Source organism: Aegilops tauschii, chromosome 2 (assembly GCF_002575655.3).
Source record: "Aegilops tauschii subsp. strangulata cultivar AL8/78 chromosome 2, Aet v6.0, whole genome shotgun sequence".
NCBI lineage: Eukaryota > Viridiplantae > Streptophyta > Magnoliopsida > Poales > Poaceae > Aegilops > Aegilops tauschii.
In genome coordinates, this window is record NC_053036.3 from 287,626,657 (window position 1) to 287,698,745 (window position 72,089).

Here is a 72,089-nt window from a genome sequence, read left to right on the forward strand (position 1 = left end):
ATTCACTTCATAGCCCCACAGGCCGGCATATCTGATAAAGATGAACTGGATCGTCCGTAATACAATTTGAAAAGAAATTCCTCATACATTAGCCCCCAAGTGCCAAGTGTTTTGCTTGCAATGTGCTTGGGACTTATATGTAAATTATGTCCTGACAAATATGTTTATAACCTTTTGTTTCTTACTTGCAGGATGCCTTAAGCTTGACTGAGTCCCAATTGGTGGATGTGATGAACAGACTTGAACACCAAGAAGCTAAAACACGCAAAGTTGACTCCAAATTTAAGTTTAGCCTGGAGGAGAACGAGAAGCTCAAAGCCGGATTTACCACAGAGAAAGCTGGCTGGGAGAAGGAGAAGGTCACCTTACTGCAAAGGGCAGAAGCTGCTGAATCATCCTTGAAGGAGACCACTGCAGAGCTGACCGGCTTAAAACGCCATATCTCACAGATGACATCTGCTATCTTTGGTAAGCAAATCAGAATGTTTCAACCTTTCCAAAATTTTCTTAATTTTTAACTTGCCTGGCGACTCATCTGCATGTGTACTCAATAGGCCCCAGGAGCGCCAATCTTGGCCAAGACATGCTGCTGAAGCTCAAAGCCGTGTATACTCTGGTGGAACAATTATACACTGGCACACAAAGGACTCTTGTAGCTATCTCCAATGGTAAAGAGCCGTCGACCCTCCTCAGGGAGGTGCTAGACAAGCTGTCTGTAATGCCCCAAAAACTCGAAGAGATCAAATGATCAGCCGCCCACACTGGCGCCATTACAGCTCTTACCCGAGACAAAGCATGGCAAGCATAACTTGATCCGGAGGAGATGGCCACTGGTTGTCCTAGCCTTAAAGAAGATGGGTCTCCTTTTGATCAGACGGATTTTGGAAAGTGTGTAAAGGAGATGCGTCCCTTTGCGTGCAGGCTGGCTGAGGAAACTGATTTATCCAGGTATCAGTCGGCTTACACCATGGAGAATGCCAAAATTAAAGCGTCGGCTTATGACATCGTGGATCTCACCCCTCCAACGCGTAAGCATACCTTTGCTCCTGATGTTGATTCATCCCCAATTATGAATGATGAAGCTGTATTCGATGCCTTAATCGGCATCGACTGGACGTCTCCTAACCTCCAGATCGGCGAAGAGGAAGAGCCGGAGCAGGATGACCCGGAGTCATCAACCCGCGTGACGAAGGCCATTGATACCAGGCGGCTCTTAAATCAGGGCACAAGCACAATGCGCTGAAAAACACTGAAATCCCATTTTGTAGGTCCACTGTAGCCTTGTAATAGCCTAGGTTTTCAAACAATGATCTGTTATGCCATCGCGCATATTTAGTCGTTTAACAGTTAAACCGCCGATATAACCGGTTTATGAATCGCCACTTTTCCTTTTCATTGTCACCAATGTGGGGCAGATCAAAGTTTTCGTATTTTATGCACACAAAGTAAACAGTATACACCCTGGCGGTTTAAGCCAAGGCGGGTAACAAATCTTGATATAATAGTCTTTGAAACATTGTATAGAAAGACTAGGATAAAGGCCATCTAAGCTGGAAGTATTCTGGCGATTAGTCGAAAATCAGGGCGGTTTACCAAGCACCAAATATTCACAACATCATGGAAAAACATACCTGTAGATTGATATCATGTTAATTCCTTTGATAATTATAAGTCGTAGACATGAAATATCATGATGTTGATTGCTCAAGGCAAATACCCTGGCGGCTTACAATCCGCTATTAGGGCGGGTTATGAAACTCAAAGATGCTCAAATATGAGACATAGTCAGGGCTGCTTGGGACGAATTATGAAAACCATATGGGAAGAGAAAAAGGGTGATATAAATTCAAAATATTCAGGAAAGAGAGAAATCCAGAAAAAAAAAACAAGGCTTTTATAGGCCGCCAAGCCCAAATCTCAAACTCGAGTTTTACTTCAATGAAACTAGCATGATAGCCACTGGTTTATCCTCACTTTCCGTAAGCCGGCTCTCACATGACCCAATCGGAGGTGCCCCAGTATCGTATCACACCCACTTCTTTGCCTTTATCTATCTTAGTTCGACTTTAATTATCTTGTTATTTAGTTGAATAAAAGTTTAGTTTGATCTATCTTCGAGTGCTTGCTTAGTGATCTATCTATCTATGTAATCGTGTGTGAGATATATAATAAAGTTTAGTTCGAGTTTTGCTTTCTTTACTTTTATGTTTCAATCAAAATAAAAAGGGGGGAAATAATGAAAAAGATCATATGCTAATCTTATGGTAGGTAATGACATCACATAAAGAAAAGTAAAAGTGGTAAAATTTATTGGAGATTGACAAACGTAGCATTGGTGAATGATGCAATTCATGAAAGAATTAATAAGGGAAGAGAAGATTCACATGCAAATACACTATCTTGGACTTCTTTTATGATTGTGAGCACCCATCAAATTATTATATGCCAAAGTTGTTGGCGTTGGGAAAGGAAGACAATGTGATGATTTATGCTTGTTCTTATTCACATAGAAGTTATATTGTCATAGATCCTTTAACATGTGGTGCTTGCCCAATATCTTTGCTAGCCAAAAATTCTGCACTAAGTAGAGATACTACTTGCGCATCCAAAAAAACCTTAAACCAAAATCTTGTTTTGAGAGTCCGCCATACCTACCTATGGATTGAGTAAGATCCTTCAAGTAAGTTGTCATCGGTGCAATAAGGCAATAAAAGTTGCTTCTAAATGTGTTGGATCATTTAGTGTAAGAGAAAATTGAGCATTGTACGAACTTGTGATGGCAAAGTAATAAAGGCGACAGACTGCATAATAAAGGTTGCTATCATAAGGGGCAATATAACGTGACGTTCTTTTGCACTAAGAGATTGAGCATACAAACCAAAACGCGCATGACAACCTCTGCTTCCCTCAACGAAGGGCCTATCTTTTATTTTTATGTATTTAGTTTTATGCAAGAGTCAAAGTATTCTTCCCTATTCCTTTTTATTTTCTCTTTTTGCAAGCATCATGTGGTGAGGAAAGATCTAGGCACATATATCTAGTTGGATATGAGTGAGCATGAATTATTATTGTTGCCAGCACCCTTGTGGTGAATATGTTGGGAGGCGAAGCTATAAGCCCCTATCTTTCTATGTGTCTGGTTGAAACTTTTTGCTTATGGGTATGCGGTGAGTGTCAGCAATCATAGAAGATTATATGATGGTTGAGTATGTGGACTTGCCAAAAGGCTCGGATACGAGACCCTTCCTGTTATGAATTGTAGTTGCAAAGTTGACTGAGAACATAGTTTGTTGGTTTTCAATAGAGTTTATGCTTTTACTTCGATGTTGTGATAAATTGTTACTTGTTCATGAGAAGTTATATGATAAAAGTTATGTGATAAAGTTCTATGACAAAGTTTGTTGCTGTTATAATAATAAGCATGATGCTTCTATGTTCGTATTTTGTTTTTATCGACACCTCTCTCTCTCTCTCTAAGCATGTGGACATGTTTGTCGATATCAGTCTTTCGCTTGAGGTCAAGCGAGGTCTAAGCTTGTGGGAGTTGATACGTCCATTTTGCATCATGTTTTCCTACTGTTATTTACAATATTTTTATGCATAATAATGTTTATGGAGTAATTCTAATGCCTTCTCTCTCATAATAAGGTTTACACAAAGAGGGGGAATGCCGGCAGCTGGAATTCTGGACCTGAAAAAGCTATGTCAGAGTTACCTATTCTGCACATCTCCAAATGAGCTGAAAATCTACGGAGAATTGTTTTGAAATATATAAAAAATACTGAAGCAAATGACTACCAGAGGGGGGCCACCTGGTGAGCACAAGACACCATGGCGCGCCCTGGTGGGTTGTGCTCAGCCCAGCCCACCTCCGGTGCCCATCTTCTCGTATATATGTCATTTTGACCTAGAAAAAATAAGGAGAGGACTTTCGGGACGGAGCGCCGCCGTCTCGAGGCGGAACTTGGGCAGGAGCACTTTTGCCCTCCGGCAAAGCAATTCCGCCGGGGGAACTTCCCTCCCGGAGGGGGAAATCGAAGCCATCGTCATCACCAACAACCCTCTCATCTTTGGGAGGCCAATCTTCATCAACATCTTCAACAGCACCATCTCCTCTCAAACCCTAGTTCATCTCTTGTGTTCAATCTTTGTACCGGAACCTCAGATTGGTACCTGTGGGTGACTAGTAGTGTTGATTACATCTTGTAGTTAATTACTATATGGTTTATTTGGTGGAAGATTATATGTTCAGACCCATTATGCTATTTAATACCCCTTTGATCTTGAGCATGATTATCGTTTGTGAGTAGTTACTTTTGTTCTTGAGGTCACGTGAGAAATCTTGTTTTAAGTAATCATCTGAACTTGATATGTGTTTGATATTTTATGATATGTATGTTGTGATTCCCTTAGTGGTGTCATGTGAACGTAACTACATGGCACTTCACCATATTTGGGCCTAAGGAAATGCATTATGGAGTAGGTATTAGATGATGGGTTGCTAGAGTGACATAAGCTTAAACCCTAGTTTATGCGCTATTTCGTAAGGGACCGATTTGGATCCAAATGTTTAATGCTATGGTTAGATTTTATCTTAATACTTTTCTCGTAGTTGCGGATGCTTGCGAGGGGGTTAATCATAAGTGGGAGGTTTGTTCAAGTAAGAACAGCACCCAAGCACCGGTCCACCCACATATCAAATTATCAAAGTAGCAAACACGAATCAAACCAACATGATGAATGTGACTAGATGAAATTCCCGTGTACCCTCAAGAACGCTTTGCCTATTATAAGAAACCGTTTTGGCCTGTCCTTTGCCATAAAAGGATTGGGCTACCTTGCTGCACTTTATTTACCGTTACCTTTACTTGCTTATTACCAATTATCTTGCTATCAAACTACATGTTACCGACAATTTCAGTGCTTGCAGAAAATACCTTGGTGAAAACCATTGTCATTTCCTTCTACTCCTCGTTGGGTTCAACACTCTTATTTATTGAAAGGACTACAATTGATCCCCTATACTTGTGGGTCATCAGTAGGCCCACAGGTATCCTCAAGGCCAAGCTCCCAAAGGCATGTCTTGACGGCTAGCATAAAGACAAGGAACTTACCTGCTTTCTCGAAGATCGAAGAACTCCAACTCCAGACAAGCTCGCGGGCTACTAACGGTGTAGCACAACGAGGGTGGCTTCTCCACAGGGAGTTCGGCAGCAGGCCCACCAAGAAGCTAGCGACAAAAGGGAACCCGGACGATCGGATAGACGTCTAAGGATTATCTTGGCCCCCAAGTCAGCATGGCAGCGACCAAGATTGGATCTACCTCTTGTAAAACCCTATCCCTCACCGTACATATAAGGGGAGGGCTACGAGGCTCTAATTCTCGTATACTTGCATAGACTAGACTCTCGGTAGCAAACACATCTCCCTCATTGTAATCCCTCGCATGATGTATCCCACCATAAATAACACAAAGTAGGACATAGAGTATTACTCCTCATCGGAGGCCCGAACCTGGGTAAACTCTTTGTGCGACCTCCGATCTCGTACTTTCGACCATGTTTGCTGCCCTACTCACGGTACTGACGAATTATGCACCATCACCTATCGGGGCCGAATGCGGGCATGCAAGACACTACACGCGGGTGCGCAAGACAGCGCATGCGGGCGCAAAGCAAAACCACTGCATGACTGTGGCCCCACGCACACTTGCGGTCCTCCCACCCTGAAGCCCCGAGGCAGATCACCCGGGTGCACGCCGTCCAAGAAAATCGGATGGCACAAAGAGCCTCCCACGGCACGCGACCGGGAAATAGATGGCGTGGAGAGCACTCTCGTCCGTGAAGGCCCCCGGGGAGCAGGTACACCAATATCCTTTATAAGAGTAATGCCACTTTTGAGGGTCACCAACAAGTTCTAAGGGCATCTCCCAGGCGGACCCGCAAACCGCCCGCAACCGTTCGGACCGCACGGTCTGGACGCAGTTTTCCATCCAACGCGGGCATGTATCGGTCCACCGAGCGGTGCAGACGTACTTTTTCCGGAAAAGCCGAGACAAACATGGGGGCTTTGCGAGGGGTCCAGACAGCAGACACGTAGGACTCCGATGCCACTGGCCCACCCAAAACCCTTCCCAGACCCCGCGCCTCCATCCTCCCCATTTTCTCTCCTTCCTTCGCCGCAGCTCCAACACCCCGGCCACCATGCCACTCCCCTGTTGGAACTCTACATCTCCGTCACCTCCAGCATTCTAGTCGGGCTCCACCCGCTCCTCCTCCAACGTCGTTCAATCCCTCTCCTCATACCTCCCTGCCAGGTACCATCTACTACTACTATACTCACCACGCCCGCCAATTGTTCGATGAATTGTCAGAGCTAAAAAAAGTTTTCCTTCTTTCTAGCAATGGATTCCGATTCAGAGTACATATGCTAGTGCTATGTTGAGTCGTCTGATGGATCGTCCGAAGAGGACGACTACACGAATGAGACAGTGATGATGTAGGTAGTCCTTGAAGATGTGGAGCGTGCGGAGGAGCATGTTCTCAAATTCAAGGGATCGATCAAGGGTCACCGAGTGCTCAACCGCAACAGGGCATGTGGCCATTTGGCACTGATTACCAACTACTTTGCCCCTGATGCACTCTTCGCTAACCATTTTGGCCGGCGTTTTCGAATGCGCAAGACTGTCTTCGATCGTTTGTACCATGGCGTCCGGTCCTATGATGACTACTTCATCTTGAAGAAGGACGGTGTGGGAACGATTGGCTTCTCTGGTTACCAGAAGTGCACAACCGCACTCTGGATGCTTGCATATGGCACGACCGCTGATTCGTGGGATGAGTACCTACGGATGTCTGGGAGCACATGCGGAGATGCCATGGTCAGATTTGCAACTTCCGTGGTTGAGGTGTTTGGACCTTGGTACCTAAGAGAACCAATTGTTCTAGACACCGAGAGTCTCTTGGCAATCTCAGAAGCAAGAGGGTGGCCAGGTTTGCTTGGATCTCTTGACTGCATGCATTGAAAATGGAAGAACTACCTAAAGGCTTTACAAGGTCAATATCAGGGTCATGTTAAGAAGCCCACCATCATTCTTGAAGCAATCGCATCACATGATCTTTGGATTTGGCATATGCCCGGGTCTCACAATGATATCAATGTGCTCCAGCGATCAGCATTGTTTACGAGGATAACTGAAGGAAAAGCTCCTCCTTGCCACTATACTATCAATGGACATGAGTACAACATGGGATACTATCTGGTTGACGATATCTATCCTCCGTGGGCTACCTTTGTCAGCACCACCTCTAACCCAATTAGCTAGAAAAAGTCTCACTTTGCCCAAAGACAAGAAGCAGCTAGAAAGATGTCGAGAGACATTTGGAGTTCTACATATCCTTTTGCAGTTGCTCGTGGGCCTGCCAAACAATGGGACCCGGAGACCTTGTGGGAGGTGATGACATGTTGTGTGGTCATGCACAACAATGATCGTCAAGGATGAGGGTGAGGATGATGCCGCAGCTCTAGAATTTGAGAACATGGTTAATCCTATCAAACTTCCAGACCAGAATCCAGCCACATTTGAAGAGTTTATTCAAATGCATCAACAAATTCGGCATCAACCAACTCACGAGCAGCTAAAGGAAGATCTGATTGAGCATTAGTGGGTGGTTAAAGGGGACAACAATGTTGAAATGTAATATTTGAACTTTTTAAAATTTGAACTGGTGTTGCATGCAGCTATTTGAACATCTGTACTCTATGTATGCGGCTATTTGTAAGTGCGGACTTAAAAAATGAGTGAGTTCAGCTACTTGAACGCTTGAACTGTATGTATGCGGCTATTTGAATGTGCAGACTTAAAAAAATGAGTGATGCCGGATGCATGCAGGCAGCTTGGATGGAAGCCTCCCACATCCGTGTCCACGGACTAGTCCTCGCACACCGTCCACAGACGAATGCAGGAGGAAATTTGCGGGTCACCGTCGGAGATGACCTAAGTCACTTAATTTACTCGATTAAAGACATAACATGCGCAGTGGGTTTGCACATCCACTATTTCATCGAGTGAATCAAGTGACAGTTGTTCCTCTTCTTTACATCAATGCATGCATTTAACTTCTTTCAACGGATTAGCCAGTCGAGATTACTGAAGTGCCACGGCTACGGCAATTTCTGTCCAGACACGAATACATGGAAGTTCCAAGGTTCAATCTCGAAAAAGGGGGAAAGTATCAGATTTCATATCATCCTCCAAGCACCAATGGGCAGCCATGAAGATCACAATTTTCCAAGTACTCATTTGCTATTATTATTTTTATTACACAGATTCTCTGGAATCTGTGCAGTTCGCCAGCAAGCAGTTGGAGCAATGTCTTTTGGAGGCCATCTTCTAGAAGAACTCTTCATAGCTCTCTATGGTGAACGACTGCCATCCATCAAGAGTGAGTGCCTTTGCTCATATCAGTGGATTCCTATTGACATCTTTGTACAGCAGGTACCTAGACTTGGTTTTACCAAGGGCAGCATACCTGGAACAGCAAGGCAACAGCCATGAGCTACCTACAAAAGCCAAGTCCATCAATGATGAACGCAAAGTTCGCACACTAACCATTGAGGCACAAATGGCGCCATCCAAATGGTATCGCCTGCTTGCACCGGATACCTGTATCATCAATGCAAAATACTCTAGTGGAATATGGAACATTATGGAATATATGCCAGTAGCAAACAGCAGTTGACCTTTTACTCTCAGGAAAGAACACTGTATGTTTGGCTTTGAGAACATAATGTCACAATTCTAAGTCAAAAATATGTAAACATTTGAAGGGCAATGGACGGAAAAAGAATATTAATATATGGTAAATTATGCATATTAAAAACAGTCCCGCATTGTTATGACCTGCGTCACTTATAGCTGGAGGAGGCCCGTTGGGCGCGTCTAGTTAGGGGCTTAGCCCAACTTATCTTATTTTTATGGGATTTTTATTTCTGTGCCCCTGGTTCCTTAGCTCTACTCATTCATCCCACTCTGTTAACTTTTGCTCACTTTTCCCCACTCCCTTGCCCGAAACACTAAGAACAGGTTATAACGGACGTTGCCGTCGGGTCAATGCCTTTGACCGTTAGCTGACGAGTGGGGCCGCGTATACGTGGGCGGATGCAAGACCGCGGTCGTGGGGTAGCACGTGTCCATGGACATGCCCGAAACGTCCCATCATATAAAGAGGGCAACCACTTCCATCGCCCCTACCATTTTTCCCCAAATCCCCTCCCTGCCGCATTGTCTTCCTCTCCCCCACCGGCGTCGTCTCGCTCTCCTCCACCGCACCGTCTCGCTCTACCCCACCGCATCCTCTTCCTCACCTTCATCGCCTCCATCTGTCAGATGGCCGACGCTCGTGGCGACGCCGGCGCAGCGGCCGGAGATGTGGTGGAGCTGCAGTGTCAGGGCGCGGTGACCGCGGATGTCGGCGGCGTCAACGGCGGTGCGGGGAAACTCGCAACCGCTGCGGATGTGGCGGGCTCCGCCTCATCGCTGCAGAAGGTGACGGCGTCAAGCGGCGCAGTCCATCCCGATGCCCCAGTTGCGCCATCTGCCGTGGAGGAGCAGGTATTTGCACTTGCTTAGCTTGTAGAGTTAGTTGCTCCCTAGTTGCATTGGTTAGATTGTGATTCATACGGTAGTTCAGATGGTTAGAGTAGTTGGTTTGACGGATGGGCCGGGGTTTTTTGTATGGGTTGGGGGGATGGGGGTTTTTTGACTAGGGTTTGTTGGATAAATTCGTTGCAAAAATGCTAGCTAGATGTTGTGAACTATGATTTTAGGTGCTGCAATGATTGGGGTTTTTAGATTTGTTTTTAGATTTGGATAAATTTGTTGCAAAAATGCTAGATGTTGTGAACAGATTGGGGTTTTTAATGCTATGATGCTTATTAGATTTGTTTTTAGTGCTCACATATTGGGGTTTTTAATGCTACTCAAATTCGTTGCCTTAGATTGGGTCCCTATTAGATTTGTTTTTGAATGCTATTTAGATTGGGGGTTTGAATGTCATATGCCCAAATGGAATCCATTGATTAAGAAGTTATTTGATTCATTAGTATATAATTTTTTTCAAAATATGTAGTTATATTAGCTCTGTTCTTCAATGTGTGTGCATGACCAATGATCAATGTGTTATTTGAATGTCATATTGAGGTTTTTGATCAATGTGTGTACAAATCTAATACATTGATATACTAGTGATGGATGTGGTTTTTGAATGCATAGAGCTAAGGGGCACAGAAATAAAAAAAAACCCCACTTCTAAAACATTTCTGATATTGGGAGTGTATTAGCCCTATGATCAATGTGTCATGTGTGCATATCTAAATTTTCAATTGGCTACTAGTGATGGATGTAATTGTATATTCAGGAGGATGATGGTTGCCGGGGGGGGGGGGGGGGGGGGGAGAAAGAGGAAGCTGGCCGACTACGACCCGTATGAGGGGGCATTTAGTGACGATTCTGAATATGAGGTAAGCCTATCCCTTGTTCATTTAGTTCCTTTGACATGGTGTATATGAATCTATAATGTATTAATGCAATTCATTCATGTGTGCAGTATGATTCTGGAGATGATGTGTACAAGGACAACGTCGCGTCCTTCACAGCCAAGGAGGTGGAGAAGATCAAGGCCAAGGGAGTTGCTTCCTTCTACAACCGCAAGTTCAAGAAGTGGCACTGCCCCTACTGCACCACCAAGCCAAAGCCAAGGGATGGCCACTTCGATCACCTTCTGTCTCATGCTCAGGATGTAGCGATTCGCAAGGACTACATGATCAGGGGGCAGCATGCCGCCCTCGCGAAGGCCCTGACTCTGGCGTGATGTGATCGATGATGTAATGTTGTGTTATTTTTGATTTGGTTTGTTGAACTGTTGGGTTACTTTTGGTTTGTTGAACTGAATCTCGTTGGTTATGGTATGTTGAACTGCATCTCGTTGGTTATGCTAGTAATCTGGTTGCTATCTACATTTATCTGTCCTTAAATTTGCCTGTGGTATATTTGTCTGTCCTGAATCTACGATTAGTTATGTTTAGATGTTGTGAACTATGATTTTAGGTGTTGCAATGATCACACATGTTGTGTAAGAAATCAAATGCATGCTCCAAATGAGATCATGTAAACCTTGGCAAACCTGGACAGTATAAATTTAAGAAAATGCAAAAACAAGTAAAACCTTGGCAAATTATCTATGTTTGTGTAGGAGATCATGTGTGCAAAATTTAAAGTGATTTAGAGGAAGTCAAATAAATTTGAATTTGAGACATGTGCTCCAAATGAGCTCCCACGCTAGGGTAAACAGCCCATTTGTAATCAAGTTTTTTTGGACCTACCCTAAATGAGGCAAATGTTTTTTTATTAACACATATTCATTTTCCATAGTGTAGATTCGAAGTCTCACTATTTTCTGAATTAATTTTCATATTTTTACATTTTCTTTTGAAAACATATGATTCAATATAAAAACTATTAAAAACACGTTTTGAAATATGAAAATGGAAAACTAACTTAAGATCCTTCTTATTCACTTTAAAATAAAGCTTTGATGATTTTTTTTTAATTTTCAAAAACAGAAGGTAACATCACCTCCTCTCCTTGAACTTTATGAAATCATGTACATGATAGCTCATATGTGTGAAGGTTTTCTCATGAAAATGACCATAGACCAAGTTTATGATTTTTGGTTGGTAACATGTCACATAAGACAACATTGTGCGCAGGTTTTATATTTTTTTGATTTTTTCAAAATTAATGGTGCTCATTTGACCTTGATCGTGCCAGTTAGGGTTTTTTCATGAAAATGACCATAGACCAAGTTTAGTATTTTTCCTCGTTAGTTTGTCTTATAAAACGACAAACATCGAAGGTTTCATATTTTTCATTTTTTTTAAATTAGTTATGCTCAGTCAAAGCCTTCGAAACCCCGTTGACCAGCTCAAAACCCCTCTAAACCCCGCGGGGTTTCGCCTAACCCTAGCTCCCAACGTCAGCCGTCCGATCATACCCTCACGCCAAGCGACAGCCCTCAGATCTGATCTTCTAGAAGGAATTAGGTGGGCTGGCTGCATGCAGGCTCCGCGCCGTTGGATCACAAGGACGGCTCCGCATCGTTGGATCGTGGGGCGATCCGCGAGAGGCGATCCTATTGGTTGTGCTCGGCTGCTCGCCCACCACTGACTCCTCGAAAAAAACGTTGTTATTGGGCCCAAAAGGAAATCAAGCTCTGGTTGGGCCGTAGAATTGCGTTGTTTTTTTTGCATCGTTTGCTCTGTTTTTTGTGAACGTGTTGGTTCTGTATTTTTGCATCGTTTGAAATCAATTGACATTGCGTAGCAAATGACCAAATTTTTAAGGGCCAAATTTATTTTTATCATGCAAAATGGCCACAAACTATTCAAAAATCGTCTCTTTTTGTTCATATAATATATATGACCACGGATTCCCACGCGTGCAATTAGCTTCTTTTTCTTCTTCTTTTTCAAACCACCGTTTCCCACGCGTGTACACTCCCGATACTGCGGTGGGTTTGAAAACGGGTTACTTCACATTTGACCCCGTTATTGCCACGGCCAAATAACACATAGCACTACGGCTATTTAAGCCACCCTCTGCCTCTGCCATCCCTCATCCATCTCCCATCCTCTCTGCCATCTGCCCTTCTTACTCTTCGACCACTTCTCCTTCTTCTAGCACATCCTCAGCCATGCAGTACACCGGACCAACCTACCACTTCCCACCCACCGTGCCGGAGAGGCTCTACCCTCCTGGCGTGTACGTTGAGCACACACTACGTGTGTGGGCAATATCAAGGTCAAGGACCGCAAGGAACTTCACCGAGTTCTTCCTCGCGTCCGGTTACCACCACCTCCCGCGGGGATCTCCAAGGATGTTCCGTGTCGAGGAGGTCATCCAAAACGGGGTGGTGGTTGCTCTCCTTGCCCACTTCACCAACACATTCGACGCCTTCTACCTCCTCGGCCAGGTGTTTTGGTGTGGCTGCGAGTTCATCGCTTTCACCACCCACAACATGTTCACGGAGTACACCAACATCTTCCCCACCGCGTCCCGCATGCACACTCTTCTGTACCCCATGGACAACGCCCCGGAGGAGCAGTGAAGGGCGCCCGGAGGAGGAGCGAGGTGGAGAAGGCGGCGTCTAGGGTTCTAAACCCTCTATCTATTTATTTTTTAGTCTATGTCATGTTAAGTTGTAATCCCATTGAACTATGTAAGAGATGCTATGGACTTGTTGGCCCTTTTATCAAGTTCTATTATTAAGTTTTCTATCTATTCTATTATGAAGTTCTTCCTAGTTTCAACTATGTGATCGTGCTATGGGCTTGTTGGCCCTATCTACATGTATGTTGATTGTTTTCTTAGAGAGCTCACCTTGTTAGTAACCACCTAGTGCATGCAGCCACAACGAACCCTTCTTTTCTTACACAAGCCACAAATATGTAGCCACCTAGCTAGTGCATGCAGCCACAACATATTTGTTCAATTTATTTGTCGTAGTAAAACGGGTGCAGGTGCGAGTGGATCGAAAAGACTGCAACTGATTGTAAAAACGATGCTCTAAATCGAGGAGACAAGTGTGCGGGAAGAGAGGAACCAGCAGTAGCGACCGCCGCTGCATCCGTGGAGGCTGGCGTGCACGAAAGCGGCTCGGCCAGTGCATCGTGGCGGCACGCATCAGTGCATGCAGGCTCGGTCGGCGCATCGACGCATGCAGGCAGGCTTGTTGGGTGCATGCATAGCAGGCTTCTGTCGTGGCGGCGCGTAGGCGTTTAATGCAAGGGACGACCCAACGAAACCACGGCCCAACGGTCGAACAGCTACACCCCCAACGCGGCCCCACTCGTCAGAGTTAACGGTCAAAGCACTGACCCGACGGGACGTCCGTTGTGACCTCTTCTGAGGGTTTCGGGCAAAGGAGTGGGGAAAACTGAGCAAAAGTTAAGAGTGTGGGGATGGATGAGTAGAGCTAAGGAACCAGGGGCACAGATGTAAAAATCCCTATTTTTATTAGCAGTAAGGATTATATAAACAGATGTATTGGAGACTTATAGGTTAAGGGACTAATGTGTTTGTGAGTGTACACAGGTTCTATAAGTGTATGAGGAGTTTGATATTTACGATGAAAGTCGACCCCTAATGAATGTCTTCAGTTGAAGACTTTGGTTTTCTTGAAGACTTTGAAAGTGAGGAAATTGGTGTGACCTTGAAGACTTCGATATTGATCCGAGGATTATGAAGCGTGAAGACTTTTGTTTTCGTAGTTTCACTTGTAAATAGCCGCCCCCTACAACCACTACTTGGTTGGCTGCTCCGAGAGAAACTGACACTTGTCATTGAGAGCATTCCATCCTCCGAGGACTTTGAGCGAAAATCATCTGTGAAGAAAAACCCAAACCCAAACACCTACAAACCCAAAATGATTGAGCATCACCGAAGAGATTGTTCTTATGTGGAGCGAAAGCTTGTTACTTTTAAGAACTGTGCATCCTCCAGATGGTTAGGTGTCATGGTCTAGAGCATCCAAGAGAAAATTGCGGATCGCCGAGTGACTGATTCTGTGAAGGTTTGGAAGTCACCTGAAGACTTACCACGAGTGATTGGACGAGGTCTGTGTGACTTTAGCTCAAGGAGAATACGGTGAGGACTGTGTGTCCTCAGGTTTAAATACCTAGCCGCTCGAACCAGATGTACAACTGTCACAGCAATTGGAACTGGTCTAGCAAATCATCGTCTTCACCAAGCTACTTGTTCTATTTCCTCAACCCTTTCATTTCCTCATTCGTGTGCTGATGAAATTGATCGTTACTATTTGAAGACTTTGACTAAAGACTTTCTCAATTTCCTCAATCCCAGTTCTTCAGTCACTTTGTCTTCAGCCTGCTATCATGTTTACACGCTACTTGTGCTCTGTGTATGTTTCATTTCATCATGATGATTGTGCTACTGTTCTGTTATGCATGCATCTGAGTACTTATTCCGCTGCTAGTAGTTCGTTGCTCAGGAAATTCCTCACCTTTAATTTCCTCAGTGACGAAATTGTAAAAATCACCTATTCACCCCCCCCTCTAGTCGATATAACGCACTTTCAATTGGTATCAGAGCAAGGTACTCCCTTGTTCTGTGTGATTTTGGTTTAACCACCTGGAGTTTTAGTTATGTCGACCGCAGAAATGAAGAAAGTGACATGCCCCATCTTTGACGCTCATGATTATCACAAGTGGAAGGTCATGATGAGGAAGCGCCTCATGGCAATGAACAGCGAGCTATGGACCGTCACTGAGATTGGTCTTACCGATCTATGCAAGATGGCGGATGCTGATGATATTCACAAGTACACTCGACTTGACATCATGGCGAAAGATATCATCTGCTCCTGCGTATCCAGAGATCAGTTCAGGCTCATTATGCATCTCTGCAATGCGAAGCTTATTTGGGACCGAATCTTTGATGTCTATGAAGGTCATCGAACTCGTCATGATCCCTAATTTGATGATTTCAAAGAATCACTCAAAACGATGATTTTCGAACCTGAACCATCATCTTCAGCACCATGCCTCATGGCAAAAGGTGCAAAGGTAACCGAATGTTCCTCATCTGACTCTAGTGTTGATGAATCTGATGATGATTTTGGACCCAGCTACTCCAAGCTTGCTACTATTGCCACTAAACAACAAAAAGCTTTGAAAAATGTCAAAATTTGCTAGACAAAAGCGATGACCTGTTGGGTGAAGAAAAGGATCGAACTCAAACTGTGACTGAAAATCTTCAGAGACTTTAGTCTAAGTTTGATAATCTTCAAAGTCATCATAACACTCTCTTAATTGATCATGAGAAGCTTTCTTATGAATTTCTTTAAAAAAAAGCAAGATCTTGAAAAGCTAAGGGTGAGCTATGAAGATCTTCAGAAGGAAAACGATTCATTGCTTGCTTAACAGATCAGTTCCGCTCAATATGAATTCATTCCACCATGTTTGAAATGCATTGAACATGAATCTGCTAATTCTCACCTGAAAGTTCAAATGCTTCTATTGCTGCAAATTCTTCAACTGTCTCTGTGTTCACAAATTCCCCATCTGAGGATACCACAAGTATCACTGACAATGCAGGGTTGAAGGAATTGTATGTGACAGGCATGTACAAAAGCCTCAAAGGGCATCAAGCTCTTTGTGATGTGCTTAAGAAGCAGATCCTCAACAGGAACCCTAGGAAAGAGGGTATTGCCTTTGAGAGAAAACTCAATGCTGATGGGACCTACTGGAAACCTGAACAGCATCCCAAACCACATGGGTTGCTGCGAAAGGACCTCCCGTAGATCCATCCACTTTATCTGGCTTTACATGTGAATCTTCATATTTTTCTGATGAATCATTTGACTCCAACTATAAACTGTTCAAAAATCAGAATTGTGAAGTATTTACTAGATATGTTGAAACTAACTGCAGGAACGGTCCCCCTATGAAGAAAATCTAGGTTCCCAAAAAGTGCCTTGAAAGTCTTCAGGTGAATGTCCTCATGACACCACCTGTGAAGAATAGGAACCCCAAATCAAATTCTTCATATGGATCCAAGTCCTCATACGGACCAAATTCCTCACGTGGATCAAATTCCTCATATGGATCCAAATCTTCATATGAACATCATCATGCTAACACTTCTATTTCGCAGGGAAAATCTAAGGGCTATGAATATGTGCATTATTCTTCAAATCATTATGTTCATAAGTCCTCGAAGAATTTCTCTGCTTACTCTAACCCCTCTTCTGTGAAACGAAGTGGACTGGCTTCTATGCCACCTTTCTCATATGGAGCTCGCAGAATGATGAACTCTCTGCCACCCCTCCAGATGTGGGTGGCGAAGAAAAAGAACTAATCTTTTATGCAGGGTCAGGTCTCCAGACGAACTTGAACGTCTGATGAATTGCTGGAGACCTGAATATGCTTGAAAGGACGCAAACTAATCATGAAGAAATGAATATTCATTTTTCATGTCATCATACTGCTATATTTGTTGTATTGCTTGATGAAATTTAATCTGATGAATTTGATGTCATATTCTTCACTGATGAAGTATATGAGTTCTTAAGATGCACTAATTCATCTGCAGGATGATCAACCCAAAGCTACTGAGTGGGTCCTCGACAGTGGATGTACAACTCACATGACCGGTGACAAGAACTTATTGATGGACACTGCTTTATCTCCATCGCATCTGAAGCATATCACCTACGCTGACAAAGGCAAAAGCAAGGTATTGGGTCTAGGTAGGGTTGCAATCTCAAAGGATCGACACATGGACAAAGTCATGCTTGTCGAGTCCTTAGGATTCAACCTCATGTCTGTCTCAATGCTTTGTGATCTTGATATGGTTGTTGTCTTTGGCAAATATCGTTGCATTGTGCTCATGGAATCTGACAATTTCAAAGTCTTCGAACGCTTTAGGAGAGGAGAATTGTATATTGTTGATTTCTCTGCAGGACCACAGCCTGCCACTTGTCTACTTGCAAAAGCTTCAGAAGGCTGGTTATGGCATCGACGACTAGGTCATGCTGGCATGAGGAACTTACACACACTCGCGAAGAAGAAGCACGTCATTGGCATCGAGGGTGTCAAATTCCTCAAGGTTCAACTGTGTGGAGCTTGTGAAGCTGGAAAGATGACCAAGTCCAAACATTCCTCAAAGACTATCATGACTACCACTGGTCCATTTGAATTGCTTCACATGGATCTCTTTGGCCCTACTCATTATGCCTCACTAACAAATACAGTTTCTCTATGTGGCTTTGTTATTGTTGATGACTATTGTCGTTGCACATGGCCAAGTCCTCACAAGAAGCAAGTTGCCTTTAAAGTTCCGTCAAGTGACGATGAAGCTGATGATGAAGAATTGGCTGAGATCATCAAAAATAGGCAAGAAAGGACCGCTAGAGCCAAAGGCAGTGTTGTGCCTCTGTCACTGGACCTCACTCCTAGCCAAAGTCACATGTTGACGGCCTTCATTATTGAAGAAAAATGAAAGTTTGAGAAGGCCAGACAAATGAAGAAAGCTCGGTACAAGAAGGAGCGTTTTTTGAAGAAGAATGTTGTAAACATGTCTCCTGAAAAACTTGTGAATCTGCAAAAGGAGATCAAAGATCTAAGTGATAAATTTGACGCATATCGTGCAGATTGGCTGGGTGCCAAAGTCAGATTCGTCAGAACGGCGAAGGGATTCAAACCAAATGTTGTAGCTACATCGTAACAAGAAATTCATCAGGTTGAAGCATCTGATGCTTCAGCCTACTGAAGAAAATGCTAGCACAGCTGATGAAAATCAGACTGTTGAAGAAACTGAAAGTACCAGGGCTGCTGAAGAAATTGTCAGGGCAACCTCCCATGTTGCGCCTGAAGAACAACCCAGGCCAGCTGAAGCATCTGTAGCTGCGCCTGAAGAATCTAAACATGCCAGGGCAACTGCATCAGTTCTGCCTGAAGAAACTGCACCAATTTCATCTGCTCCTCCTGCAAAGTCATCTCAGATAAAGAATGTCACTCTTCCTTCTGCATCAGAAGTGAAGAAAACTAAAACTGCAGAAAAAGAAGCCATCAAGAAAAGGAAAGCATCAAAAACTGCAGAGTCTTCAGCTCCCAAGAAAGTGAAGACTTTGGCAAGCTCAATAATCAACCCCATTGAAACGGTTCCTATCTCAAGCATGTCATCAAAGGAGATTGTTCTCTTTGGTGAGGAATATGTCATACCTGATGACATTGATGAAGAGAATCCTTCTGCTGCTTCTTCAGAGCAGTTGGATGAAGATATTGAAGTGGATGATATCCCTTCAACTCCTCTGGTATTATTGCCCATGCCTCAGTTCACAGCTGAAGAGGCTGGCGTTGAAGAAATAGATGAAGAAGATGAGGATGTGGACATTGGGTCTACAACACCTATTTTGAATGATGACTATTGGGAAAGGCTACATCCCAATTCATCATTGACCACTCCTCTACATCAAATTCCTCAGTCCCCTGTACAGACTGAAGAAATTCATACGAGCTCTGAAGGACGTCAAACTTCTCTTCATTCTATTCCAGAAGAAGTTCCAGCTACTAATGCTAAAGAAATGAAGACCAAGACTGTTACTCCTGAATCTGCTGCTGAAATTCCTAAGCCTGTGACTCCAGAGATTGTGCGCCAAAAGGCTGTAAAGACTTCAACTGTTAATCTTCAGCCTAAGCCACAAAATCCTCATATCAAGAAGCAGAAATTCAAAACTGATGATTTCTTTGCTGAGCTTCATTTCTTTACGGATTACAATCCCTATGACTGCAAAACTTTGACGCAAGCACTTCTGGACGGCCAGTTAGATAAATTTTTATTCTTCATTCCTATTTGATAAGGACAAGGTATTTGAGCACCAACAAATTCCTCATGTGGATATGGAATCTCTTTTGTGCTTCACTCCTGTCCTGAGTGTTCTTCATGACGCTGGGTTGCTAAACCTCCGTACTGACATCTGCGACTGGAATGAAAAACTCATTCTTCAATTCTACGCCACACTGCACATCACTGAAAATGTTGAAGATATGAATTTATGGGTGCTCGACTGGATGTCTGAAAATACTCATTACAAAGCACCGGCTTCTGAATTGCTTCACGCCATCCCAGTCAGTCTTCCCACTGAAGGTGCAATGATCATCTATGAAGAACCTGAATTTTCAAATCATTTGGTGCAAGTGCTTATGAAGTTTTTGAAGGCTGGCCAAGCTCCAAGGACCACATTCCTCGTGAAGAAATTGCTCTATGTGCCAAGGACAGTGTATCGTATATTGACCAAAACCCTCAGTCCAATCAAGGGCCACAACTCTACCGAAAAAGTTGTTGGCATCATGAAGAATTTGTTGTTCAACATTATTCATGGTATTCCTATCAACTACCACGATTTCTTCATGAGGACTTTGGCCAATGCTGCTCTGTCACCTTTTGAGTTGAAGCCTTATGCTCCCTGGATCATGAAATTCATCAGATCAAGGTCTTCAATTCATTATAAGGTTGACTTTCAAAATCATCTCAGTTATTTGCCTCCTATTGAAGTCCTCAAAAGGACTATTTCCTCAGCTGATGAGAAGGGCAAGGCTGCTGTCATAGATGAAGGCACTCGTCCATTGAATGGATCAATGGACAGTTTCGCAAAGCTGCATCCTATTCTACTAATGATGACTCTGCAACACAAGACTCTGCCGCCAAAGCTTCAAAGCAAAATCCTCAAGCCACTGCTCCGTGTGTAATGACAGATCGTGAACTTCTCCTCAGTCTTCATCAGAAAGTTGATCGAAATCACAAGTGGTTCAAGCGTCAGTTTGGTACAATTCTTCAGAACATGACAGTCACTCAAAATATTGTGAATAAGAATCACTACTATTTGCATGAAGTCTTTGACCGCACTTGGACTATTTTCTCTAATCTTTATAGTGCTGAAGATCTTAAGGAGATGGAATTTCAACAGGACTTTGACTGGGTACGGCCACCTTCGAATAAATTCAAGAAAGTCAAAATTCCTCAGCTCTTCGTCAGTTCATATTCTTCATCGCGCGAGACGGATGAAGCTGAAGACTTGAACGACACTGCAGCAGGTCCTACATCAACGGACGCCCCAACAACGCTGGCTCTCCTCCATTGACATCATGATGCTATTCTTCAGGAGCGTTAGTCCTCATTTTTCGTCCCTTTTGATCATTCGATGACAAAGGGGGAGAAATTTGAGTTAGTCTTCAAACGTCTCTTATATATGGGCGTTTTTTCGTTAAGATACAACTCTTGCTCTTCTGAGGTGTTTGCTCTGATGAGTTGTAAACTTAGGTCCTATGATGCTATGACTCTTTTGAACTGCTTTTCTGCATGCTTTTTCCTCAATTACCTTAATGCATGCATGCTGAATTTCGTCAGACACCATATTTCATCATGCATTTTAAATTTTTCAAATCATATATTAAATGTGTGTATGAACTACAGATATATGGGGAGATCTCCATGATTTTACTCTACAATGTGCATTTGCTATCCAAAGCAAATTCCTCAAATATGCACATCTTCAGGGGGGGTTCTTCTATGTCTTGCAATCAAATTCCACAATATCAGTATTTACACTTCATATGTTTATCCCGTTGAAAATTTAACCTATTTGTCATCAATCACCAAAAAGGGGAGATTGTAAGTGCATCTAGTGCCCCTTAGTGATTTTCGTGTATTGGAGACTTATAGGTTAAGGGACTAATGTGTTTGTGAGTGTACACAGGTTCTATAAGTCTATGAGGAGTTTGATATTTACGATGAAAGTCGAGCCCTAAAAATGAATGTCTTCTGTTGAAGACTTTGGTTTTCTTGAAGACTTTGAAAGTGAGGAAATTGGTGTGACCTTAAAGACTTCGATACTGATGTGAGGATTATGAAGTGTGAAGACTTTTGTTTTTGTAGTTTCATTTTTTCTTTCTCGAGTCATAGAAAACACCGTACTGTAGGTAAAACTAAGGAAAAGTTTCCAAGTGATGCTCATCTCAAATCCTACACCTACCCAATTCTTTCGAGTGAGCTATTGGATATCTCATACAGTTCAGTCAATTTCTTCCGTGACAGAGACGAAGATCTTCTGATCTCTAAGGAATTTGTCCTGACTGAGGAGTTAGGATTTCGCCAGTGCGGATTGCCTACAAGTGAGGAACATAATAGCCCTGAGGAATTTGAAAGCTCAAATTTCCGACCGTTGCTGTGCTATGCGTCAGCTATCCCAAAATATCCTACCCACCTAACGGTCATATCATTAAAGAGCATTTATGTCTTATCATGTCGGGCTGCTCCCTGGGCTATAAATAGCTGCCCCCTACAACCACTAGTGGGTTGGCTGCTCCGAAAGAAACTGACACTTGTCATTGAGAGCATCCCATCCTCCGAGGACTTTGAGCGAAAATCATCTGTGAAGAAAAACCCAAACCCAAACACCTACAAACCCAAAGTGATTGAGCATCACCGAAGAGATTGTTCTTATGTGGAGCGGAAGCTTGTTACTTTTAAGAACTGTGCATCCTCCAGATGGTTAGGTGTCATGGTCTAGAGCATCCAAGAGAAAATTGCGGATCGCCGAGTGACTGATTCTGTGAAGGTTTGGAAGTCACCTGAAGACTTACCACGAGTGATTGAGCGAGGTCTGTGTGACTTTAGCTCAAGGAGAATACGGTGAGGACTGTGTGTCCTCAGGTTTAAATACCTAGCCGCTCCAACCAGACATACAACTGTCACGGCTGTTGAAACTGGTCTATCAAATCATCATCTTCATCAAGCTACTGGTTCTATTTTCTCAACCCTTTCATTTCCTTATTCATGTGTTGATGAAATTAATCGTTACTGTTTGAAGACTTTGACTAAAGACTTTCTCAATTTCCTCGATCCCAATTCTTCAGTCACTTTGTCTTCGGCCTGCTATCCTGTTTACACGCTACTTGTGCTCTGTGTATGTTTCATTTCATCATGATGACTGTGCTACTGTTCTGTTATGCATGCATCTAAGTACTTATTCCGCTGCTAGTAGTTCGTTGCTTAGGACATTCCTCACCCTGAATTTCCTCAGTGACAAAATTCTGACGAAATTCTAAAATCGCTTATTCACCCCCCCCCCCCCCTCCAGTCGAGATAACGCACTTTCACCGCCGCGCCCGTCGGGCCGTTGCAGCAGCCGCTGCAGCTACCGCCGCCACCACCTGTCAGCTCCGGGCCGGCCCTTACCACGCCGGCGGGGGTCCCGATCCACCAGGTCAGGTTCCCGCCCTCGTCGTCACCGTTACCGGCCTGGTTTGCCGGGTCGTCGTAGCCGGTCTACACAATGGCCTCAGGGCCGCCGCACGTATAGTCGCCGTCGGCGCCAACCCTGCAGTACTTCGACGGGCCGCCATTCCACGGGGGCCCCCCATGACCACCGACCCGGCGCCGCCCCCCTCGCTGCTCTGCGCCGACGAGACGTACCCCCACGGCGGCCATAATCACACAACGCCGCGCTTCGCCAAGCTTGACTTCACCACCTACGACGGCACCGAGGACACCCTAAGCTGGCTTAATCAGTGTGACTAGTTCTTCCGGGGGCAACGCACGCACGCGTCAGACCGCACCTGGCTCGCTTCATATCACCTCCGAGGCGCCGCACAGACTTGGTATTACGCTCTCGAGCAGGACGAGGGCAGCATGCCTCCATGGGAGCGTTCTCGCGAGCTCTGCCTCCTTCGCTACGGGCGCCGATACGCGGGAGCCGGCTGGCGGAGCTGGGTCGCCTACCTTTCACCTCCACGGTGCAGAACTTCGCCGACCATTTCCAGGCACTGGCGTGTCACGCGCCCGGCATGACGGCTCGCCAGCAGGCCAAGCTCTTCGTCGGCGGTCTGCCGGATCATATCCGCGTGGACGTGGAGCTGCGGGGACCTCAGGAACTCCAGACGGCCTTGTATTATGCCCGCGCCTTCGAGCATCGCCCGCGGGCATTGTAGCAGGCGTCGCCATCTCGGGGCGCCCGCCAGGCCGCCCCCGACACCACCTGTGCCGGGGCGTCCGCCTCCGGCCGCGACGCGACCCTTCCGCCGGCTCACCCCGGCCGAGCAGCTCGAGCGCCGCCGCCAAGGGCTCTGCTATAATTGTGACGAGCCTTACGTGCCAGGCCACGTCTGCCCGTGGCTCTTCTACTTGGAGGCGGCCGACTACATCGAGGAGGACACCACCGCCACCGGGCTCGGCGACTTGCCCGCCCCAGTTGCCGCGGAGGTCGCGCCGGCGCCCGCTCCGGTGACGGCTCTCGTGGTCTCCCTCCATGCCCTCGCAGGTATACGAGCGGAGCAAACGATGCTCTTGCCGGTGATGATCCACGGCGAGCGCCTCGTGGCCCTCCTGGATATGGGCTCCACGCATAACTTCTTGCCCGAGTCGACCATGCGCCGCTTGGCGCTACAACCAACGGGCGGAGAGCAGCTCCAGGTCACGGTGGCTAACGGCGGCCGCCTCAGATGTCATGGGATTGCGCGGAACGTTCCCATCACCATCGGCGACAAGCACTTCACCATCACATGCGCCGGCATCGACTTGGGCTGCTTCGACTTCATCCTCGGCGTCAACTTCTTGCGGACCCTGGGTCCCATCCTATGGGACTTCGACGCCATGACAAAGACCTTCTGGCGCCTGGGTCACTGCGTCCGGTGGGAGGGCGTGGGTGGCGCCTCCCCAGCAACGTCGCATCTGCAGCTGACGGCGACTACTGCAGGGCCTAAGCACCCCCTGTTGGATCATCTCTTGCAGCAGCACTGCGACCTCTTCGACGAGCCCCAGGGCCTTCCGCCAGCCCGGGCGTACAACCACCGCATTCACCTCCTGCCGGGCACAGCCCCTGTTGCGGTGCGCCCTTACCGCTACCCCCAGCTGCAGAAGGACGAGCTGGAGCGGCAGTGCGCGGTCATGCTCACCTTGGGCATCATCCGGATCTCTACCTCGCCGTTTTCGGCGCCGGTCCTCCTCGTCCGCAAGGCAGACAGCACGTGGCGTTTCTGCATCGACTACCGTGCTCTTAACGCCCAGACGCTTAATGATAAATTTCCCATTTCGGTCGTCGACGAGCTCCTGGACGAGCTACATGGGGCACGCTTCTTCACCAAGCTCGACCTCCGTTCAGGCTACCACCAGGTGCGGATGCACCCGTACGATGTCGCGAAGACGGCGTTCCGGACTCACCACGACTACTTTGAGTTCTTGGTGATGCCCTTTGGTCTCTCCAACGCCCCGGCGCCCTTTCAGGCCTTGATGAAACGATGTTCTCTGCCCCTACTTGCGCCGGTTTGTGCTCGTTTTCTTTGATGACATTCTTATCTACAGTGCCTCGTGGGCGGAGCACCTTCAGCACGTCGCCATCGTCTTCAACGAGCTTCGAGCGCACCATCTTCACCTCAAGCGCTCGAAGTGCTCGTTCGGCACGCCTTCGGTCGCCTACCTCGGCCACGTCATCTCGGCCGAGGGTGTCGCTATGGATGCCGACAAGGTGGCGGCTGTCGCGTCCTGGCCGACGCCGCACTCGCCGCGGGCACTACGACGCTTCCTGGGCCTCGCAGGGTACTACCGGAAATTCATCCGGGAGTTTGGCCTCATCGCATCCCCGCTCACGCGCCTGTTGCGCCGCGATGCCTTTGCCTGGGATGCTGAGACGACCGAGGCGTTCGAGGGCCTCAAGCGGGCTCTCACTACGGGTCCGGTCCTCCAGATGCCCGACTTCGACACGCCGCTCATGGTGGACTGCGACGCCTCGGGCATGGGGTTTGGCACCGTCCTTCATCAGGGTGACGGGCCGCTTGCGTTCTTCAGCAGGCCCTTGGCCGCGCGCCATCATAAGCTCGCGGCCTATGAGACGGAGCTCATTGGCTTGGTGCAGGCCGTGCGCCATTGGCGGCCGTATCTCTGGGGGAGGCCGCTCCGTATCCGCACGGATCATTACAGCCTCAAGTTCTTATTGGACCAGAGGCTCTCCACCGTGCCGTAGCATCAGTGGATCAGCAAACTCTTTGGCTTCGACTTCACTGTCGTGTATCGCCCGGGTCGCCTCAACACCGTGGCCGATGCCCTGTCCCGCCGCGATGCCGACCCCGACTCGGACGCCATCGACCCCGCGGGGGCGGCCCTCTACATCTGTTCGGGGCCCTCCTTCACCCTCATTGACGACATCCGCCGGGCCACCGTGGACGCTACGGACACTCAGCTCCTTCGACAGCGCCTCGACGCTGGCGACTTGGAGGAGCCATGGCGCTTGGCGGATGGCTTGCTCCTGCACGAGCGCCGGCTTTTCGTGTCGGATCACGGCGACCTCCGTCACCAGGTCCTGCTGCTGGCCCACTCAGCCGGCCACGAGGGCGTGCAGAAGACCCTCCACCGTCTCCGCGCCGACTTCTACATCCCCGGCAACCGGGCCCTGGTCCGCGATTGGGTGCGGTCTTTCCTGACGTGCCAGCGCAACAAGACAGAGACACTGCGACCGGCCGGGCTGCTCCAGCCCCTGGAGGTGCCCTCTCAGGTTTGGGCCGACATCTCCATGGACTTCATCGAGGGCCTCCCCAAGGTTGGCGGCAAGTCTGTCATCCTTACGGTGGTCGACCGCTTCTCCAAGTACGCGCACTTCATCGCGCTCGGCCATCCCTACACTGCCGCCTCTGTGGCGCGTGCCTTCTTCGACGGCATCGTCCGCCTACACAGGTTCCCCTCTTCGATTGTCAGCGACCGGGATCCGGTGTTCACTGGGCATGTCTGGCACGATCTCTTCCGGATGGCGGGCGTGAAGCTGCACCTGAGTACGGTCTTCCATCCTCAGACGGACGATCAATCTAAGGTGGTCAACAAGGTGATTGCCATGTATTTGCGTTGTGTTACAAGTGATCGTCCCCGTGCTTGGGTGGACTGGCTCGCATGGGCGGAGTACTGCTACAACACTTCATACCACTCCGCCCTGTGCGCCACGCCTTCTGAGGTGGTCTATGGCCGACCGCCCCTGCCCATCCTACCGGTTGACTCCGAGACGGTGAGGACGGAGGCGGCTGGCGACCTTCTTCGCAGCCGGGATGAGATGCTTGCGAAGGTGCGCCAACGACTTCTCCAGGCCCAGCAGCTGTCCAAGCACTACTACGACGCCCACCACCGCGAGCAGATTTCGCGGTGGGCGACTGGGTGTGGCTGCGCCTCCTTCACCGCTCCACGCGGTTCCTCGACCCGCGCACAAAGCGCAAGCTGGGTCCTCGCTATGCCGGGCCATTTTACGTGTTGGAGCGCATCGGAAAGGTTCCCTACCGCCTTCAGCTTCTGGCCGGTGCCCACATCCATGACGTCTTCCATGTGGGGTCGCTGAAGCCCTTCCGCGAGGACCCGCCAGCGACCGCGCCGGTGCTTCCTCCGACCTCCGACGGGCGCCTTCTTCCAGGACCGGCGAAGGTGTTGCAGGTCCAGCAGCGTCGCGGGGTGTGGCACTTGTTGATCTAGTGGCAAGGCCTTCCGGAGGAGGACGCCACTTGGGAGCAGCTTGACGAGTTCCGCCAACACTTTCCAGACTTCCAGCTCGAGGACGAGCTGTTTGCGCATGCGGGGAGAGATGTTATGACCGGCGTCACTTATAGCCGGAGGAGGCCCGTTGGGCGCGTCTAGTTAGGGGCTTAGCCCAACTTATCTTATTTTTATTAGCAGCAAGGATTATATAAACAGATGTAAGGCTACCTTTTGGAATTAAGCAATAAGTCATAACTATTGCCCGACTCCCCTTAGGAGCCGGAACCCTAAACCCTAGCCGCCTCTCACCACCGCCGCCGCCTCCTTCCGCGCGATCACGGCGCCGACGAGCCACCGGCCGCGCCAAACCTCTCACCAACCCACCTCTCACCCCTACAACCTACGGTCGAGACCCGGTAGGACCCTAGCTCCTATCACGCATATTACTCCCTCCATCTCAAAATAAGTGTCTCAACCTTAGTACAACTTTATACTAAAGTTAGTACAAAGTTGAGACACTTATTTTGGGACGGAGGGAGTAGAAGTTACTGTATGTCAATAAGGTGGAGTAATTGCCTGTTCGGCAACGACTATGGAGCGCACATCCTCTAGTGCATCACAACCAAGATATGACCTCTTTCATGAAACAACTTCCATCTCTAGTCATAAAACAAACAAGAAAATTTATACTGCATCCTTACCAGCTATTTCCCAATCGATATATTCCTTGTCCCTCTAAAAGCAGCAGCCCATGTTGATTGTAATGAACCTCCTAGTAGAATCAAATCGAAAAAGAAGACTGAGGCTTCAGAATAGGACCGGTGTTACTGCTGTGAACGTATGCATAGAAAATAGCATCGCATATCCTCTGGTGAGAAGTTTTAGATTAAAAAACAGAATATGATCACAGTTCGCCCCATCAAACAGGCATTATCAAAATTATTAAAAGTAACATAATATACACACAAAGATGTACATACCTTCACATTGAGATACTCGCCTGGCTGAAAGTCCATTATCTGTAAGTGAGGGAGAAGCATATCAAGAAAGTCGTTCTTCAATCAACATTCAGAAGCAGACACTTCTAATCTGAATGAACAACTTCAGACTTTATGTTATGTTGTGGGGCCCACAACACCTAACCCGAAAATAAGCCATCAATGTAATTCTGAGTTGTACGGTATATTTTGTAAGATTGTTACTGGTCCCCTCTAATAAGAGTGGCGCAAAACCTTTTCCAACAACAAATGCTTCAACATGCAAAATATTTCTTTGTTCAGCTGAAAGTCAGTGAATAACTCCCCTTTTATTGTGATGGAAGTTGATGATTAACTCGAAGTGGACAAGAAATGGTTTTAAATAAAATGCCTGGTTGGCTGGAACTCAACGTTGGGTCGAACAATTTATGACACAATAAGCAACTTAACCAGCAAAAGATAATCAAACTTACATGAATATTAAAGTCATAAGGAAGAGAGGTGGGTAGCAGCTTCCTCAGCTCAAATACCTGGTGAACAAGAGGCAAAGAATTTCAGGCCAGCACAGAAGACGGAACATTTTAACAGGAAAGAAAGCAACAATGTTTTATGGACGTTCAAAGTTGGCAAGGAGTCTATGTGGCAAAGAGGATCAGAAACAAGACAAATTTGTGAGTGAAAGCAAGCCACATGTTAATATATACATCCATATTCTGAAATACACATTAAGTTTGTTGATTAGTGGTTCCTTCATCTGGAATACATGTAGTACTATATAACAAAGACTTAATAAATGGCAGGCAATCCAAGTTAATAGGATCCTAGATATTGTAGGAAAGATGATGCAAAGAAAAATGTTGTACCTCTCCTGGGGTTTCAAGGAGGGGTTGCTTATCTGTTGAACCAACAACTAGATCAGCATGGTAATCCCCAACGGCTGTGTACCTAAAGGAACATAATTGCAACAGAACTTGGTATTAATTGAGTTAGCAGAAAACAGCAAAAAAAAAGCACTGATGAAAGACACTTGTACAGTTGTACCTGAGTTAAGTGAATCGTGCTCAGAATAAAAGGGGAAAAGGGGCAATGGTTATAATAATAATTGACTAGATGTAGGCCAATATCTGTCATGGAACTTAATTCAATCTTGGAGAACTAGAACATGCTTAACTGACAGATGACCTTCAACAAGAACAATGCAGCTAGGTCTACATGAATGGTAAATAAAAATCAAATTTGCAAAACAGTGGGTACCTCCTCTCAAAGATTACAAGAGTGCTTGGTTTGTCTGATATCACAGAGTGCTTCATGTTTGCAGGAAGATAAGCATAAGAGTCTACCTGCAACCATCATCAAGTCATTTATCAAATCAAACCATCCTGGTCAAGCTTTACTTCTTAAAGGTTGTTCAAAAGAGGCAACAGTCGGGGGAAAAAATCATGATTGTGGGATGAACTACGTTGCTTCAGGAGAACTTATATGCCATTGGATAGTTCCCAAGAACCACAGTCTGTAGTTGACAACATTGCATGAGAAAAACCTTAGTGGGTTTTTGCAAAGACCATTTTGCCCCAGTGAGTATGAGGAGGGGAAAATGAAAGAGCCAAATGGACTTTTCCTATTGTTTACTGCCAAAGAATCATAACTGATAAGTGGCAGTTTCATTCATCTAGCCATGCCAAATAATGAAAACAATGTTGAATCTGAAAATTTAATAATACCATACACAGTTCCTGTTTTATAAATTTGACTGTTATTATCTTTTCACAAACTTTGATGTAATATCACTATATCAGCATCGGATTTCAACCTTTTGTAGTCTTTATTTCACATTTTTTACAAGTTAAAACATGCTATGACAATATAACAACAAACCAAGACTAGATAGACCAAGATACATGATCACCACTGAGACACTGTATTACAAGATCACAATCTGCTATGATGGTATATATGATGATAAGGTCAAATATAATTCTTAGTAACAAATAGAAAGAATATCAATGAGCTGGGTATGAGTCTGCCTTGAAACTAACTGATGTGCGAAGAAATGCATAACTGAACCAAAAACAATTCCATATGAACCCCGCAGGTTGTTATGGAATCAGTGATATTTAAAGTACCCCAATTCTTTGTTAAATACACAATTAATTTGATAAAAAATTCACAAAAAGCATGCATTCATGTAATCTTACCAACAGGGAGTGGGTTGTTCCGCTCTCCACAGACAATGCAATGCTGCCTTGAACTACAAAGATAAGCCTGGAAATAAAATGGGAGCGCTGGAAATCTCATTAAGGAGGTGATGATAATTCCAAGTCAGACAAAGAGAAGGATGCTGACAAATGAATTAATCCCTCCGTTAATCTATGTCTGAGTGTTTAACTAGCAAGTTAAGCATTGAACCTTTCAACATCTTTCGGTGGTAAGGCTGATTTTGATCCATCTGCATAATGCAACAAAGACCTTAATAGGCTGCTTTTGCCAACAACTTAGTTCCAGCAAAATAAATATGACATATGATGATGTACAAGAAAAGAAAGGACTTTAAACTGAGCGCTACCGAGCTTGGCAATTTTGGCCCAAGAATGTAGTACATATCCAGATGTACAAAAGTTGCTTAAGTCATGTATGAATATATATAAAAAAGTTAGAGCTATCATTATTGTTCCCATACATGAACAGAAATACTAGATCCAGTAAATAAGCATCTTGTCATCCAACTTGATGTTTAGCAACTATATTGACTAGTATGTTGTCTTATGAGTTGATATATGCAGTTACTCCCTCCGTACGACACTTATTTTGGAACGGAGGGAGTACATATGATTATAGCATTCTTTGTAACCACATGACAGTAAATGGGATAAACAACACACCTTGCATGTTTGCCAAGTACATAGTGAAGTGTGCACCAAGAGCTGGGCTAATCAAATATGCTCCTAACGTGTTGGTCCTAGAGAGAATAAACGGTTGGTGTTAATATAGCCACATAATTTGCATAGAAATTAGAGTACACGGGAAAGACAGAGCCTTACCAATCAGGCAAAGGACTGAATACATGGCTTTCTGGTGTTATTAAAGCATGATCCTTTTTGTACACACTACGTGTGAAGCCAGGTAAATCTGGAGATCCACAAAATGAACAAAATTAGCATTAACTGGACAATGTATAAGAGCATCCATCTTCAAGAAAATAAAACCATAGCTTAATAGTAAATGATGACGAAACTCTCGAGGCTTTAAGCCTATGCATATAGACAGAAGCAATAACTGGAATGAATATATAGGATTCTTAGCAAGGGTGTGACAGGACAATCTAAAATTCATAGCTGGAAGACAATCTAATACAATTAAAGTAAACAAGATGAACTGGAGAGATTGCAGATGGTATCATTCTAGTTCTAGTCCCATAAGAGTGGAATATGAGACACAGTCTGCATGAACAATCAAGCAGTACTTAGTGCACAGCTCAATTACTCAAGGTCTCAAGTCTCATCAAAGAAAAAACCCATTAAGAGCATCTCCAACAGATTACTAAAAATTTGGTGCCCTAAAAACGATTTTAGGTGAGGAGAGAGAAGGTTTTAGGCCACCAGAAAAGTTTTTTTCTTTTCTAGATGCCCTAAAATTTGAAAAATGAACTAAAAGCACATAAATTCATTGCTCGAACTATAATACGAAATGTTGCACATTAAACATGAAACGACAAACTTAAACACTACCACTCTCATAGATCCCTAGCAGTACATTGTGATAGACCTAACTATACGGCGTAGCGTGATGCTGGCAGTAGTCGTCGAAGTCCTTATCAGAGGAGATGTCCATCACCCCGGTGCCGGAGGGGCCGGCCTCGTATTAATTGGTCGTAGACCTACCCGACGGCTTCACCTCCTCCTCCTCCTCCTCGAAGAGCTCCATCTCGAGCTGGTCGAACAACTCATCGACCTTGGCTTCGATCTTGCGATTCTCCTCCTCCTTATGCAATTTCTTGTGCTGCGCCTCCTCCTCGGAGTATGCAATGTCTAGCGCAAGGAGCTCCAGATTGGCGTCAATGAGCTTCGCTATATAGAGTGCATCGTCGGCCTTGGCGTTGTGGCTTCTCTTCCTTATGGGAAGGCCGATGAAATCCACATACTCGGCCTCCTCGGCGAAATTGAGCACCGCCAGTGCCGGAAGTACCGGAGCGTTCTCACGTCATACGTGCTCGCCACCAGCTCCGCGGTATCAAAGGTGCCGAGCCACTTCATCTTCCCCCATATCGGGGTTGCAGATCTCCACCGCGAAGTGGCACGACGGCCAACGCCACACGCCATGGTACGGTGTGGAGCTCGCGGCTGGCAGGCGCGGAAGCAGTGGCGGCTGGGAAATCTCCCACGGTGATGGCGGAGGAGCTCGGCAGCGGGGAGGACGTATCCGGCGGCAGGGAAGACGGGGGTGGCCGGATTCGGGCAGCGACGGCGGCGGCTGTTGCGGAGGCTCGGGCTGGCTGCAACTAGATGACGGCTGGATTCGTCGGCGGGATTGGCCGGCGGGGTGGCGGCGATGGCGTAGGGCGGCCGAAATCGGGGACGACGACAAGGTAGCTGCCGGGATTAGTTTCAGCGGGGGCGATTGGGTTCGTGTGGCAGTATTTTCATTTTTGTGGCGGCCGCTAGAGGTGTTCCAAATATGCAACACTTGTAACAAAATTTTGGGCCTGATGTTAAAAATGTGGGGCACATATAGGTATAGGGCATCATCTGTTGGAGACGGGTTTTTTTTGTTGACCCAAAGTGACCCAAATGGCAGTTGTTTGGGCACGGCGGTTATTTTACATCATATGTTGGAGATGCTCTAAGAAGAACAATGGAACAAGATATTCGAACCTGGTTTTCCTCACATATGCACCCATGACACTATTGCACCTACCATTTGATCTAACATCATCACCTCCACAGTGCTACCAAGTCATAAAACCACCACTAAATTGCAATCCCGCATCCAGTGGAAGAGGTTGTATGATCTAAAAATGTGGAAAAGGAGTGGCCCCTATTGCACCACAGGGACAACATACAATCATTGATATGACTAATAATCAAAATATCCTTCTAATTTCCTTGGTTGTATACTTAGTAGTATTATAGTTAGGATGCATCTGTTTTCCAAGAGCTCGCTATTTGTGTGGACCATCACTATCTTTTTTTCCGGGAATACGCATTGTTGCGTATCATTGCATTGATAGGGTAGAAGAGTGACAAGCGCGTACAACAAAAAAGGGTGGGGAGCAACTCATCGAGCTGTACACAAGCTGGCGGCTCGAGGAGTGCGAGATGAGCATGATGGAGGGTGCTCAGCCTCGACTATCACAATCGATCAGGTTACAGGGATAACAATCTGTAGACCGTTGGCGCCCTCACAGGCCCAAAGCTTCGCCTCGTCCTTGACCACCCGCAATAGCACCGCGTTAGACGGCCGCTGCCCATCAAAGACAGCGGCGTTGCGATGTTTCCAGGTTTCCCAGGCAACGAGCACGACAAGGGAGTTGAAACCTTTCCGCAAACCGGCCGGGCAAGTGCCGACCGTGGCCTCCCACCACTAGAAGAATCGTGCGGTGTCGCTGGGCAGGGAGATTGGCAGTCGACACCATGAGAGGACCTCATGCCACGTGATCCGGGAGAAAACGTACCGGACAAGCAGGTGGTCAATAGTCTCGAGCTCCTGGCCGCATAGCAAGCATGCGGGGTCGTGAGGCAAGCCATGGCGTGCTCGACGCTCGGCCATCCAACAGCGGTCAAGGGTAGCCAACCAGAGGAAAAACTTGGCATTCCTGGGCACCCAAGTTTTCCAGACGAGGCGCCAGAAGGGCGCAATGGTGGAGCCGGAGAAGAGGGCGTTGTAGGCCAAGGTAGCCATGTAGGATCCACTGGCCGTCCATTTCCAGGTGACCGTGTCAGGGCCCGCCGACAGCTGAATAAGCTGGATGCGCTGCCACAGGCGAAAGTAGTCTATCGTAGCCGCCGGTCCGGGGAAGCCATGGATGCCGCGGATCCAGGATTGCTGATGTAGCCCGTCGCAGACCAGACGCTGGCGCCGCCTACGCCGAGGAACAAGCGCAATGATGGCCGGTGCAATCTCAACTATGGATTGGCCATCCAGCCAATGGTCGCACCAAAAGCGGCAAGTCCTACCGTCCCCAATGCGCCAGGTCATGGAGGCCCGGAAGAATTGGTTCACTTCCTCATCGATGGGAAGGTGCAGGTGGCTCCAGGGTAGCTCCGGGTCAGTCACTTGCAGCCCAAGCCAGCGCGCACGAAGAGCGATGCTCGAACGGTGCAGGTCGCGGATGGCGAGCCCATCGAGCGACAGGGGTCGACAGATCTTCGGCCAACTCACAAGGCAGCAGCCTGGCTTGGCGTCTTTGCGGCCGTGCCAGAGGAAGTCGCGCACGATCCCGGTGATCTTCTTGAGAATTGACGGGTTGAGGGGCATGGCGAGGAGAATGTGCACGGGCATGGCCGTGAGCACATGCCGTACCAGGGCGAGGCGCTCGGCGCGCGAAAGCAGGGTGGCCTTCCAAGTTGCCAGCCGCTTGACCATCTTGTCAACCAGAGGGGGGAGGGCCGTGGCGTGGGTCTTGCGGATGGAGAGCGGCAGACCGAGGTACTGGAGGGGGAAGGTGGACACCGTGCACGAGAGTGTTGAGGCAATGCTGTCGGAGACCTCGGGATCACATCGGATAGGTGTGGCCGAGCACTTGAGAAAGTTGGTGCGTAGGCCGGAGGCGTCGCCAAAGACGCGGAGCAGCTCACGAATCGTGGCGAGCTCTGGCGGGTCCGGGTGGTAGAAGATCACCACATCGTCCGCGAAGAGGGATATACTCGACGGGGCATACCTAGTGGTTAGGCGTTGGAGCATGCCGGAGGCCACAGCGTGCTGAAGGAGGGAGTTGAGGGAGTCGATGACCATGGCGAAGAGCATCGGAGATATCAGGTCTCCCTGGCGGAGCCCATGTGCGTGGTCCACGGGGGGGGGGGGGGGGGGGGGGGGGGGGCTGATTGCCGTTGATCAACACCCTCGAGGAGGCCGTGGAAATCAAGATGGAGATCCATTCACACCACCTCCAACCAAATCCGAGGTCCAGGAGCGTTTGCAGGAGGAAGGGCCAGGACACTGTGTCGAAGGCCTTGGCGATATCAAGCTTCAAAAGGATACGCGGCGCCTTGATGTTGTGCAGGAGGTAGGCAGTTTGCTGCACGAGGAGGAAGTTGTCGTGCACACTCCTCCCGGCGATGAAAGCACTCTGGTTCACCGAGAGTGGACCATCACTATCGCTCCATCAGTTAAATTAGGGCGTAGAATGTATTCCCTCCGTCCCATAATGTAAGACGTTTGGTTTTGTCATGCCATGTATGATGGCGTTGGTGCTTATTGTGACACATGACTACTTTATTGAGCGAATTGATACATGACTGCATGAGTGATCATCATATAAAAAAAATCCTATGGCCACGGGCATCCTAAAATCAGGGGCGATGGCGTAGGGCCGCCAAAATCGGGGACAGCGACAAGGTAGCTGCCGGGGTTAGTTTCAGCAGGGGCGGTTGGGTTCGTGCAGCAGCGTTTTCATTTTTGTGGCAGCTGCTGGAGGTTTTCCAAATATGCAACACTTGTAGCAAAATTTTGGGCCTGATGTTAAAATTTTGGGGCACATATAGGTGTAGGGCATCATCTGTTTTTTTGGCCCAAAGTGACCCAAATGGCAGTTGTTTTATGTTGGAGATGCTCTAAGAAGAACAATGGAACAAGATATTTGAATCTGGTTTTCCTCACATATGCGCCCATGACACTATTGCACCTGCCATTTGATCTAACACCATCACCTCCACAGTGCTACCAAGTCATAAAACCACCACTAAATTGCAATCCCGCATCCAGTGGAAGAGCTTGTATGATCTAAAAATGTGGAAAAGGAGTGGCCCCTACTGCACCACGGGGACAACATACAATCACTGATATGACTAATAATCAAAACATCCTTCTAATTTCCTTGGCTGTATATTTAGTAGCATGCATCCATTTTCCAAGAGCTCGCTATTTGTGTGGACCATCACTATCGCTCCATCAGTTAAATTAGGGCATAGAATGTATTCCCTCCGTCCCATAATGTAAGACTTTGGTTTTGTCATGCTATGTATGATGGTGTTGGTGCTTATTGTGACACATGACTACTTTATTGAGCGAATTGATACATGACTGCATGAGTGATCATCATATAAAAAACAACAACAACATTTTCTATGGCCACGGGCATCCTAAAATCGGAAAATCTGAGTAGGGGGCGACACGGCGCGCCCGAGTGTGGTCGTGTAGATGTACAGTACCTTGCAAATGCACGGGTGCGAGAGTGGGACTGGTGACCTTCGAGTAGAGCGGCGGCGACTGAGAACAATCGTTTGACGGTTCCGCCGAGCAGAACCCCTCGCCGGCGCCGGCCGCCGCTGCGCCCCCGAGGGAAGCGAGCGCGAAAAGGAGGAGGTGGTCGCCTGCGGGGAACATCTCGCGCAGCGCAGGTGTGCTGCAATGAGCCCGCGAGGTTTTGGGATTGGGACAGGGGTGGAGGAGTTGGTTGGAAGACGGCGAAGGAGGAGAAGGCCCGTCGCGAGAAGAGCCGGAGCGCACAAATTTATTTTTTTATTTTTATTTTTCGAGAAATGCCGGAGCGCACAAGTGGGTGGGTGGCGGCTACTTCGTAGAGCCCACTATGATGACTCGGTTTCCAAGAGGCCTTTTTTTTTTGAGAAGGTCGGCTCTTTATTAATCGAGCAACATAGTTACATAGAGTCCTCCGGATACAAAGCGAAGTAGAATGAAAAACACAAAGACCATCATAGTTCGAGTGAATTGCAGAAAACATCGACATTGAAGGCTAGGTTTGCAGAAATCACAATTCTACAGTTTTGTGCCGAAAACCTCTAATTCTGAGGCTAATTTTTGGCAGAAAACACTAGTAGTCGGCTTAGGAGGTTTTAAGCACGATTATGACAGGGGGTCCCACTCGACAGGGCGATGTGGCAAAGAAAAAAAGCTAATTACACCCTGATAGATTCGTGATTTGCAAAAGGACCCTTGAAAAAAAAAGCAATCAGGTCCTCCGTGACCAACGTCTCCCACTGGTCCGGCGGTGGACGCCCCTGGCCACTTCCTCTCCGGGCTGCCACCATTGAGAGCCGGGGGAAACGTGGCGTGAGGCCGGGATGGACGGTGAGCGTGGTCGACGCCACTGCTGCTCGCGCCCGTGCGGCGGGCATAGCTACTCGCGTCCATCCGGTGTGCCTCCCCGTCACCTAGCCGGCGCCGATGCAGGTAAGAAGCAAGGGCGGCGGCGGCTTGAGCTCCGGTCGTGGTGAGGCACCCTCCCTCACCAGTCACCACGCCAACGCGGGCCAAGGAGCGGGGATTGGGAGGCCGGCGCCGAGGGGAGGAGGAGGAAATGAGCTCCTTGCAAAGAACTTGGCGCCGACGAGCTTTTCTGCGTGGAGACGTTGAACTCCGTGGTCGACACGCAGCCACCGCGGAACCTGCGGGGCGGCGGCGGCGCGCAGCAACGGGTCCGCGACGAAGGACTTGGAGGCAGCGACGGGTCCAGGTACTCACCGGTGGACGTCAGAGGCGCGGCTGGACGCCGGGAGCAGACCGGATGTGCACACCGGGGCCGAGCTCGGCGGCTGGGCAGCAGGAAGACGATGCCAGATTTTTTTGTTTACTGCACGAACCTTATCCTCTTCAGTCCTTTTACAGTTTAGTCCATGCTATTTTTTCTATTTGTGATCTGTTATATTGTGCCACGTCACCCTATCCAGCAGGACCCTCCTGTCATAATTATGCTCAAAACGTCCTAAGCTGGTGACTAGTGTTTTTTGCAAAAAAATAGCCTCCGAATTAGTGGTTTTTGGCACAAAACTGTAGAATTGTGATTCCTGCAAACCTAGCCTTCAATATCGATGTTTTCTGCAATTCACTCTCATAGTTCACACAAGACTTAGCTAAATCATGAGCTAGAACATTAGACTGCCGACGAATATGCTTGAACAGCACCGAACAGATGCTCGACGCGCCATGTTGGATGTCCGACACCACTGAGCCCACAAGTGAACTGTAGCATCCCAAATTTTTAATTTGGAATGTTATACATTAGATCATCATGCATAACATATTGTATTGCATTTTGTTTTGCGATCCTAGAAATTCTACGCAACTCGAGGACCCACAGAGAGAGTTGGGGATTTCGTTATTTTCATATTTAGGGTTTTCTCAAATTTTGAAAATAGAATCATTTGTTTTAATTAATTTTCTCTCGGAAAATATTTCATATCAAAATATATGAGAGGGGATAAAATGACTTCTCCACAAATAATGAAATATTGGAGGAAAATATTAAAAACAAATATTTGATTTTATTTGGATTTCATTTGATTATTATTTGAATTCGGAAAAATACGCGTTTTTCAAAATTGCATTTAGGCCCCAAATAAATGTTCATCTTGTCCGGCTTGATTTTAGAAGTCGGGAAAAATTTATTTTGGGATTTTTGGAGTCCGTTTAGTATTTCTTTTATTTGTTTTTCTGCGCGAAATTATTTAAAAAAACGCGAACCGACCTTGGGCCGTATTCGGCCAGGACTCCGCCCGGACAGGCCTTTATAAGGCGCGCCCCCGAGGCCCCTCAGCCCAAGTCGCCCCCGCCGCCGAAAACCCTAACCCTAGCCCGATCCGCCGCCGCCCGACGCCCGACGCCGGAGCCCCCCCGCCGTCCCGCCGCCGACCCCGCCGCCCCACCGGAGCCGCCCGTCGCCCCGCCGAGGTTGACCACCGCCCCGCCGCCGGCGGTTTTCCTCGAGAAAACCGTTCGGTTTTCCGTCCGGTTTTTCGTTCGTTTTTTTTAAACCCTAGATCTGTTTTTTTTGGTCTAGTTTATTTAGCGAACACTCGTTCATTTGTTCGTTTTAACGAACGGTTTTCGTTTTTTTTCCGCAGACAGCGAACGTTCATTCGTTAGGTTGTTCATCCGTTTTCTTTTCTGCGATTATTTCTGATCACGATTTCCGATCTGTTTTTCGTTCTAGTATAACTTTTCGCTCGTTTATCGGAATCAGGCGATTCAAGCGCCTAGAGTTTCGTCTCGAAACCCTCTTTTCGTTTAACCAACTCAAACAAGTTTTTGCTACTGTAAACTTTGACTTAGGCCCAGATTAGTAAACGAAGATTGTTTCTTTCGCCGTTTGACTTTCGTTGCTTCGTTTGATTTGATTCTTTTTGCAAACCGGAGTTCTTAAGTTGAACTTTCTGGTTAGATCTTTTATTTGAGTTTTACCTATGCATTAGATGAGTGCTTATTGTATGCTTGTTTGTTTGCGATAGAGTACCCGGAGTGCGCAGCGTCCTACTTCGAATCTCTAGGTTTCAGGGATCATCAGCAAGGCAAGTAACACTTTGATCATACCTCTTTTCATACCCAGTTTTATTGCATTAGATCAATCCTCAAACAAGTGCATGATTAGGATCTAATTAAATTGTGGGTATCGGGAAGTAGATGAGGTAGTACCTATTACCTGTTTTATTATCAACCTTTGGGAGTTACTTCTACGTTTGCTTATTGCTATGCTATGCTAGTAGACGTGGATTGGGTGAGTGTATCCATGACAGATGTGAGATTGTTAATTAATGGTTTACTTAAGGTGACAACTTAAACACACATCTGGGTGGATTGAGGCACCTGGGTATTCCAGTGATTGCCTTTTTTTTTATGGACCACCACCCAGGCTCAAAGGGATCATGAGATTATTCTTAGAAACTTCCGTGTGCAGCCATATGCTATTATGGGCTCTAGCATAGTTGATTAAGTCGTGTGAACTCTTACAGTGGTAGACTAGCAGATGTAGGGGAAAGTAGGTGTAACTGTCTACCCATCGTAAGGTGCTAACGCTTCTGAAAGACTGTGTCTCGGTCATCCGTTTCTCAAACACCATGTAGTGCGAGAAATCCAACGTAGGAGATCGAGTCTTGTGGGGAAAAGTGCACAAACCTCTGCAGAGTGTACAATCTAATCATGGTTAGACGTGTCCCCGGTTATGGACATCTTGAGTATCTAGTTCTTGGATTATCATGTGAATCTCATCATCTTATACTTAACTAATTTTGTTGGGTTGTTAATGATTACTTTTAATTGGGATTGAGAGGGGGTTTACCTTCTCAATATTTTTAACCAACTTTGTAGTTAAATAAAAATATATTCCTTTGCAGAAGGGAAAAATTGGCTTTTCGCAAAACTGTAACCATAGAGCTTTCCACCAGCCAAATATGCATGTAGTGATAGCATTATTCTGTTCATTACTCTCTATGTGTTACATTGCCAGCATATTCCATGTGCTGACCCGTTTTCGGGCTGCAACGTATCATGTTGCAGACTTTTCAGACGACGAGTAAGGAGCCATAGGTCGTGGTCTTATACTCAGTGATGCCGTTGGAGTTGATGGACTCACTTTATCTTCCAAGCCTTCCACTGTTATCGTATTTAGATGGTCGTAAGCCATATTTATTGTAATAAGTTCTCTCTTGAGACTATTCGATGTAATAAGTGTGTGATTGCTACTCTGTTATAAATCCTTCAAGTACTGTGCGTGTTAGCATTACCGATCCAGGGATGACACTGATGCATAGAGACTAGACTGTTTGAGGTCTGGTCGCTACAAAGATGGTATCAGAGCACACGCTGACTGTAGGACACGACACTAAGCTAAAGCCTTAGATCACTACTCTCTTCTCATTTCTGACTCCTCTCCTTTCTTCCACTCTTTTAGGATGGCGGATGCAAGGAACAAGTTCGCGCAACCGGATGAGGATACACCTTTTGGACGACACTTGAAGGTAGTTACTAGGTACATGAACATCGGAATACCAAGCTTCACCGGGACCTACAACGCCACACTACCAGAAGAGGAGCGCTGGATGATTCAAGTTCAAGTTCCAGGAAGGACGTTCACGCTAGTCACTGAACCCATAGAGTTTTCCTTTGATGCACCAACCTGGAGTCTAGGAAAGAGTATGGCAGCTCACATTACCATGGGACGCATTGGAGAAGTGTACCACAATGATCTCAAGGATACTATCTACCAGATTTGTGGGCACCGAGACGAGCAATGGGAGATGATCAACACCAGGAAGGATAGATCTATTGCAGCTTTCATTCAGGAGTTAAACCAGCACATTCGTCGCCAGGAAAACCAGATGTGTGCAGACATGATAGATCTGAAGAAGGCAAAGACTAGGATCATGGAACTGGAAGAAGAACTTAAGGCTACACGCGAGGATTATATGGAGGAAATCGTCGGACTAGTGAGGAAGAACAGCGACCTGACACAGAAGCTAGGAGTATTCATGGGAGACCCAGCACCAGGAGGAGAAGATTACGATTCTACTTGCCCGGAGAACTACATCATCATCGACGACACCGACTCGGACCCCAGTGAGGATGATTGGGAGGATGAAGCCGGAGCAGATATCATGGAGTCTTCGACTGAGCAATTTTTCTAGTAGACCACCAAATTAGTAGTAGTATTCCACCATGTATATAGTATAGTCCAAGCACTTTGTAACGATAGTTAGATCGATTGTATGCCTTGTTTGAATTGATTGGAGTGATATGATTGTGTTTGTCACATGTGCATATGGGTAGTGTTTTCCCTCTAGACCTCATTCTATTCTATTTTCTCATCTTTTCTAAAAAAAACCATCAGATGCCTCCGAGACGCGACACCGGATTTGTTTTCCCACCGGAGATCACTCAGTTGATTCAGCAGCAGAATGCCCTGATGCAAGTGCTAGTTCAGAACCAGGGGAACAACAACAACAACAACAACAACCCACCACCACCACCACCTGTGGACCACTTAGCCTGTTTTCTTTTTTTTTGAAAGGTGAACGACAGTGGGAGAGGCTCCCACTGACTTTGTATTACTCACAAAGGAACAGTTACATATGCGTTACAAAGGGTTTTTGTGGCCCCCCGGCCGTGCAAGCTAGCTACAACCCTAGTGACCCAAATTTACAATGTAACTAGACAGGAAGGGGCGAAGTTCCTCTCTGCAGTTATGTGTTAGCAACTCCAAGAGATGCTTGAATCTAGCCAGCCATGCTCCGAAGGAATGCTGAATCCCTCTGAAGTGTTGGTTGTTTCTCTCCATCCATAGACTCCAAGCAGCCAAACGAAATATATCCATGAAAAGAGGTTGCCTCCAGTTATCCCTACCCCCACGCAGCAAAGCCAATCTGTTGGCACCTATCGGCCACGCCAATCCAACTTTACTCCAGCAGTGCTGACTAAAGGGGCAATTGAAGAACAGATGTTCCACAGTTTCCTCGGGAGGGTTTTGACAGAACATGCATGCGTAGTTGTCCCCCGCGACAGCAAAATGTCTGCGTTTGAGCATATTCCTGGTATTCAGACGATCAACTAGGAGTAGCCACCCGAACATCTTGAATTTGATCGGGCTCTTGGCTTTCCAGAGCCAACCGAACGCCTCATCTGCCACAACCTGCTTGTAGCAGTGATTATAGAATTTCTTGGACGAGAAACGCCCGAGCGTGCATTCCCAAATGTCACAACGGTCGTTGGCCACACGAATTTGCGTCGACCCCTGCTGGATCTCTTTGATTTCCTCTCTCGCCTGGATCGAGGGAGGTAAACTAAAGATCATGGCTGGGTCAGTTGCAGTAAGAACCTTAGCAATGGAGTCATCTTCATTCAAGCAAAATGAGAAAGCCCGTGGGTACATGTCCATGAGTGGGGAATCATGACTACTATCAAACCAAACATCTTTCCAAAATAAAGAGCTAGAGCCATCCCCCGGGGTGACTTTGGTGATCCCCCGGAAGACCCCACTGAGTTGCATCACATCCTTCCACCAGAAAGAGCCCACTGCATTAGTTGCATGCGGTATTTTGTTTCTGTAGTAAGCGTCCCAAACCAGCTCCACCCAGGGGACATCTTCATGATTATAGAATTTGAATAGATGTTTCAGGAGAAGGGCAACATTCTGTGTTTTGATATCAATAACACCAAGGCCTCCGCAGCGTTTTGGGCGGCAGACAAGTTCCCGGGCCGCAAGGGAGTTGTTCTTGACCCCATCGTCGGAATTTTTTGCCCAGAGGCAATATCTGCGCAGTTTGTCCAGATGCTCGATCACTTTTGGGTGCAATTTGATTGTGCACATTGCATATATCAACATCGAAGTCGCAACAGAATTGACCAAAGTCAGTTTGGCCCCGGATGACATCAGCGACAACGCAGTGGACGTCTTCCTCTCGACTGCATGTACTAGCGGCATGAGATCAAGAACACTTGGCCTCGTCGTCCCCATTGGGAGGCCGAGGTAGGTGAAAGGCATGGAACCAACAGAACAGCCAAAAACCTCGGCCAATTCAGAAGCACGCTGGTGATCAATGTTAATGGGTATAAGAGTTGATTTCTGGAAATTGATCCTCAGCCCAACCGAAACAGCATAATCCTCCAAGATAGTTTTCATACGGGCAGCCTGTTCAGGACATGCCTGCATAACCAAAATCGTGTCGTCAGCGTATTGAACAACGGGGAAGTCACCCGCACTGTCACGAGGGAGAGGAAGCTCAACTAGTCCTCTAGCGAAAGCATCATTAATTGCTGCTTGGAGAAGGTCAGCCGCAAGGACAAAGATCAACGGTGAGAGAGGGTCACCCTGTCGCACACCACATTTACAATTAAATTTCCGGCCAGGAACTCCATTAAGGAGTACAGAAGAAACCCCCGAGCCAAAGATCGTTTTCATCCATCAGAGCCATTTGTCATCAAAACCCATGTGCTTCATGATCTCCATCATGGGGGCGTGCTCAATCGTGTCAAACACCTTAGCAAAGTCTAACTTGAGGAGGATAATTTCCCGCGCTGAGGTATGGCATTGATGGATGTATTCAAACGACCATGCCAGGCAATCTTGGATTGTCCTCCCTTTGATGAAACCGTACTGGTTTTGGTGGATGATTTTGAGGATGACTTTCTGCAGCCGGTTAGCCAAGATCTTTGTGATGATTTTCAGACAACAATTCAGTAAAGTAATTGGTCTATAATCATTTGCAGTTTCTGGAGAAGAGATCTTAGGGATCAAGGTGATGTACCCCTCACTAATGTTGGTGATATCTAGCCCTCCAGCATGAAAGGCATGGCACAGCTTATAGAAATCCGACTTGATGATCTGCCAGCAGCTCTTAAGGAAACAACCATTAAAACCATCAGGGCCCGGAGCCCTGTCACTCGGCATTTCCTTAATTACAGTATCGATCTCTTCATTGGAAAAGGGTGCCGACAATTGATCCAGTCCCTCGATCCGACGAATGATTCTAGAAAGATCAAAACACATGTTAGTGGGTTTAGAAGAACCCAAACGTTCCTTATAAGTTTTGAACAGCACCCCTTCCTTGCCAACGTGGTCATGGATTTCCACAGCATCATCACGAAGCATGGCAATAGAATTGTGTCTATATCTCTCAGTGGCCAGAGATTGAAAGAGCTTGGTGTTTTCATCAGCAAATCTGAAATACCTGATCGTGCCTCTTTTCCTCCAGTACTCGTTCTGAAACTTGAGCAGTGTCTGCAAGTGAGATTTCAAAATCCTCCTAAAGTTTGACTCCTGGATAAATAGAGGTCTTTTGTCCTCGAGATTATCCATCATAACTAAAGATTCATTACTGTTCTGGATCATAATTTTCAGCTTTGAGATACCTCTGCTCCATCTCTTGAGATCATATCTCAGGGTTTTCAGTTTTTTACAAATGCGGGCAGCAGCGTTCGGGGCATGGCATGCCTTGGACCAAGAGGCGGCAACCACATCAGTAAACCCAACATGGTTAACCCAAAAATTCTCAAAGCGGAAGAGCTTGGACTTGGGGATATTAGATTCAATTGCAACCACACACGGAATATGATCAAACACCGATTTCCCCAATGGCAGGACCATCGTGTTTGGGAAGGAGGTAGTCCAACAAGAGGAAGAAAAGAACCAATCGAGCTATTCGAGCAGGGGGTCGTCTTGCATGTTGCTTCAGGTATATGCTCTGCCCTTCACAGGTAACTCCATCAGAGACCGCGCTCGAATGATTTCATTAAACAACAACATGTCCGCAGCGTCGCCCCCAGGCTTGTTTCTATTATTCGTGGAATGAATAAAATTGAAATCTCCAAGGATCAACCAATTTTCATCATCAGGTATATTCAGGTCAAATAACCAGTTAGTAAAATCCACCTGACGCTGACCAGAGCATGGACCATAGACATTGATCAATTTCCAAGAATCACTAGACAGAGTAGCAACAAAAGAGACACCCACAGCAAACGAGTCAACATACCAAGGCGTGCCCACAAACACAGAACTATTCCATATTATAATAAGACCACCAGAGGCACCCACTGATGGTGCAAACACAAATTTATCAAAACGCTTAGGGCAGAAAGTTTTAATAAACGCCAGATCAAAATATTCACGCTTAGTTTCCTGGATACATAGCACAGAACAACCGCTAGTATCAATAGCATTCCTAAGAGCCAAAGTCTTAGCATCAGAGTTGATGCCCCTGATGTTCCACGACAGTACATTCCACGACTTATTCATGAGCGAGTGAAAATTCAATCGCCAGCTCCAGTGGACGAGCGCTGATCATCCAGCAGCTTCTCGGGAGAAAAGAACATCCTGTGCAATCCCGCAACGGCTACCCATCTGTTGAAGATCTTCAATCGACGTAGGAGGAGGACAAGCACCAGTCATAACCTGCACGGGGGCAGCAGCCAAAGAAACAGCTGTGATAAAAGAGGTCTCGCGTGGTTTCACCCGTGACTTAGAGCGCTTGGTGTCACAGACATGATTGATCTTGAAGCCATCATACTTGTTAGATTGAGTGCTTCTTCCGACAGTGGTTGTGTCTAGAGGCACTAGCACATTGCGGGGCTGAGAAGCATTATAAAGAGAAGCAGAAGCAATCACCTAAAGAGCAGTATCTTGATCTGACAGGGGCACTGACTGTAACTCTGCATCTTCAGAAACAAATCGTGCGATCGCCTTGAGACCAGGAGAGCGAGCTGCCATCTCCCAATCAGTATCTATCACTTCAGACCTGGGCTCAGCAGACTCCAGCAGCAGAGACGAGGGTATGATGACAGCACCCAACTGAAAGGTTGAACTGAACACCGCTGACATAACATCACGCTCTGGGACCATGCCTTCAAGCCAGGCAGCCGCAGCAGCATTCAGTTGGTTCTGGAGAAACTTGAACGGGTTAAGAGGTAACATAACAGCCTCAGATTGCTGAAAGGTGAGGGCCGGCGTATATATGCGTTTGAGCATCCCCCCATCCAAAGCAACAGCTCATGATCAACAACCATAAAGAAATTAACTGAAACCCCTCCTGCTCTGACAAACGCCAGTTGTGCAGCAGGATTCCCAAGCACAAAACCATCAGCCAACGCTTCCATCGCCTGAAACTCTGAATCAGAAGACCAAATATCAGACAGGTTGTCCTGGACATTGTTTTCTGGGTCCACACCATCCATCAGAGACGGCCCGTCATACTGGAAGAAAGTTCTAAAACTGAACCCTGTGTATGGCGGAGGAACCACGGGCCATACACTACTGGAATCAGCTATTTTGCCGTCTGCCACGGCGGACGGCAAAGGCACGAACGGCGGACGGCAAAGGCCTTTGCCGTCAGCCGCGGACGGCAACAGGCTCCGGCAAAGTAGGCTACGGTAAACAGCTACTTTGCCGTCTGCTTCCTGGCGGCTGACGGCAAAGGCCCTTTGCCGTCCGCCGCGGACGGCAAAGAGGGCGGACGGCAATAATTGTGCCTTCAGTCCGTTAAGTGGCTAACGGCAGGCCTTTGCCGTCCGCCGCGGACGGCAAACTTTCTAGTGCCTTTGCCGTCTGCCATATGATGTCATCTACACGTCACTACATGGCAGGCCTTTGCCGTCCGCCGCTGACAGCAAACTCTTTTACTCTTTGCCGTCTACCACTGTAGGCAAATTGACCAAATGGGTCAGCTCCCAGGAAGCACAGCTGGATGCCACGTGGCCTCTTTGCCGTCCGCTGCAGACGGCAAAGAGCCCGTTGCCGTCGGTGGCAGACGACAAAGAGCCTGCATATTGGCTCTTTTTCTGTTTTTTATTAAATCCAACAATTTTCATCACAAATATATATGACATATATAGATATATTTCACAGCAAACATATAAGATATATATGATATATATGACAACAATTTTCACAGCAAACATATAAGATATCCATCCAACATGCAGAGTTCCATCATACATAGTTCCATCACATATGTTCCATCCAACTACCAAGTTCCATCATACATAGCATAGTTCATCCAACTACCAAGATACATGCATAGTTCAACGATACAAAAGAAACAGAGAAAGGGATAAGGAGCACTCCATCTATGCAAGCTTTCGTCAAGTGAATGAAATCTGCAAAATGAAAAATAAGAAAGTTAGAAATAGGTGACTAGAACAAGAAGAAGACTAGAACAAGAAGAGTATGTCATTTATGGGCTAACTTACGTGAAATGGATCATATATGAGCTAACTAAGTTGAAATGGGTCGTTTATGAGCTAACTAAGGTCAAATGGATCGTTTTTGAGGTAACTAAGGTGAAATGGATTGTTTTTAGCTCACTTAGGTCAAATGGATCATTTATGAGCTAACTTAGTTGAAATGGATCGTTTTTGAGCTAACTTTGTTGAAATGGATCATTTATGAGCTAATTTAGTTGAAATGGATCTTTTTGAGCTAACTTTGTTGAAATGGATCATTTATGAGCTAATTTTGTTGAAATGGATCTTTTTGAGCTAACTTAGGTGAAATGGATCATTTAAGAGCTAATTTAGGTGAAATGGATCGTTTTTTAGCTCACTTAGGTCAAATGGATCATTTATGAGCTAAATTAGTTGAAATGGATCGTTTATGAGATAACCTAGGTAAGATGGGTCATTTTGGAGTTAACCTAGGTGAAATGGGCCATTTTAAAGCTAACGTAGGTAAAATGGATCATTTAGGAGCTAATCTAGGTAAAATGGGTCATTTTTGAGCTAACTTGGATGAACTGCATCATTTATAAGCTAACCTAGGTAAAATGGGTCATTTTGGAGGAAAATAAGCTAACTCTAGGTCATTATGGTAAGCATATTGGAGGAAATAAAGCTAAGTCTAAGTCTTTATGCATTTGTTAAGCAAAACACTAGAGAAACTTACCGTGATCAGGGAGGTGTAGGAGCGGGGTGGCTAGTGCCGCTACCTGGAGAAGGATCGTGCGATGCGTTTCTGGAGTTAAGCTGCACCAAAGATCATTTCCAATGTCTCGTTAGCATTATGACACTCAAATGTTAAGACTAGCAAGTAATGTCCATTCAAATTAAACTCACCGTGCTCCCAGGAGCAATCACTGGCATCGGCGGAGCGGGCTGACCGGACTTCTCGCACACAGACTGCACATTTGATTTTCACAACAGAGTCATACTAGTTAGTAATGAGACTCAAATGTTAAGACTAGCAAGTAATCTGCAGAAGAAACTTACCACAAGGAGCTCGTACATGGCCCTTGCCTGCATGTCATTCCGTGCCCTCTCCTCCTCCATCATCTTTCTCGTCCTCTCCTCCATCTCCCGCTGCCTCTCCGCCGCCTCCGCCAGAAGTTTCTCCGTTCTATCTCTCTCAGTCTGTATAGCAGCTTGCAACACCACTCACATGACCATTTGTAATCATTGATGGAAGCGCACACAATGTAATGGAGAAAGATAACTGAGTACGTATCACTAACCTTGATGGCGAGTTGCACTGGCCGTTCACGAGGCCTTATCTCAGGAGCGGAGCTCGACTGGCGCGCCTTGATCTCCGGGAGAGTGCTAGGACAACGGATAAGTCCATCTCCAATGGCTATGGAGCCATGGGACCTCCCGCCACCAGATACCATCACCAGCTCTGGATCAATGGGACCCTGGCTAGGGTTAAAGTCCTCCCCTTCCTCGCCTTCCCCTCATCTCTATATCTCACGAGCTTGTTGTGGGAGGAGATGTTGGTGAAGTTGTTTGCATCATCGAGGTCAGACTGAGAGAAAGCCTTGACTTTCTTGAAAGAGGCAGTGTGGGCCATGGCATACAGGTCGTACACCTCTGGCACCTTATCCGCCTTATTGTGGCGTGCCTGAAAGAGAGAAACAATGAAAATTATTAATTAAAGGGCTCAAGCTAGCATGATGAATGAATTGCATGAATCATGAAGCAAACCACATACCCAGTTGCGCCCGAACTGATATAAGTTGGAGCTGCCTTGATGGTGTGGCGCACCTTCCATTTGGGCACGTTTGTCCTTGGCCTCGTTGTGGAGGGCTAGCCATTCTTTTGAGCACCACTCATCGACCAACACCTCCCAACAATCCATCCGATCCGCACACCATCTCGGAGGCGCCTAAGTTAGCAAATAGAAACTTGAGCGCTACGGCTAAGAATTACTAAATGAAGGAACTTAAGTAGAAGGCCTTAAGAATTACCTTCATGTACTGCTCCTTACTCAGGAACTTATCGCGGCACGCCGGCTTGGTCTTCTTGATACCACGCAAGGCGTAGTAGTCTCGAACAGCCTGCACCCGAGCCTCGTGCCGTAAGTTCTGGAGTAGGCGCTTGCAGACGTTCTCGATAACATGTGCCGTGTCCTCCTCGTATCCCTCCTCACACCTGTAGAATGTCTGCAATCAAATGAGACAATATTGATTAGTACAATTAATAACTAGCTAGTTGAAGATTTTGAAATGTGTAAAGGAGAAATTACCCAGAACTTTCTGATCACCATGTCTGCCCTCGTGTCGCACACGACACCGTCGATAATCTCATCCGGCGGGGCCGGGGCAGCCACGTAGTGCTCCCAGCTCAATCCAAGCTCTGGAAGCCTACCCTCACCAGGCAACGTGACAAACCCCGGGAAGTTTTGCCGGCAAAGAACTCCAAGGACGGAGTTGGGCCGGCGGACACTATGATGGTGGTCCCAACCCCTGCAGCATGACAAGGCCAACACATTAGTAATTTGAAGAAACGTGAATGCAGAAGGTACAAAAATATTAAATGCACTTACGTACCTCTCCCCATCAGGGAAAATCAACCACCTCTGCTCGCGGGTCGCCGGCACGGACGGGAGCCGTGTAGCACCACGCTGGTAGACGGTGCCACCCTCCTCCTCAAGATCAGTCGGCTCCCCGCCATCATCAGCATGGCCACTCGGCTCCTCGGGCTGATCCGGCCAGGTACCCCATCCGGACGTGTGCTCCTCCGGGGTCTCGTGGGCCGAACTCTCATGGGCCGAAGGCCAGTCGACCCGAGGCTCGTGGGCCCAAGACCCGTGGACCGGAGGCTCGTGGACCGGAGTCCGTGTAGCCTCCTCCTCGGACGAGTCCACCCTAGCAGTCACGTGCTCGGGTGAAACAGCTGGGGGTGGCGGCGAGGAAGGCGCCGTAGAAGTCACCCTACCTCCTCTCCCGCGACCACGTGCCCCACCTCCTCTCTTCCTACCTCGTCCCCTGCTGGGCACCGCGGTCGACGAAGAAGGGCCCGGCTGTGTGGACATACTGTCCAGCAACGCTCGGCGGAGAGGTGCGTCTGGAATCGAAGACCTCAGACCACGCGCCGACGAAGAAGGGGCCTTGGCGCGCTCCCGACCAGCGCCCACCATCTTTCAAAACCTGCCATGACAAACAGTAAACGAAATTAGTACAACATAAAAAAAAGACCGACATGAATAATAATATGTGTATCACTTAAGTGTATCATCATCAAGTACAACATTAAAAAATTTAATACCTGACACTACTAATAATCTCGATCAGTATCATCAATAAATGCATAATCATCATCATCACTATAATCAATGACAGGCTCATAGGGTTCAGTGGCATCAACATGTGGAAGGCCACCTTGACGTAATCCGTCAAGCAATGACAGGTCATCCGCAGCAGTAACCTCTTCTTGTTCCGGCTCTTCTTGTTCCTCCTCTGGGGTGATGTCGGATTCACTGTCGCTGTCTACTTCAATGTTTTGGGGTGAAGTATAGCGGTTCTTGAAACGCTTTTTGGAAAGACGTGTCTCTTGGAAGAATTCTCCTTCATATGTGTCTGGGTTAATGTGAGGTTCATAATCCTCTTCCTTTGGGGGAGATAGTCTAGCACGTGGCGGCACTTCATAAACGACATCCCAACCTTTCAGATTTGGATTAGTTTGGCAGGCCCACGAATACTTGGGTCGCCTGTTGAGCCGTAATATAGACATCAGGAACATCTAAATGGGTGCTTTGGTTGATTTCAACTAGCCCTATATGTTCATGAGTCCTTCTAGTCTCCTTCGGCTGAAACCAATAACATTTGAAGACTACGACATTCGGTGGGTTTTCACCATAGAATAGAAGTTCATAAATTGCTTCAACTCTCCCATAATACTCGGTACCTCCTTCGCCGATAGCAGATACACAACAATTTGTAGACTTTCGGTCGGCCATAGATAGCTCTTTGCCATAGGTACGAAAGCGATACCCGTTGATGTCGTATTTGTCAAATGAACGGACCTTATAGTCAAAACCATTAGCGACTTGTCTCAATTCGGCGTCCATAGACTCTGAATTAGCCTACAAGTTTAATATGAAAGGATTGTTGCATTACGCACAAATTAGCGAATGAAAGCGGGATAGCCGCCTACAAATTAGCCTACAAGTCTAATAGAAATTACCGTTTGTTTGAACCAAGAGATGAAACTGGGATAACCGCCTCCTTGCTTTGCGAGAAGCTCATACTCTTCGACAGAATCCTTTTGGATCACCGCTCCATACGAGAATAAGGCGACGTATCGACTGTATGAAATATCCAGGAATAAGAGCAGTTCAAAGGAAATAGAAGTTGCGAAACTATGTACCGAGAACTTACTCGATGTACGGCCGCACTTCTATCAGGTTGTTGAAGATATACAACGAAATGGTCCGCCATTGTTCGTTATCCAAAGATACTGGATTTGAAACACTGGCTAGTGTGAGATTCCCTTTGAATAGGCTGAGGTTGGATCCACCCTTTTTAGGGTCGTCAGCATTGTACCGAGGCTTCGGATTATGCAATGACAATTTTTGGCTTCGTAGTGTGCTGTCACGAAGTTTGCCGCCTCCTCAGTGATGAATGCCTCAGCATCGATGCTTCAATTCTATGTTTATTTTTACATTTTTGTCTAAGCGTCTTCTGCATCCTCTCAGTTGGGTAGCACCAACGATTTTGCACGGGCCCCCCCAATCTTGCCTCGGTCGGGTGATGCAAAATCAAATGTTGCATTGGATTAAAGAAGCCCGGTGGAAAGATCTTCTCTAACTTGCAGATCAACTCCGGCGCCAACTCTTCCATTTCTTCTAGCACGCCAGGCGATAGTTCTTTCGCACAAAGAACATGGAAGAAATAGCTGAGTTCTGTCAGTACTAGCCATTCATCCTCAGGGATGAAGCCACGCAACATCACCGGCATTACCCGCTCAATCCATATGTGCCAAACATGACTCTTGAGACCAAATATCTTCAATTTATCAAGACTGGCTCCCCTCTGTAGATTCGCTGCATACCCATCGGGGAACATCAACTGCATTTTCACCCACAAGATAATTTCCCTCATAGCTGGCCTTCCAAGATTGAACCATGCCTTTGGCTTCGTCCAGTTCTGCTTTCCTTTCGGTTCTTTCATGTTTTGTAACGGCCTATCACATAGCGCCTCCAGATCGACTCTAGCCTTAGTATTATCCTTTGACTTCCCATCTATGCCGAACAATGTACCAAAAAGTGCCTCGGCGATATTCTTCTCAGTGTGCATCACGTCGATGTTGTGTGGGCAAAGGAGGTCTTTGAAGTAAGGCAGATCCCATAAGCATGTTTTGTGAGTCAAGGCGTGCTTAGAATTATACCCCTTGAAGTACCCTGGACGCTATGGATCTGGCTCGAGAGCGTTTAACTGATCCAGGGTCTGTTGGCCTGTCAATGCAGGTGGTGCAGAGTTTTTGACAACTCTACCTCTGATGAAGTTCTTCTTGTCTTTCCTGAACTTATGGCGAGGATTCAGGAACTGTCTATGCATGTCGAAGCAAGAAAACTTGCGACCGGCCTGAAGCCAACGAAACTCAAGAGCTCCCTTGCATGTGGGGCACGGGAACCTTCCATGCACACACCAGCCAACGAATAGCGCATACGCCGGAAGTCATGCGTCGAGTACATGTACCAGACACGCATTATGAAGTTCCGTTTGCTATAGGCATCGTATGTCTTGAACCCATTATCCCAGGCTTCTTGCAATTCGTCCTTAAGCGGTTGCATGTACACATTCATATTTTTCCCCGGATAGTTGGGCCCTGGAATTATCAACGTCAGGAAAATGTTCTTTCTTTGCATAATCTGTCCGCGGGGGAGATTGAGTGGAAAGACAAATACGGGCCAACAACTGTATTGGGCTGCCGTCATACCAAACACACTGAACCCATCCGTGCTGATGCCGACTCGAGGATGCCTCGGATCTGCCGCTTTGTCACCATGTAATTCATCAAACTTCTTCCACGCAACACCATCCGATGTGTGTACAATCATCAGATTCCCATCTGCATCTAGTTCGGTTCTTTTGCCCGTTTTGTGCCATGTCATCTGTCTGGCCGTCTCTTCGACCATGAAAATACGTTGAAGTCTTGGTACGATTGGCATATACCGAAGAACACTAACGGGGATTTTGGTCAGTGTCTTCTCACCCATACCGTTGTCTACCACAACATACCTGGAAGACTTGCAAATGGGACAATAGTTCAAGTCCGCATAGTCAAGCCTAAACAAGACACATCCGTTCTCACAGGCATGTATCTTATCATAGGGCATCTTCAGTGCACGGAGGATTTTGTCCGACTGGTACAGGTTTGCAGGCATTACATGGCCTTTGGGTAGAAAGCGTCCAAATACTGTCATCATTGCATCGTAGCATTCTCTGCCCAAGTTGAACTGAGCCTTCAGAGCCATTACTTGTGAGATGGCATCCAACTGACAAAGCTCAGTGTGCTCATGGAGCGGACGTTTTGAAGACTCCAACATTTCATTGAAGGCCTTTGCAGATTCCTCCATCTCCTCGTCCGAATCCCGAGCATCATCAAAGTCTTGCACCATGTTTTCCATCCCGGTACCATGCTCGTCGGTGCGACGACGATCCACCTCAGCTCGGTCACGTTGGGCAGACTCACCATGAAATGTCCACACCGTATAATCGGGCGTAAAACCACTCTTCTGCAGGTGTTTGCCCATTTCAGCCTCTGTCCTCTTTTCCCAATTGCCGCACCGTAAACAGGGGCACCAGGTTTTCCTCTGGCCATTTGCAAATGCGGCTCGCACAAACCCCTTGGTTTTTGTGAACCATTCAGTGCTCCATTTGTTCTGACCAGTGTGACCGGTGTACATCCACGCACGATCACTCATCTTGACTTTCAGAGCTACTAGACACACAACAAATATATATATATATATATATATATATATATATATATATATAATTCACCATGTATATATTCATCAGTTGATCTACTTTGTCAATTTTACTACGTCCATGCAACCTACACTCTAATAGGTAATGATAGGTCCTAATCCCACCCGAGTATGTTTAGATTGGGTTCATTTTCCCATGCCATGCTCCGGATCCTACGCAAAATTTCGGCAGCACCTCCCCGCTGTTCTCCTGATACACGTCTCTGCAATAAACAGAGAGGATGTGTACCCGGAGAACAACAGGGGAGGCACTGACGAAATTTATGCGTCAGATCCGGAGCAAAGCATATGGGAAACCGAACCCAATCTAAACATACTCGGGCTGTCCATGGATAGCGTTGGACAATTCGAAAGAATCAAGGTTATAAATATGCAAATGCATGCATATTTATAACTATGACGCTTTCGAACGGGAGACACATATTGGTTACGCATACTGATGATTCAAGACACATATATAGCTAGCTATCAAGTTTCATCGGAATAGATCAAATAATTAATGGGGGAGGAGGACATGTCATTTGTGCTCACCCACGAACGAAGGGGCAGAGCTCGTCAAACGCACGGCGAGGTCGTCGAACACCAAACCTCGCAGCGACGAAACAACTGCACATTTAAAACTACCCGATCAACACAATTATATATGATGTTTTTCATAACAAAATCGAAAGATATATGACCTAACTAATAATTCACAAATATATGACCCCGTCGGCTTCTGGAAGGCCAAAGAACACCTTTTCGGGAGGTGTCGGGGGTCGGGGTGTCGTGTCGGTCTCGGGGTGCCGTGTCGGGGTCGGGGTCGGGGTCTCGGGGTCGGGGTGTCGGGTCGGGGTGCCGGGTCGGGGTCGGGGTGCCGTGTCAGGCTCGGGGTCGGGGTGTCGGGGTCGGGGTCGGGGTCTCGGGGTCGGGGTGTCGGGTCGGGGTGCCGGGTCGGGGTCGGGGTGCCGTGTAGGTGTCGGGGTCGGGGTGTCGGGTCAGGCTCGGGGTCGGGGTCTCGGGGTCGGGGTGTCGGGTCGGGGTGCCGGGTCGGGGTGTCGGGTCGGGGTGCCGTCTCGGGGTCGGGGTGTCGGGTCGGGGTCGGGGTGCCGTGTCGGTGTCGGGGTAAGGGTGGGTGTGGTGTCAGGGTGTCGGTGTCGGGGTCGGGGTCTCGGGGTCGGGGTGTCGGGTCGGGGTGCCGTGTCGGTGTCGGGGTCGGGGTGTCGGGTCAGGCTCGGGGTCGGGGTGTGGGGGTCGGGGTCGGGGTCGGGGTGCCGGGTCGGGGTCGGGGTGCCGTGTCGGTGTCGGGGTCGGGGTGTCGGGTCAGGCTCGGGGTCGGGGTGTCGGGGTCAGGGTCGGGGTGTCGGGGTCGGGGTCTAGGGGTCGGGGTGTCGTGTCGGGGTGCCGGGTCGGGGTCGGGGTGCCGGGTCGGGGTCGGGGTGCCGTGTCGGGTCGGGGTTTTTCCCTCTTTTTTCCTTTTCTTCTTCTTCCTATTCTTCCTCTTCTTCTTTTTTCTTCTCCTCCTCCTCCTCTTCTTCTTCCTTTCCTTTTTCCTCTTCTTCTTCTCCTCCTCTCCTCTTTTTTCTTCTTCTTCTTCTTCTTCTTCCTCTTCTTCTTTTTTCTTCTCCTCCTCCTCTTCTTCTTCTTCCTTTCCTTTTTCCTCTTCTTCTTCTCCTCCTCTCCTCTTTTTTCTTCTTCTTCTTCCTCTTCTTCTTTTTTCTTCTCCTCCTCCTCTTCTTCTTCTTCCTTTCCTTTTTCCTCTTCTTCTTCTCCTCCTCTCCTCTTTTTTCTTCTTCTTCTTCCTCTTCTTCTTTTTTCTTCTCCTCCTCCTCTTCTTCTTCTTCCTCTCCTCTTTTTCTCTTCTTCTTCTTCTTTCCTCAAACTAAACTAAACCTAAAACTAAACCTAAAACTAAAACTAAACTAAAACTAAACCTAAAACTACAACTAAAACTAAATCTAAACTAAAACTAAAAAGGAAAAAAAACAGAAAAAGGGGGGCTCACCTGGGGCAGGGCCGGTGGAGGAGGCCGGTGGAGGAGGGGGGCGGGGCGGTGGAGGAGGCGGCCTGGGGCGGCGGGGGGCCGGGCCCGGGGCGGTGGGGGGCCGGGGCGGGGGGGGCGGTGGGGCGGTGGGGCGGCGGGGAGCCGGGGCGGTGGGGCGACGGGGCGGCGGGGGCGACGGGTGGTGGGGCGACGGCGGGTGACGGGCGGCGGGGGCGACGGGCGGTGGGGCGGCGGGGCCCCGGGGCGGCGGCGAGTGGTGGGGGCGGCGGCGCGCGGCGTGCGGCGGCGGCGGCGGCGGGGTGGGACGAGAGAACGGCGAGGAGAAACTGAGTAACGGGCGGGGGGTACGGGCCATTAGGTAGTGCCTTCTTTGCCGTCCGCCTCTCTTTGCCGTCCGCCTTTTTGCCTCTTTGCCGTCTGCTAGCAGACGGCAAAGAGGTGGGCCATTAAGTTTTTCCCAAACGGGCGGGGGGTGGGGGCCACCTCACTCTTTGCCGTCTGCCAGCGGACGGCAAAGATTCTTTGCCGTCTGCTGGCAGACGGCAAAGAGCTCGCAGATGGCAAAGAGCTTCTTTGCCGTCTGCCGTTTCTTTGCCGTCTGCTTTTGGGTAGCTGATGGCAAAGAGCTTCTTTGCCGTTAGCTAGCAGACGGCAAAGAGCTGGCAGATGGCAAATTAGCTGATTCCAGTAGTGATATAGGCCAACCATTTTCCTGAATGTGCTCCTGGGTAGGTTCCGGGGCGTTCCATGCCTCTTCATTCAGAGCATCTTGTGCAGTCATCTCATCAATTCTTGCCTGCTGCATGAGGGTGTAGTATGGAAGCTCATATGGGTGGGGTGATGCATTCAGAAGGGGAGGAACATCCTCATTACCAACTAAGTTGGGAATAGTATTTCTGCCATTCAGAACATACACAGGGACAGATCAAGATCGAGCAAGACCTGGCAGCAAACCAACCCTGGTAACCAACAGACTATGCGGCACCTCAGCAACATCTTTGATATGACACTTAACCAGAACTCTAGCTTTGTTGTGACCCGGGCGTGGCCAGACAAGAAGTTTTCCAAAGTTAGAGACAGCCTTATGAATATAGTGTTCTGTCTGATAGTCCATTGGGAGAGCGAGAAACATGACCCAAACCTCATATTCAAAAGCAGGCATGCGCATATTGAAACATTCGTCATGAGGGACTAAAGAGAAAGTAGAATCCTCAGTCAGAGCGTGAGGCCCCTCTCTAATGGCAGCATCCCTACTCTCCATATCCGCAAAAACCACACATCCAATTCCCAGCGGGTAAATAAAATCATCCACCAAATCATACTCTAGATCCCCAGTGATAATGCGACAGACCTCGGCTAGCCAGAACTCCTTTTGATGATCAGGGACTGGAGGATGGACTAAAACAATAGCGTACCTGTCATGGTTAAGGGGCGGATCATCTACCACCATGACATGGCGCTGGACTCGATGAGCAGGGCCATGGTCGAAGGTCAATCCAGCTGGAGCGAAGGCAAACGGGCGCACTGGGAAGTTTGCCATAGCTTGAGTTGCCGGAGGTTTAGTATCCGCCCGAAGGGAGATCGCCGATGACGGATAGAGATTGCTCCGAGACGAAGGCGATGGGAGCGGGGGCGATGAGGGTGGGGGTGGTGAGCTCGAGGAAGACATCGGCTCACCCGATTGGGGTTTTTGGCAGGCTGAATTGACTACACCCTAACCGGGGAGGCGTATCGTCAAGCAATGGGGGGTGGCCACGTCCGAGGAGCGTGGGATTTTCTGTTTCTATTTCCAAACCCAACGAGCACGCGTATCCCTCACAACACGGGCCATACCAACAACCATAGAATTTCCAAACGCAGACACACCCGACTCACCCCGAGGCAAGATCCTCTCAGATTTTGTTACTTGTAGTGATTTTTGTGTCCAAGCCCAATGAGGTAAAAATTTGCAAGATCTGGGCTAACGGGCCGCATGACCCAGACGGTGGCAAAGCGTGCAACGACGAAGCCCAGGACAAAGCCTAGTCATGTGGTCAGTTGCAGAGCAAGCATTGCATGGATGACCTAAATGGTCCGGGCCCACCTTGCATGGCACATGCTTGTGGGAGTTTCTACGTGAAGAAAAACAAGAACAATCCCCAGAAACATCCCCAAAACTTTGACAAAAGTACCCAGTGCAAGTGTCTGCGACATGTCCAAGCCGATCACATATAGAACAATGTTTAAGCCTTTTGTATATATAATCTTTGGTTGGAACTGATGAAATTTGTACCATGAGCTTAACACTGTCATTATCATAACCAGCCTGCCATCCATCCAAGATGGAGTAAAGAGTATCATCAGGGATGGACTCCCATGATCCCAAATTAAACAACCCACCTCGAAAAGAAGGCAACTTGGCCGGATTATCGGAGGAGATAGGTAGGGATATGGACCCAATCCGAAAAATATCCGGAGAAACCGGAGCCAAAAAACTACCAAAGAGATCTCAGCAGGAGGCTCGCCGGAATGCAAGTCCGTCGGCGGCGGGATCAAACCCAAATTCTGAAACACTGGAATAGATGCAGGATCCATAGGCACATTATGCTGTGAAGATAACCATTTAGATTTGATAGCCGAACCTGGTGAAGAAGCCAAACCAGTCAGCATAGAGTCCGCATGCCATGATTGAATCCGGGGGCGATCGTCCGTACCACGGTGCAAATGAAAGTGACAGATAAAATCCGGCCAAATACGATCCCGTAGACCAAAGATAAAGTGACCCACTCGATTTGATGCCACCGAGAACCGGAAATGACGATCACCCAAGCGAACAACATTGAAACCATCACTGAGCCCTCAAATACATGATTGAAGAGCCAAACCAACCGAATCCACCGAGAGGGGAAAAGAGGTCGAGGAGAAGGAAACTTCAAGGAAGAATTCCTTAGAGCCGGGGTTGGTGACGAAGTGGACCGTAGATCCAAACCGTGCACGCGCCTGTGCCTCGAACTTAAGGCCGGGGGAGAAGTCCCAATGGAGGAGGCCGTCCATTGGATTCGCCGGATGGAGATCGTAGGGTTAAACCCTAGAATCGCCATGGGAGTCGCCAGAGGTGGCGAGGAGAGGGGTGGGAGTCTCCATCATACTTTCATTAGGCTGAATCCACCGGTGTTCTCCAACAGCACCGAGCCGATTGTGGCAGATGATTGGCTCTGCAAGGTTGGAAGGGAGCTGACCACTGCAGGATGCACAGATGCGGAGAGAGTGCGTTTTGCCGCACATTAGCTTGATGGACCCGCATCATCATGGTGGGAGAATTACACAGCCACACACCCTATTGACACTGTCACATGGGACCAGTTTCAGCAAGCTTTCCGTACTGCCCATGTTTCAGTAGGAGCTATGGCCATGAAGAAACGTGAGTTTCGCAACTTACGCCAAGGAGGACGCACCGTAGGCCAGTATGTGGAGGACTTTAGTAAACTAGCACGTTATGCCCCAGATGACGTTGCTACAGATGCAGCCAAGCAGGAGAAGTTTCTGGAAGGATTGAATGATGAGCTGAGCATGCAGTTGATGGTAGCAACCTTCAACAACTACCAGGAGTTGGTAGATAGAGCTCTCATGATTGAAGGGAAGCAGCAGCAGATTGAAAGCCGCAAGAGGAAGTATGGACAAGGCAAGTACAATTCTGGAGCTCATCAGAAGCCACGTTTTACCCCAAATTCGGGAGGACCTTTTCAGCATACCCATGGAGGAGGAGGTTCGCACAACCATAGTGGACCCAAGAATGGTAATGGGAATGGAGGAAGCAACAGACAGAACCGTACCAACCCATCGACCCCAGCCAAGAGGGATCTAAGCCAAGTCACTTGCTACAAATGCCAGAAGATTAGACATTATGCAAATGAATGTTCCGAAGCTAAGAATGGAAATGGCAATGGAAGCTCTGGGAAGAAGCCCAACCCTTTCAACAAAGGACATGTGAACCACGTGAATGTGGAGGAGGTTGAAGCACAGCCCGATGCAGTAATAGGTAAGTTTTTGGTTAAGTCATTTACTGCAATCATTCCTTTTTGATACTGGTGCATCGCATTCATACATATCAAGGGGATTTGTGGATAAGTTTAAGTTGCCCACCAAAGTTCTTAGAACACCTATGTTAGTAACCTCGCCAGGAGCAGAGTATATGGCAAGCCAAGGATGTTTTCAAATGCCATTGGCCATAGGTAGGCATGTTTTCCCCTCAGACCTAATATTTTTGGAGTCGCAAGGTTTGGATGTGATTTTGGGAATGGATTGGCTATCGATGTATGGAGGAAACATTGATTGCGCCAGTAAGACGATCCTGCTTACTACCCCAGAAGGAAGAAGGATTAAGTATGTATCCCGACATGTGCCGAAGAGGACTCAAGTGAATTCCTTATCAGGATTTCTACAGGAGGAAGTGCCAGTGGTGAAGGATTTCCCTGACGTATTTCCAGAGGAGTTGCCAGGCATGCCACCGGATAGAGACATTGAGTTTTTGATTGAGCTTTTGCTAGGCACAGGGCCAATATCTAAGAGACCGTACAGGATGCCCGCTAAGGATTTGGAGGAAATTAAGAAGCAGATTAAGGAGTTACTGAATAAAGGATATATTCGCCCAAGTTCGTCACCTTGGGGATCACCAGTACTTCTAGTGGAGAAGAAAGATGGATCCTTGAGGATGGTTGTTGATTATCGTGGATTGAATGAAGTAACAATCAAGAACAAGTACCCACTGCCGATGATCAATGATTTGTTTGACCGACTACAAGGAGCTAAAGTATTTTCCAAGATTGATTCGCGATCAGGATACCACCAGTTGAAGATTCGAGAGCAGGATATACCCAAGACAGCTTTTACACAAGGTATGGGCTATATGAGTACACCGTTATGTCATTTGGCCTGACTAACGCACCCGCCTATTTCATGAACATGATGAACAAAGTGTTTACGGAGTTTTTGGATAAGTTCGTCGTAGTGTTCATTGATGATATTCTGGTCTATTCGAAGAATGAAGAAGAGCATAAGGAGCATTTGCGTTTGGTACTTGGAAAGCTCAGAGAACATCAGTTATATGCCAAGTTCAGCAAGTGTGAGTTTTGGTTAAAGGAAGTTGGATTCCTTGGACATGTTATTTCCGGAGAAGGAATAGCAGTTGATCCCACCAAGGTTAACACTGTGACAAATTGGGAAGCACCCACGACAGTTGGATAAATCAGGAGTTTTCTTGGACTCGCAGGATACTACCGGAGATTCATTGAGAATTTCTCGAAGATTGCAAAGCCTATGACGGAGTTGTTCAAGAAAGACACCAAATTCAATTGGACTGAGGAATGTGAGGCTAGTTTCCAGGAGTTGAAGAAACGTTTGGTTACATCGCCAGTATTGATTCTGCCAGATCAACGCAAGGATTATGAAGTATATTGCGACGCTTCTCGCCGAGGACTTGGAGCAGTGCTAATGTAGGAGGGAAGAGTTGTTTCATATGCCTCACGACAACTTAAACCCCATGAGTTGAATTATGCTACACATGATTTGGAGCTAGCAGCTGTAGTGCATGCGTTGAAGACATGGAGACATTTTCTCATCGGAAACCATTGTGAGGTGTACACGGATCACAAGAGTTTGAAGTACGTTTTCACGCAGAAGGAGTTGAATCTTAGGCAAAGGAGATGGTTGGAGCTCATTAAGGATTATGATATGAGATTGCATTATCACCCAGGGAAGGCTAACGTAGTAGCTGATGCGTTGAGCCGCAAGAGCCATGTCAACACACTCATGACTGGAGAGTTACCCAAGGAGTTAGCAGAGGATCTTCGCGAACTATGTTTGGAAATAGTTCTGAGAGGCTATGTAGCAGCATTGGAGATTCAGTCTACCTTGATGGATAAGATCAGAGAAGCTCAGAAGACAGACAAGGAAATTGCTAAGATAAAGGAAAGGATGAGTAAAGGAAAAGACAAGGGATTTCGTGAGGATGAGCACGATACCTTATGGTTTGAGGACCGCGTTTATGTGCCCAATGATCCGGAGATTAGGAAGTTGATTTTGCAAGAGGCCCATGATTCACCATATTCGATTCACCCAGGAAATACCAAGATGTATCTGGATTTGAAGGACAGTTTCTGGTGGACTGGAATGAAGAAGGATATTGCGGAGTATGTAGCGGTTTGTGATGTATGTCTGAGAGTGAAGGCAGAGCATAAGAAGCCAGCAGGATTGCTACAACCATTGCCGATACCCGAATGGAAGTGGGATAAGCTAGGCATGGATTTTATCACGGGATTGCCTAGGACTCGTTCAGGCTATGACTCGATATGGGTTGTAGTCGATCATTTGACGAAGGTAGCTCATTTCATCCCAGTAAAGACCACTTATACTAGTGCTAAGTTGGCAAAGATATACATGACCAGGATCGTATGTCTGCATGGAGTTCCGAGGACCATTGTATCAGATAGAGGAACCCAGTTTACTTCAAAGTTTTGGAATCAGTTGCACGAAACTTTGGGTACCAGGCTAGAGTTTAGTACCGCTTTTCATCCACAGACAGACAGACAGACAGACCGAGAGAGTCAATCAGATTTTGGAGGACATGCTGAGAGCTTGTGCGCTAGATTATGGATCCAGTTGGGACGACAATTTGCCATATGCAGAGTTTTATTCCAACAATAGCTACCAATCCAGTTTGAAGATGGCCCCTTTCGAAGCTCTGTACGGAAGGAGGTGCAGGACACCGTTGTTGTGGGACAAAGTTGAAGACCGTCAGTTGTTTGGACCAGATTTGATTAAAGAGTCTGAACAGAAGGTGAAGTTGATTCGCGATAGGCTCAAGGTAGCCCAGTCCAGGAAGAAGAGTTATGCGGATTCTAAACGCAAGGAGACAGTTTACGAAGTCGGAGACAGAGTTTATCTTCGAGTATCACCACTTCGAGGAGTGAAGCGCTTTGGAGTTATGGGAAAGTTAGCGCCACGTTTTGTAGGACCATACAAAGTTTTGGAGCGTATGTGAGAAGTTGCTTACAAGTTGGAATTGCCCGAAGGATTGTCGAGAGTTCACGATGTGTTCCACGTATCCCAGTTGAAGAAGTGCCATGCGGAGATGGCTAAGATACCACTGAAAGATACAGTGCCCCTGGAAGCGATTCAGTTGGATAGTAATTTGACCTACGAGGAGAAACCGGTTAAGATTCTCGAATATGCCAGCCAAGTCACCCGCAGCAAGGTTATCAAGTTTTGCAAAGTTCTGTGGAGTCACCATACCGAGGATGAAGCCACCTGGGAGCGAGAGGAAGATCTACGGAAGGACCACTCTCACCTATTTTCTAGCCAACCCGAATCTCGAGGGCGAGATTCATCTTAAGGGGGGGTAGGTTTGTAACATCCCAAATTTTCAATTTGGAATGTTATACATTAGATCATCATGCATAACATATTTTATTGCATTTTGTTTTGCGATCCTAGAAATTCTACGCAACTCGAGGACCCATGGAGAGAGTTGGGGATTTTGTTATTTTCATATTTTGGGTTTTCTCAAATTTTGAAAATAGGATCATTTGTTTTAATTAATTTTCTCTCTGAAAATATTTCATATCAAAATATATGAGAGGGGATAAAATGACTTCTCCACAAATAATGAAATATTGGAGGAAAATATTAAAAACAAATATTTGATTTTATTTGGATTTTATTTGATTATTATTTGAATTAGGAAAAATATGCGTTTTTAAAAATTGCATTTAGGCCACAAATAAATGTTCATCTTGTCCGGCTTGCTTTTAGAAGTCGGGGAAAATTTATTTCGGGATTTTTGGAGTCCGTTTAGTATTTCTTTTATTTGTTTTTCTGCGTGAAATTATTTTAAAAAAACGCGAACCGACCTTGGGCCGTATTCGGCCAGGACCCCGCCCGGCCAGGCCTTTATAAGGCGCGCCCCCGAGGCCCCGTCAGCCCAAGTCGCCCCCGCCGCCGAAGACCCTAACCCTAGCCCGATCTGCCGCCGCCGCCGCCGTCGCGTGCCGCCGCAGCCGCCCAACGCCGTCGCCCGAGCCGCCGCCGCCCGCCGTCCCGCCGCCCGACGCCGGAGCCCCGCTGTCGTCCCGCTGCCGACCCCGCCGCCCCACCGGAGCCGCCCGTCGCCCCGCCGAGGTTGAGCACCGCCCCGCCGCCGGCGGTTTTCCTCGAGAAAACTGTTCGGTTTTCCGTCCGGTTTTCGTTCGTTTAAAAAAAAAACCTATATCTGTTTTTTCGGTTTAGTTTATTTAGCGAACACTCGTTCGTTCGTTTTAACGAACGGTTTTCGTTTTTTTTCGCAGACAGTGAACGTTCGTTCGTTAGCCTGTACGTCCATTTTCTTTTTCTCGGATTTTCCGCGATTATTTCTGATCACGATTTCCGATCTGTTTTTCGTTCTAGTATAACTTTTCGCTCGTTTATCGGAATCAGGCGATTCAAGCGCCTAGAGTTTCGTCTCAAAACCCTCTTTCTGTTTAACCAACTCAAACAAGTTTTTGCTACTGTAAAATTTGATTTACGTCCAGATTAGTAAATGAAGATTGTTTCTTTCGCCCTTTGACTTTTGTTGCTTCGTTTGATTTGATTCTTTTTGCAAACCGGGGTTCTTAAGTTGAACTTTCTGGTTAGATCTTTTATTTGAGTATTACCTATGCATTAGATGAGTGCTTATTGTATGCTTGTTTGTTTGCGATAGAGTACCCGGAGTGCGCAGCGTGCTACTTCGAGTCTCTAGGTTTCACGGATCATCCGCAAGGCAAGTAACACTTTGATCATACCTCTTTTCATACCCAGTTTTATTGCATTAGATCAATCCTCAAACAAGTGCATGATTAGGATCTAATTAAATTGTGGGTATCGGGAAGTAGATGAGGTAGTACCTATTACCTGTTTTATTATCAACCTTTGGGAGTTACTTCTACGTTTGCTTATTGCTATGCTATGCTAGTAGACGTGGATTGGGTGAGTGTATCCATGACAGATGCGAGATTGTTAATTAATGGTTTACTTAAGGTGGCAACTTAAACACACATCTGGGTGGATTGAGGCACCTGGGTATTCCAGTGATTGCCTTTTTATGGACCGCCACCCAGGCTCAAAGGGATCATGAGATTATTCATGCTAGAAACTCCCGTGTGTAGCCACATGCTATTATGGGCTCTAGCATAGTTGATTAAGTCGTGTGAACTCTTACAGTGGTAGACTAGCAGATGTAGGGGAAAGTAGGTGTAACTGTCTACCCATCGTAAGGTGCTAACGCTTCTGAAAGACTGTGTCTCGGTCATCCGTTTCTCAAACACCATGTAGTGCGAGAAATCCAACGGAGGAGATCGAGTCTAGTGGGGAAAAGTGCACAAACCTCTGCAGAGTGTACAATCTAATCATGGTTAGCCGTGTCCCCGGTTATGGACATCTTGAGTATCTAGTTCTTGGATTATCATGTGAATCTCATCATCTTATACTTAACTAATTTTGTTGGGTTGTTAATGATTACTTTTAATTGGGATTGAGAGGGGGTTTACCTTCTCAATATTTTTCAACCAACTTTGTAGTTAAATAAAAATATATTCCTTTGCAGTAGGGAAAAATTGGCTTTTCGCAAAACTGTAACCATAGAGTTTTCCACCAGCCAAATATGCATGCAGTGATAGCATTATTCTGTTCATTACTCTCTATGTGTTACATTGCCAGCATATTCCATGTGCTGACCCGTTTTCGGGCTGCAACGTATCATGTTGCAGACTTTTCAGACGACGAGTAAGGAGCCATAGGTCATGGTCTTATACTCAGTGATGCCGTTGGAGTTGATGGACTCACTTTATCTTCCAAGCCTTCCGTTGTTATCGTATATAGATGGCCTTAAGCCATATTTATTGTAATAAGTTCTCTCTTGAGACTATTCGATGTAATAAGTGTGTGATTGCTACTCTGTTATAAATCCTTCAAGTACTGTGCCTGTCAGCATTACCGATCCAGGGATGACACTGATGCACAGAGACTAGATTGTTTGAGGTCTGGTCGCTACATGAACGGTCGCGGACAGGAGAATTGACCCGCTGCACCAGGGAAAGGCAATCTGGGGCGAAGACCACCGAGTCGCATCCTTCCTGTCGTGCAAGATAAACAGCTCGTCGAAGAGCCAAGGCCTCGTCCAACTCAGGAATAGGCCTTCCATTGGTCGTTTCTCGGCAGGCAACAACATATTGACCATCAGAATTTAGAGCGACCACTTCTGTACCAACCTTCCCTAGTTCTTAGAAGATAGCAGCATCAGACATGAATAAAAGATAACCTGGTGGCGGCGGAGACCAAATAGTGCTTGAAGCAATGCTCTCGCGCCTATGAGCAGGATCTAGTTTGTATAGATGCCGAAAGATCAGATCAACATAAGCTTTAATTTTGAAAGCAGTACGAAGAGGATGCGGCTCATCTTCATTGTTTCGTGCAGAATTTTGCGCCTCCCAAATATGCCAAATATATACGGCCATGATTGTAGCCATCAAGTCAGAAGAACGTGTGAGGAAATCAAAGAGCCACTGCATTGGCGAAGAAAAATTAGACCGCCATAACTTAATGTCAAAAAATTGCTTCACATGCGACCTAACCTCATAAGCAAAAGGACAGAACAACAGTGAGTGTTCGATACCTTCCGTTCTTCCACAAAAACAACACAGGTAGGACGTCGGCACATGACGGCGATGAAGTTGGACACCAGATGGGAGGCAGTTGTGAGCAAGTCTCCATAAAACCACTTTCATCTTGTTAGGGGCTTTGATAGACCAAATAGATTTCTAGTTCTTTTTAGGAGCCTCACCATCAGATGTCATTCCACGCCTAGAAACACTATGTACTCTTTGGAATCGAATAGTTCGAGCCAGATTATAAGCCGAGCGAACTGAGTACTCACCAAATTTTGTATGAGGCCATCTCACATAATCTTCCTCACCATGCCGACCAACTGGAAGCAACAGAATCTCATTTGCAATCTCGTCCTAGAAGAAAGCTCGAACCGTTTCCTCACACCAGGAACCTTGATCCTCGTTCAAAAGACACTTGACCGTAGCAGAAGATGGTATCAGAGACATAGTTTGCAGCAATTCCGGCGGTGTGGACGGTATCCAGTGATCACCCATAATTCGAACAGCCGCTCCATTGCCAATACCCCATTGCACCCCCTGTTGCAACAACTTCCGACCAAACAAAATGCTGCGCCATGTATAGGAGGCCGATCGTGGGGCTTCGGCATGCCAGAAATCACCATGAGGAAAGTATCTGCCTTTGAGAACGCGAGCGCAAAGGGAGTCCGGCGAAGTGAGCATGCGCCAGCCTTGCCGTCCAAGCATGGCCTGGTTGAACAGGGCCATGTCGCAGAATCCCATCCCGCCAAGAAATTTTGGTGTGGTAAGCCATTCCCAAGACCGCCAGTGCATTTTTTCTTCCCATCCTCACATCCCCACCATTGGTCGGCAATGATCTGTCGGAATTTGTCACACGTTGTGATGGGAAATTGGAAGCAACTCATAACATGTCTCGGAATTGCTTGAATAACAGACTTAAAAAGTGCCTCCTTGCCCGCACGAGACACGGGACGATCCGACCAAGCATGCATCCGCTACCAAGCCTTGTCAGGCCAAATTTTGAAAATGGCCGTAGGCGTCTATCCTACCTCAGTGGGCATCCCCAAGTATGTTTTTTGAAGTGCTTCACTACTAATACCCAACTGAGATTTTACCCGAATCTTCACCGCTTCAGCACAATGATTTCCAAAGAAAATGGATGATTTCTCTTTATTGATAAGCTGACCAGAACCATTACAGTACCTGTCTAAGGTAGCCTCCAGAGCAACCACACTCTGTGGATCACTTCTTGCAAAGAAGATACTATCATCGGCAAAGAGAAGATGTGAGATAGGTGGGCCATAACGACCATTACGAATACCTTGGAGCTCGCCACATCTCTCCTTCTGTAGTAACAGACTTGACAAACCTTCGGTGCAAACAAATAGGGGCTGATTGGGTCACCTTGGCGGATACCTCGTGATGGAACAACAACTTCAGTCAGTTTCACCATTAACCCTGACAGCATAACGATCATTAGTGACACAACGCATGACAGAGTCAATCCATGTCGGAGCAAAACCAAGCCTCGTAAGGCAACCATGAAGATAGCACCATTCAACACGATCATATGCCTTCATCATATCAATCTTCATAGCAAAAAATGGTTGCTTCACCCGTTGACGACGGATTGTATGCATGCATTCATAGGCAATTAAGGTATTACCGTGATAAGTCTGCCCGGGACAAAAGCACTCTGATAATCAGAAATCACCACAGGTAAAATTAATTTAAGGTCGTTAGCCAAAACCTTGGAAGCAATTTTATAGAGGACGTTGCAGAGGCTAATAGGGCGAAAATTCTTCAATTGTTTTGGCCTCAGAACTTTAGGGATAAGCACGATCACAAAATCACAAAATCCCTCCAGAATTAGCCGTCCCTCCAAAAAACTTCGCACGGTCTGACAAATATCCTCCTCCAGGAACGCCCAGTGTGTTTGATAAAATAAAGCAGAGAAACCATCTGGACCAGGCGCCTTAGTAGGACCCATCTGAAATAAGGCTGTTTTGATCTCCGCATTAGTGTACGGTCTACATAAATATTCATTCATTTCCGGTGACACTTTTCGAGGAATAGAATCCAGAACATCATCAATCGCAACACAAGGTTTAGATGTGAATAAACTATCATAGAAACCCTGAACCATACCTTTTTTATCTCGCTTTGCGAATTACAAACTGAGCCATCATCACGCACTCGAGCAGAAAATTTATTAGCTCGATGCCTTGCAGCTGCCCGGGCATGAAAAAATTCGGTGTTTCTGTCCCCTTCATGAAGCCAGTCCACCGAGAACGCTGACGCTCCATAATCTCTTCCCGATCAAACAACTCACAGAGGCGGCCTTCAATTGTCCGCTCCTCGATCAGCATAGCCTCTGAAATAGGAGAGGAACCGATTGTCTTGAGTCTTCTCTCCAATTTCTGAATCTGCTTGCGGACGCAACCAAAGGAGTCCCTACTCCAAGTTCGAAGGCATCCAGCCACACGATTCAAATTTGACCAGGTGGATTGTAAGGACATAGAACCGTCCCTTCATATTCCCAAGCTTGCTCCACAGTCTCCCTGTAGTCATCCGCTCTCAACCACATAGCTTCAAATTTAAAACCACGCTGAACAGGCATATGACGCCTCAAAGAATTCTCTTGATAAAACTGGATCAGTACAACATAATGGTCGGAGGTAGTAGTAATGACATTCTCCACACAACAACCATCAAATAACCGAGTGAAATCACCATTTGCAACTGCTCTGTCAAGACGAACCTTCACATGACTGTCCATATCCTGGCGATTACACCACATGAACTTAGGTCCAGGGAAGCCCAAATCCACGAGCTCACACTCAGACAGGCAATCACGGAACGCAGCAATTTGATTTTCTGAACGATCCCGAGGGCCACAGTGTTCATCTTGGGACAAAACTTCATTAAAGTCACCACAACATATCCATGGACCATTCCATTGTGCCCGCATGCGGTGAAGGAAATTCCAGAAATGATATTGCTCTTCCCTTCGTGGCTCACCATACACACAAGTAGCACGCCAAGTAGGGCCACCATCCAATGTGACATGAACATCAATACATCTGTTGTTGGCGGTCTTCAGAGAAACATCAACAGACTCTAACCAGAACAAGGCCAGGCCACCACTCAGACCATCACTACCCACATCAAAACAACCCTTAAAACCCAAAGACCACATTAAATTCCGTACACGTGATTCCCTCATCTTCGTTTCTGACACAAAGAGGAGGGTGGGCCGGTAAAGCTTCACTAACCAGCGAAGCTCGCCAACTGTCGAGTCCGACCCAAGGCCTCGACAGTTCCAGCACAAGATACTCATTGCGTCTGGTGGGGCTGCACCGCAGCCGCCGCCGGATACGCCGATCGGTTTGGAGTAGTTCTCTGTTTCTTCTTGCCATCCTCATTAGACTGCACCACACAAGCACCTATTACCTCTATAGTATCCCGCAATAGCACAAGGGCCAAAGAATCGGTGCTCTCCTTCTCAGCCTCCTTGCTTGTAGACCCCTCATGGAGGGCCTTCGCTGATTTGCGCTTATGCCCAGATAAACTCTGATTTGAAATATTCACATCAAATAATTCTTTGCTGGCTCCGTTAGACCTCCCTCTACCATGGCCACGACCAGACCATCCACGGCTACCCCCGACCTGCGACCCTCTTGTGATAGGCGAGGAGACCACATCAGCCCCAACAGATTGTCAAGCAGATTTTTTGGCACCGGTACCAGCAGCCGAAGAAGACTTAGGTCCTGCATGTCCCATGAACTCAGAGGAAGACAAAGCTTCGCTGGAGCCATGACTGCCTCCTTTCCTCAAGGGATCATCAACACACAATTTCCTAGATGCATAAGGTAGCTCCCCGTTCTCATCTCGGATGCTCGGATTAGGACACAACATAGATGAATGACCAAGCAGACCACAAGAAAAGCAGTAAAAAGGAAGTTTCTCATACATTACAGAGTACATCTCAGTTGTCTTTAACTTCGCTGAGGTCACAGTCACATATCGAATCACAGGCTCTTGCACATCAATCTCGACACGGACACCCATGTAGGCACCCCAGCATCGTCCATCAGCATCTGATTCCACATGAATAATCCTGCCAATTGGCTTAGCAAACTCCATTCCAAATTTCGCCTTCATTAGTCTTGGAGGTAATGCCAAAATCCCAGCCCATATGGTCAGATGATCGAACTTAACCAGTAGCAGTTGGGTCTCCGCATCAAAAAGCTTAAGAAATACAACATGTTTCCCCACATCCATGGAGACCCATTCATCACATGGGCATGATCTGCTTGCGAACCAAATTCAGCAACAAACATGTTATGCCCTGCAGGGTGGAGCTGCAGTCCTTTCGGATTGCCCCAAGCCGGCCTCATGGCCGCAGAGATAGTCTGGATGTGAAGAACGTTGGGGGCCAAAACTTTCCCAACAAGAGCTCGGGCCAGGTCCATCGGGTCTGCCTCATCTTCGTCATCCAGCATCACAATTTGGGCTTCAATTGTCGTCAATCGAAGCCTTTCAGACAGTTCCTCAACACGGGAGCCCTGGACAGAGCCAGCCGCACCCGACGACACATCAGGGACACCCCGCAGCGAAATCCCGGGATCCAACAGCGGCGACACTGGGGTGCCACCACTATTTTGGGACACGCTAGCAAAGGCCCGATATTCAGTCTCCACGGTCCTGCCTACTCCAGCCATGGCCGAGAAGAACGTATCACAACCGACCGCAGCCAAGGGTGGGAAAT

At 47.1% G+C, this 72,089-nt stretch overlaps 1 protein-coding gene across 2 annotated transcripts; it reads right to left on the bottom strand.

Moving 5' to 3' along the window:
- Nucleotides 1–8,018: 8,018 nt before the first annotated feature.
- On the bottom strand, nucleotides 8,019–36,775 carry LOC109763127 (probable (S)-ureidoglycine aminohydrolase). 2 transcript variants are annotated; one of them, XR_002232834.3, is made up of 13 exons: nucleotides 36,423–36,775; nucleotides 31,098–31,185; nucleotides 30,939–31,015; nucleotides 30,466–30,505; nucleotides 30,255–30,321; nucleotides 29,314–29,399; nucleotides 28,923–29,004; nucleotides 28,533–28,589; nucleotides 28,063–28,101; nucleotides 27,784–27,854; nucleotides 18,404–18,564; nucleotides 8,612–8,665; nucleotides 8,019–8,531 (listed from the first exon to the last, which is right to left on the bottom strand). XR_002232834.3 is itself a non-coding variant. In XM_020321983.3 (12 exons), the coding sequence occupies exons 1-12, from the start codon at nucleotides 36,595–36,597 to the stop codon at nucleotides 8,459–8,461; spliced, it is 909 nt and encodes a 302-aa protein (XP_020177572.1). In that variant the 5' UTR covers nucleotides 36,598–36,767; the 3' UTR covers nucleotides 8,019–8,458. The 2 variants fall into 2 exon arrangements, 1 of the variants encoding a protein (XP_020177572.1); XM_020321983.3 differs by lacking the exon at nucleotides 18,404–18,564 and having other exon boundaries at nucleotides 36,423–36,767.
- Nucleotides 36,776–72,089: the final 35,314 nt, after the last annotated feature.

Bases quoted from the DNA above. Each gene is read 5' to 3' on its own strand.
- LOC109763127 (XM_020321983.3), bottom strand. From the start codon at position 36,597: ATGTTCCCCGCAGGCGACCACCTCCTCCTTTTCGCGCTCGCTTCCCTC. The intron at 31,016-31,097 runs GTAAGGCTCTGT...TATTCTCTCTAG, and splicing joins TTCAGTCCTTTGCCTGATTG to GACCAACACGTTAGGAGCAT. The intron at 28,102-28,532 runs GTAAGTTTGATT...CCTCACTTACAG, and splicing joins CTTATGACTTTAATATTCAT to ATAATGGACTTTCAGCCAGG.